General features: G+C 42.4%; 2 protein-coding genes and 2 pseudogenes across 4 annotated transcripts in view; all 4 read right to left on the bottom strand.

Moving 5' to 3' along the window:
• Window positions 1-12593: 12593 nt before the first annotated feature.
• LOC127648316 (nuclear factor 7, ovary-like) lies at window positions 12594-18345 on the bottom strand (annotated as a pseudogene).
• A 7771-nt stretch (window positions 18346-26116) lies between these two features.
• On the bottom strand, window positions 26117-32908 carry LOC127648320 (nuclear factor 7, brain-like; annotated as a pseudogene).
• Window positions 32909-34018: 1110 nt separating this feature from the next.
• Window positions 34019-42833, bottom strand: LOC127648318 (nuclear factor 7, ovary-like). Of its 2 annotated transcripts, XR_007971154.1 has the most exons (7): window positions 41160-42833; window positions 40932-41027; window positions 40602-40835; window positions 40497-40519; window positions 40309-40427; window positions 36659-37084; window positions 36215-36315 (listed from the first exon to the last, which is right to left on the bottom strand). XR_007971154.1 is itself a non-coding variant. In XM_052132974.1 (6 exons), exons 1-6 carry the CDS (start codon window positions 41526-41528, stop codon window positions 35795-35797), a joined length of 1362 nt encoding a protein of 453 aa, XP_051988934.1. In that variant the 5' UTR covers window positions 41529-42833; the 3' UTR covers window positions 34019-35794. The 2 variants fall into 2 exon arrangements, 1 of the variants encoding a protein (XP_051988934.1); XM_052132974.1 differs by lacking the exon at window positions 36659-37084 and having other exon boundaries at window positions 34019-36315.
• Window positions 42834-52108: 9275 nt separating this feature from the next.
• Window positions 52109-72089, bottom strand: part of LOC127648279 (fibrous sheath CABYR-binding protein-like) — a 391397-nt gene continuing 371416 nt past the window's right edge. For both annotated transcript variants that reach the window (XM_052132868.1, XM_052132867.1), the window contains exons 2-5: window positions 63795-64461; window positions 63578-63659; window positions 57811-58031; window positions 52109-56809 (exon numbers count right to left, since the gene is read on the bottom strand). In XM_052132868.1, coding sequence (XP_051988828.1) covers window positions 53502-56809; window positions 57811-58031; window positions 63578-63659; window positions 63795-64359 — 4176 coding nt within the window. In that variant the 5' untranslated portion in view covers window positions 64360-64461 and the 3' untranslated portion in view covers window positions 52109-53501. The remainder of the gene's footprint in view (window positions 56810-57810; window positions 58032-63577; window positions 63660-63794; window positions 64462-72089) is intronic.

The raw sequence follows: 72089 nt of genomic DNA, 5'->3' as shown, positions 1-72089 counted from the left end.
TGATCCTGAGGCCTTCCTCGACCTGTTTGAGAAGACGGCTGACATCTGGGGCTGGCCGCCCAACAGTGGGCAGCCCGCCTAATTCCTCTCCTGTCCGGGAAGCACAACTCGCGCACAACAACTGCCGGCGACTAACCTCCTGGCTTACTCTGACCTAAAGAGGGCCATTCTGCAACGGGTTGGTCGGAGCCCGAGGAGAATCGCCAGCTCTTCCGAGCATGAAGCTTGAGAAGTCCGATCGCCGCTTGGCGCTTGCTCAACGGCTCCGGACGCTTGTCGGCGGTGGCTGCTCGCGGGGACCGCGACGCCGAGGGAGTCATCGATCAGGTGGTACTGGAGCACTCAAGCAACGCACTGCCCAGGAGAACAGGCGGAATGGGTCCAGTGCCACCGCCCGGCGCCGCTGGAGGCAGCTGTCCAGCTCAAGGAGGACCACTTGGCGGCGATACCGAGGGCTGATGAGCCCTCCCTCTCTCTCTCTCTCCCCTTCCCCTGTGTCTTCCCCTGCCTCTCCCCTGCTCCCTCTCGCCTGCTCTCTCCCCAGGGCCTGCTCCTGCCCCCCACAGGCGTGGAGGATACACCAGGCCAGCTTCCCGCCGTGGGAGAACCCACCTAACCCTTCTCCGCCCTTCAGCCGCCTCCTCAGGTGGTAGGCTCGCCAGCACGGTGCGGCCGCGGCGCTTCGGGCCGGTCTGCTGGAAGTGCGGAGACCGACCACTTCCGCGATCAGTGTCCGCTGATGGAGGTGGGGATGGTGGTGCGGTCTCCGATGTCCCGCAGGCTGCCCCCGGTCGGGCTGGAGCGCATCGGGTCCCGTAAGGATCCAGGGGTACATACCAAGCATTGATGGATACCGCTGTAATCAGACCACCATCCACCAACGCTTGGTTCGACCCGGGCTTTGGGCACAGCTAAACGGGTGAGGGTGAGGTGTGTGCATGGGGATATTCACAAGTACCCCTTGGTGACTTTAGCGATCAAATTCGGGAGCACAACATAGTGTGGAGGCAGCTGTTAGTTCCTCACTCACCCATCCACTAATCTTGGGTACTGATTGGCCGAATTTTAGAAGTGTATTAGAGGGAGTTTGTGCGGATGGGTCCTGCATGAAAGTGAAGAGGTGTGTGATGTGCGATGCTTTGGCGGGGAGGCGGAGCCGGGCCGCCCTCGCTGCTCCGAAGTGATCGAGGGAAGGGGCGAGGGGTCACCCTCCTCTCAGGGAGTTCCCTGAGGGGACTTTCCTTGGAGCAGTCGCGGATGAAACCCTTAAGCACGCTTTTGACCAAGTGAGAGTAATCGATGGTCAACAACTCCGCCGGTATCGCCATCTCATATCTGTATTTTTCAGTTATTAAAGATCGGTTGTACAGAGTGACGCAGGACGCTCAAACAAAGGAGGAGCTGACACAATTGTTGATTCCACGGAGCCGCCGGAAATGGTTTTCCAGGCGCTCACTATAATCCTATGGCCGGTCACCTAGGGAACGGAAAACACTTTTTCGCCTAATAGCCCGCTTTATTGGCCGGGCATTGGCGGCGACGCCCGCAGGTGGTGTGCGGCGCGTCGTGAATGTCAGCTGGTAAACCCACCGCCACTCCCAAAAGCGCTTTGCGCTCTTCCATTGATCGAGGTTCCTTCGAGAGAATTGGAATGGACCTCGCCGGGCCATTAGAACGCACGCCACGCCGACATCGCTTTGTGTTAGTCCTGGTGGATTACGCAACACGGTATCCGAAGCAGTGCCTCTGAGCAACATCTCAGCACGTAGTGTTGCCGGGCACTCTTCAAGATAATCTCCCGGTGGGGGTTCCGAAGAAATCCTCACCCGACCAAGGCACTACTTTTATGTCACGTAACACTTCGCAAACTTTACTAACTATTGGGCATTAAGTCGATTCAAGACTAGCGCCTACCATCCGCAGACGGATGGACTGGTGGAACGATTTAATAAAACACTCAAAAATATGATTCGTAGAATTCGCGCACTAAGACGCTTAGGAATTGGGATAAGTGGCTGGACCCCTGTTATTCGCGAGTACGAGAGGTTCCGCGAAGCCTCCACGGATTTTCCCCGCTTGAGCTGCTGTACGGGCGTATGCCCACGCTGGGTCCTCGACGCCATCTGTGAAGCTTGGGAGGAGGGACCTTCTAATGCTAAAAATGAAATTCAATACGCTCTTGATCTTCGAGCAAAACTCCACACACTGGGGCAATTAACACAGGAGAATTTGCTCGGCTCAAGAACGCCAGCCGGCTGTATGACAGGGATGCTCAGCTACGAGAATTTGCACCGGAGATAAAGTACTTGTACTACTCCCAACATCGAAGCTCGAAATTACTCGCCAAGTGGCAAGGACCCTTTGTGGTCACACGACGAAGTTGGGGATCTCGACTACGAGGTTAAACGCATCGATAGAGGGGCGCCACAAATATATCACTTCAACCTCCTGAAATTGTGGAGGGAAGAGGCAGCCTCTGTGACGCTGGCAACGGTAGTTCCGAGAGGGCGGAGCTCGGTCCGAGGTAAACAAAGCCCGCAATCCTAACGCTCGTTCCTTGTGGAGACCACCTCCCCACGCCAACTCACAGAGGTTTCCGAACTACAAAAGGAGTTTGCAGACGCGTTCTCTCTACCGGGCCGCATGCAGACATCATACAACACCACATCGAGACCGAGCCGGGCGTAGTGGTACGATGTCGCCTCTATCGCTTGTCCGAACACAAAAAGAAAATAGTTCGAAGAATTGACGCCGATGCTTGACATGGGAGTAATAGAAGAATCTCACAGCGATTGGTCCAGCCCGGTCGCCCTTGTTCCCAAGAGCGACGGGTCTGTACGCTTCTGTGTGGATTATAGAAAAGTCAACGCTGTGTCTAAATTTGACGATACCCAATGCCCCGCGGTTGATGAACTGCTCGGATCGGGTTAGGTACTGCTCGGTTTTATTCGACCTTGGATCTAACGGCGGATATTGGCAGATCCCCTTGACACCAATATCCCGCGGAAAAACGGCCTTCACCACGCCGCTCGGATTACACCAATTGCGGACGCTTCTTTCGGTTTGTTCGGGCACCAGCCACGCTTCAGCTCTCATGGATAGGATCCTCAGACCGCGATACTGCTTATGCCGCTGCCTATCTAGATGATATCATCATTTATAGCAATGATTGGCAGCTGCACTTACAACATTTGAGGGCCGCCCTGAGATCGCTGCGGCGGGCGGGCTCACGGCAAACCCAAAAAGCGCGCTGGTTGGGCGGTGGAGGTACGGTATCTGGGGTTCCACTTGGGTCATGGCCAGGTGCGCCCCCAAATTGACAAGACCACAGGCGACATGACTTGCCCTAGACCCAAGACCAAAAAGGGGGTGAGGCAGTTCCTGGGGCTGCCTGGCTATTACAGACGGTTTGTACCCAATTATTCGGATGTCACCAGCCCGCTGACTGACCTTACTAAAAAGGGGCTCCAGATCCGGTCCAATGGTCGGAGCAGTGCCAACAGGCGCTTACACAGATTAAAGCTGCACTTTGTGGGGGCCGCTTTGCATGCACCTGACTTCTCTCTCCTTTTGTTTTGCAGACGGACGCTTCAGACAGAGGGCTGGGGGCCGTACTCGCGAGGTGGTGGAGGGAGAGGAGCTCCCGGTGCTGTACATTAGCCGGAAGCTCTCCTTGAGGGAGACTAAGTACAGCACTGTAGAGAAGGAATGTCTGGCCATCAAGTGGGCGGTCCTCACCCTCCGATACTACCTGCTGGGGCGGGCCTTCACCCTCTGCTCGGATCATGCCCCACTACAGTGGCTCCACCGCATGAAAGATACTAACGCCCGGATCACCCGTTGGTATCTGGCCCTCCAGCCTTTTAAGTTCAAGGTGGTCCACAGGGTGCAGATGGCTGCCGCTGACTTCCTCTCCAGAAATGGGGGGGAGTGGTAGGCAGGCCGGATGACGCTGAGTCGGGCGGTGGGGGTATGTGGCAGCGGGGGCGTGGTCAAGCACCCGTCCGGGAGAGAAAAGCGGTAAGGGCGCTCACACCTGAGCTAAAATGATGACTAACACCTGTCTCTAATTTCAGTAACATGAGGAGAGCGGCATAAAAGGGCAGCAGTGACGGAGCATGGGAGCGACAACCCGTCCAAGAAAAGAACCCAGAACCAGAGAGTGTATTAGAAAGAATAAAAGCTTACCCCTTAAGCAGAGACTTGTTTCCGTCGCTTCCTTTGGGCGCGTGTCACAACATCTAAACAAAATAACGATTTACAGTCGCAAGCATAAGTAGATTTTCTCATTATAACGTGTTTTTGCAGCGTTGTGCAATGTAGCCAATCACAGACATATGTGTTGATTTCTAAAACGCAATGGCTAATCAGATGCATTTCAGATAAAATCCACTCACCGCTCAAAACGTTGGAGTTTTTGTTCAGTGCTGAATTCTGCATGCTGCATAATAAAAGAGTTTTGTGAGATCGCGATTAAATGAGATGTGAGACGTGACGTAGAGTTGATGAAGGGAGACAGGATCGTCCAGAGCGGGCACTAGTGACTCACAGGGCGGGCCAGGCCCCCCAATGCCCGCCCATGGCGCCGGGACTGCCTCCATCTCGTCCATTCTGCTTTTCACTTCCTGCCCTACTTCTGACTGCAAACAAGCTATTTACATACCAGATCTCGCCCATAACTTCTAAATATGTATTATTTGACCTTGGTGGTCTATAACAACAGCCCACTAAAATTGCTTTAACATATGGTAAACTGACTTGAACCCATATTACCTCAACTTCATGATATCATCTTGTATTTGTACTGGATGTGGTATTGAATATAAAATGCTACACCTCCTCCATACTTATTTCTATCCTTTCTATATAGATTATATCCTCTTATGGATACAGCCTCATCATCAAATGTATCATCCTGATGAGTTTCAGAGGTATCGTAAAATGTTAATTGTGTTTGACAACAATAAACCTGAAATTTCACGCACTTTGTTCCTCAAACGACATATATTCAAATGAGCAATCTTAAAACATTTTTTTTTTTTTGGAAATAAAACACCAATAGACATCAGTTATAAAGTATCCCACCTTAGTTTTACATCTTATTCTGGTCAATGCTTCAAATCTTCCATTTCATTCGCAATACTGTTTATGAGCAATAAGCTTGTCATACCTTAAAAAAGCAATGTCCCCTCTTTATCTTGCAGCTTTCATTTTAGGAATCAGTTCCTTCTTTCTCTGTTGAACAGAGTCAGGATAGTCCTCATTTTTAAAGAAAATTCGAACCTTTCAACTTTTTTTCTCTGTCTCGATCCCTGAGCCTTGAAAACTTCACCATTGTTAACCGTTTTCTGTTGCGCTACTGATATCACATTTTGCGAGCAGCCTCAGAGACACGGTTTCTGGTCCCATGAAAACATTCACATAGTCAATGAAGTGTGTGACTGCATTTCTGCTCAAAAATGACATTTTTCACCACTGATGGTTTAGGGGTAGGGACAATAAAATATCCATTCCTGTTGACTGTATTGCGTCATTTACGCCATCCTGTGGAAATTTCATCCGGAATCTGGAGCTCACACATGTCCATATGATCTACAACACTTCCAGCTTTGGCTACTGGAGGCAGTGATTTGAATTTTGGTAAGCACAGATCGATTTCAGCTGAATAACTTTCGACCTACTGTTGCCGAATTCCCAGCATTTTTGCAGCTTGGAAATGTCAAATGGGGTGATTATGCTATTTTTAAGCATGATACTACTCAACCCCAGAGTGATCCTGAGGATTTGACCCTGAAATTAGTGCACTGTAGGCAGGGCTGGACTGGGAAAAGAAATCGGCCTAGGATTTTACATGGCAACTGGCCCAACTGTTGAGTGGGGGGTGGGGGGTTGATCGCTGTCCTTTTCTGCATATCGCGGCGCCGTTTTGTGGTCCGTTCTGCATCACGAGGCGGCTCATTGTTGCGTATCGCGGCACACTCGGCAAGTTTCGTTGCCGAACCTTCGGCCCGCTCAGTTCTCCCGATGGACATTACGCCCCTGATCGTCCCAAAAGTGCGTCAGCCCACAGGGAAAATGCCCATTATGCCAGATTACCAGTCCAGCCCTGACTGTAGGTCATGTACCTACAACTAAATGTCATGTTACTAGGGTTTAGTGAAATGTGACTTATTTGGAGAAGTCCAAAGTATGTAAAATCTAAACATAGGCACTCTATCAAGGCAGTTAAACAAAAAAATCAAAGGAGAAGAAGATGGAGGAGTGCAGCCTTTTCTGAGTCTTCATGACCTTCTGTTTTACACCTCCCTCTCTCGGTCTCCATGGATACTTCCACTTTCTCTTCTTTGGGCAATAATGAGACATTATCTCAAAGTACCTCAAACCATCCCTTCTTCATCTCCTGCTCGCAGCTGTATTCCTCCCTTCAGCTGGAGAGCTTGACACTTGTGAAAGATGATAACGTGGTGAGTCGAGCTGACTCCTGCAGGGCTTCATCATGGGGACATTAAATTAAAGAGACATGTTTAGCATGATCATGTTGCCATCATTGGATGCACATTCTCATTATTATTACTATTTTCTCCATGTAAAGGTGTGGTCAGTTACCTTTGCACTTTCGTAGAGTGCATGTGAAACCAAACTTGCGGGGAAGTCCATCTTCCATAATCCCCATTCTTCCATTTACATTATTTCATATTTTTGATCACTTTATTATTCTAACACAGTCACACACACTTTCAGTGGGCGAAATACAGTCATTTCAACGGGAATCTGCTCGATTGCTCGATGCTTTTGCACATCCCGAGAACACTTGCTCGCTGCTTTTCCTTCACTATACATTCATACAATCAAAAATAAATATCTTGACATTTTGTTTTGTTAAGAGATCCACATTTAGGCAATAAAAAAAACTGATTTCAAGCATTTAGAAAAGGTTTTTAAGACCATGAGGAACATAAATTCACTGAAATATGTGTTCAAACAATTTGACTGGTATTGTAGGTGTGTAACTGTTTGTGTATGTCAGTGTAAGTGGGTTTCTGCATTGCATGTATACAGTACGTGTTAGTGAACACAATTTAAAGTTTGTGTGGTGGAGGGTGTTGGTCCTAGTATGTGCGTACAAAGTACAAATTTGAAAGAAGGAAAATTAATCTTGAAGCCCAAATATTTTAGTTTGTTTAATACATATCAAGAAGAACATTTCTTCGGTCAGGTTTAGTCAAAGAACAAGATACATAAAATATCATTGAAAAACATACAAATCTAACTGTTGATAATACCTTAACATCTTCAAGGAGGAGAAAGATGTAGACTGACATTAAAGAGCGTGCTCAAAACAGAGACGCACAGATATAAACACATTGAGTTCGCACCGGAAGTAAAAATGTCTGGCGCCCACGTGTGGTTGAATGTGTGCATTACAGCACTTCACAGTCTGGATCAAATGTAGCAGATGCACAAGTTAAAACAGAAACTCATAAGACAGAAATAGAGAGACAAAAGGAGAGTTTTGTGAGACATTTGACTGGGGACATCAGTACTATAAAACTGAACCTTGACAGACATCAGACTCCCATTAACACAATTCCAGTCAGTGATGTTATGACTTAGTTGTTGTGGTTTTGGTTGTTTATTAGTTTTTTGTAGGTCTGATTGGTGACTGGGGCTCATTTAAACAAAGTGCAGATGTGAATTGGGGGCTTCTAAGCTGTTGCTTAAGCAGTTTGCCAGAGCCACGCTCCGGTTTTGGTAACATTTGTTTTGGTTTAACTTATTTTTGTTGTAATAAATAATTTTGGGTTAATATTGCTGTGCCGTCTTCCTTTAATGTCACATCTTTGAGCCAGGTGTGACAGTGACTATGTTCAGAATAGTATACTAGCATACTACTTTTACTATCTTTGCAGTATGCACTGTGCACAGCATGCAACTTTTCTATATGCATGGCTGATCTACAATTGTCAAAAAGTAGTTTACAACTGTGATTTTAACATCCTTTCCTTAAATCATTATTTAAGCAGACTGTAAAAGAGACATTTTTACACAAAATTGGATTAAGAATACAAAATAACCATATTTATTTCACTATTCACTGAATAACACATACAATATAATGAGGTCATATGACAACAATGTAGGATACTACAGTTTATCATTGTATAACGATTACAGTTTCACATACTATTATTTTACATTCTAGGTAGTGTACACTGTGCAGTATGTGTTTCCACTCCAAACATACTGTGTGTCATTTCCAGAATAATACAAAATAACAAAGTGGTCAAAAAAATCACACCGTACCAATTCCAAACATTTTACTCTCTCCAACTTCTTCCAGCGGCCCATTTTGCAGTGACTTAAAAATCACTCTACAACAACAGCTGGAAAAATACCTTTAGACCTAAAACTAGACCATAAATATAATTGTACATTTAAACATAATAATCATTGAAAAATAAAACCATGACGTTTAAATACATTTATGTTTCATAAAAGGACTAAACAGTGATTGTCAGGGACGTAATTTGACGTTGACCTGTAATTTCAGAGTTTGGACATGAACTTTATCACCACCTGCTGGTGGAAACTCCAAACTGCAAATGCAGGAACTGAGTTTGACCTTTGCCCTGAGTAAAGACGTCATCGTTTCGCGTGCACACGCCCACAATAACACAAACACTCCCATATATGGGCACTTGCCCTCACAAACATTTTAATTGTATTATGCAGTAATTAGACAATCAAATATTGTCTATTACACTAATACAATCAAGTAAACTTTTGTAGAAATATGTATTAATATGTCAGGCAGGAAATTCACATCAAGTCAAGTCAAGTGGTTTTTATTGTCGTTTCAACCATATACAGTTAGTACAGTACACAGCAAAACGAGACAACGTTCCTCCAGGACCATGGTGCTACATAAAAACAACAAAGGACCAACACAGGACCACATGAGACAACACAACGAAATAAAATACCTATATAAACTACCTATATATACCTATATAAAGTGCACGTGCAAACATGTGCAAAAAGTACAGGACAGTACAACAAATTACTGACAATGAACAGGACAATAGACAGTGCAGCGCCGACCAGTACTCAGTAGTGCAAAAAGATGACAGTTTCTAAAATGTAAACATAACATACTATGAGATAATGTTCTATGCACATAGCAGTTATTGAGGTAGCAGACAGTTATAAAGTGACAGTTATTAAAGTGCAACTCAGGACACGTGTGTTTGTCAAACCAGTCTCTGAGTATTGAGAAGTCTGATGGCTTGGGGAAGAAGCTGTTACACAGTCTGGTCGTGAGGGCCCGAATGCTTCGGTACCTCTTGCCAGACGGGAGGAGGGTAAAGAGTTTGTGTGAGGGGTGTGTGGGGTCGTCCACAATGCTGGTTGCTTTATGGATACAGTGTTTTTTGTAAATGTCTTTGATGGAGGGAAGAGAGACCCCAATGATCTTCTCAGCTGTCCTCACTATCCTCTGCAGGGCTTTGCAGTCCGAAACGGTGCAAGTCCCAAACCAGGCAGTGATGCAGCTGCTCAGGATGCTCTCAATAGTCCCTCTATTGAATGTAGTGAGGATGGGGGTTGGGAGATGTGCTTTCCTCAGCCTTCAAGAAAGTAGAGACGCTGCTGGGCTTTCTTGGTGATAGAGCTGGTGTTGAGGGACCAGGTGAGGTTCTCCGCCAGGTGAACACCAAGAAATTTGGTGCTCTTGACGATCTCCACAGAGGAGCCAGTCGATGTTCAGCTGGAGTGTGTTCACCTTGTGCTCTCCTAAAGTCAACAACCATCTCTTTTGTTTTGTCGACATTCAGGGACAGGTTGTTGGCTCTACACCAGTTCGTCAGCCGCTGCACCTCCTCTCTGTATGCTGACTCGTTGTTCTTGCTGATGAGACCCACCACGGTCGTGTCATCAGCTGAACTTGATGATGTGATTCGAGCTGTGCATTGCTGCACAGTCGTGAGTCAGCAGAGTGAACAGCAGTGGACTGAGCACACAGCCCTGGGGGCCCCAGTGCTCAGTGTGGTGGTGGTGGAGATGCTGTTCCCGATCCGACTGACTGAGGTCTCCCAGTCAGGAAGTCCAGGATCCAGTTGCAGAGGGAGGTGTCCAGGCCCAGCAGGTTCAGCTTTCCAATCAGGTGCTGGGGAATGATTGTGTTGAATGCTGAGCTGAAATCTATGAACAGCATTCGAACGTATGAGTCCTTATTGTCTAGGTGGGTGAGGGCCAGATGGAGGGTTGTGGTGATGGCATCGTCCGCTGAACGGTTTGAACGATCACGCAAACTGCAGTGGGTCTAGTGAGGGGGCAGCTGGGTCTTAATCTGCCTCATGACGAGCCTCTCGAAGCACTTCATGATGATGGGTGTAAGTGCGACGGGACGGTAGTCGCTGAGGCAGGACACTGAAGACTTCTTTGGCATGGGGATGATGGTGGTGGCCTTGAAGCACGTTGGAACAACGGCGCTGCTCAGAGAGATGTTGAAGATGTCGGTAAGAACATCTGCTAGCTGGTCTGCACATCCTCTGAGCACTCTGCCAGGAATGTTGTCTGGTCCAGCAGCCTTCCATGGGTTGACTCTACGTAGAGTTTTCCTCACATCTGCCGTGGTAAGACAGAGCACCTGGTCGCTGGGAGGAGGGGTGGACTTCCTCGCCATCACGCCGTTCTGCACTTCAAACCGAAGCGTAGAAGTCGCTCAGCGCATCTGGAAGGGAGGCATCTTTGTCACAGGCAACTGATGTTGTCCTGTAGTTGGTGATGGCCTGGATGCCCTGCCACATGCGCGTGTCACCGCTGTCCTGGAAGTGACTGTGGATTCTCTGGGCGTGCAGCGCTTTGCCTCTCTGATTGCCCGTGACAGTTTGGCCCTAGCTGTTCTTAGGGCTGCCTTATCGCCTGCTCTGAAGGCGGAGTCTCGGACCTCAGCAGCGTCGCGACCTCCGCAGTCATCCACGGCTTCTGGTTGGAGCGTGTGGTGATGGTCTTGGAGAAAGTGACATCATCAATGCACTTGCTGATGTAGCTGGTCACTGATGCTGTGTATTCCTCCAAGTTGGTAGAATCACCATATGTTGCAGCCTCCTGAACATGTGCCAGTCAGTACACTCAAAACAGTCCTGAAGAGCAGAGATGGCTCCTGCTGGCCAGGTTTTCACCTGCTTCTGAAGCGGTTTTGTAGCGCCTGACTAGCGGTCTGTATGCTGGAATTAACATAACAGAGATGTGGTCTGAGTAGCCGAGGTGGGGCGGGCTCCGCTCGCACGCCTGGGATGTTTGTGTAAACAAGCTCAAGCTGCTTCACCCTCTCGTTGCAAAGTCCACATACTGATGGAATTTAGGGAGCACTGTCTTGAGATTTGCATGGTTGAAATCTCCGGCGACAATAAACAGTCCGGCCGGGGTGAGCGCTCTGCAGTTCGCTCATAGCCCCATACAGTTCACAGAGCGCTTCCTTAGCGTTAGCTGGGGAATGTAAACTCGGTTATGCAAACAGTGGTGAATTCCCGTGGTAGATAAAAGGTCTGCATCTAACAGTCACAAGCTCCAACAGTGATGAACAGTAACTAGAGACTAGCATAGAGTTCTTTCACCATTCCGTGTTGATGTAAACAAACAAGCCACCACCGTGAGTCTTACCGCGAGAGAGCTGTATTTCTGTCGGCACGAAACGAGGCGAGCCCGCTCTAGCTGAATGGCGGCATCCGAACTCTGTCGCTGAGCCACGCCTCCGTGAAAACAAAGACGCAGCAGTCTCTAAACTCACGCTCATGTAGCCTGCTGGAGTCGGATATAGTCCAGTTTATTGTCCAGGAGCAAACATTTGAGAGCAGGATAGACGGGAGAGCCGGCCGGCTAGGGTTTGTTTTTAGCCTAGCATGGACCCCGCCCTCTTTCCGCGCTACCGCTACGACGTCCTCTCCCCGGCCACCGGCATCAGGCGACGCCGAGGACTGGAGGCCTGGTCTCCGCAGCAAGCCGAGTACGCGTAGCGCCTCCTGCAGGTCATCATGCAGCTTGGTTTTTGCATGAGTCTTATATTTGAGTAGTGTCTGGCGATGGTAGACACGAACACTGGTTGCTCCGATGTCCATGTGTTGCAAAAGTCGGGCTTTTTTAACAAAAATAGCACCATTGTGGATCCGGAGTGGCCGCTGCGTGCTACCGCGCCGCCATCTTGGATCTTTTTCACATGACTGTATTTTGAAGTACACTGAAGTATTAAAAGTTACTGGATTAAAATGTACTTTTTAAACAATATTCTGAAGTTTATTTAAAAAATAAGTGTACTTTTCCAAAGTGTGCTTAAGTGTGTTAAGACACATATTCATGAAAGTGTCACATTATATTACATTACAGTGTCATTAAATTCATTTAAATCAAATTACTTGAAAATATTTTAATTTTTTATTTTAAATGTGCTTTTTGGATTACATCTCCATATTAAATGCAATTAATGTACTTCTTTTTCACAAAGGGAACACATTATAAATGGTAAATGGTCTGCGCTTAACAACCCTGCGATTAGCAGCCGACCCGCTCTACAAACTGAGCCACAGCTCTTTTTTTTTTTTTAACCATTATGGTGCTTTTCACAACAGACATCTTTAGTAAAAAGGACAAAACAAATAAAATAAATAGAAAAAATAAAGCAAAACTTTCCCTTTGCATTCACACTGATCCTGAAAGTGGACTCACATCTCTTTCTGGACTCTTTTAGTTGTCATAGGTTCTCAATTAAATGCCTATTGAAAGTTTGATAATGTGTAAATAAAGTGAATCTGGAGCGCTTCGTGTTAACAATAAACAACACAAAAGCATTTACACAACATCATGAAGGGAATCGCACTCAGAAAATCAGATATAACTTTGATTTCCTGTTATTACAAACTATTTATTGGTAAAATCCTCAGAGGGGTTGCGTAATCATAATTCCAGAAGAATGGCAAGAGTGTGTGTGTGAATGTGTGTGTGAATGTGTGTAGATGTGTGTTAGTTACAGGATCAGAGAATGACACTTTTCCTCCGTCATAATCCAGATGAACTCTCACACGCTCAAGATACTGTGTGACATGAAACACAGTGGAGGGATTATTGATGTATAGTGAGAATAATCTAATCTGATCAAACCCCACACTCCAGACATCACTGTTGAAGAAAACAACTCCCTTCCTCTGGTTTGATGCTGTAGTTACTCCAATAATCCAGTCTTCATTGTGTTTAACTTCCACATCCCAACAGTGTTCCTGAATTAAAACCCTCTGAACCCAGAACACACATAAACCAGTCAAATCTCTCTGGATTATCAGGAAACGGTTGAATGTTCTCGCTGCTGTATCTCACACTGGTCAGATCATCAGACAGGATCAGATGTGGATTTGCAGTGTTAGGATCCAGAATCACAGGAGCTGATTACAGAAACAATCAACAGATGCTTTTATTCTAATGAATAATGATCAAGAGTGGATCAAATACAGATTATTATGAATTAAGAACACTTGTAATAATGATGAAACACATATATTTTCTGTGATTACTGTCAGAGTTGTTACTAGTTAAACTCAATTATTTATCACTAACAGTGAATCACACCAACACAAACATTAAATGCTGCAGAAAATTAGAAATGTGCATCCCATGTCAAAAGAAACTGATATATTGGGATACTTGATATAATACATGAAATGGAAATGTTGAAGTATATGCTGTAAATATTCAATACAACAGTAACTTTATATATTCAGTGTGAATAATCTGCAGTAGGATGTTCATGTTGATCTCTGTATCGGTTTAAATGTTGTATTGAAGAGGCTTACCTCTGTCTCTTCAGCATATGATGAGTTTAAATGATTTGTTACAATTCCCTGTTGTGTGTCCTGTGTTCAGACTCTGTTTTCCCCTGGACTACGCTTCCCATAATTCCCTGTTGTGTGTCCTGTGTTCAGACTCTGTTTTCCCCTGGACTACACTTCCCATAATTCCCTGTTGTGTGTCCTGTGTTCAGACTCTGTTTTCCCCTGGACTACACTTCCCATAATTCCCTGTTGTGTGTCCTGTGTTCAGACCCTGTTTTCCCCTGGACTACGCTTCCCATAATTCCCTGTTGTTTGTCCTGTGTTCAGACTCTGTTTTCCCCTGGACTACGCTTCCCATAATTCCCTGTTGTTTGTCCTGTGTTCAGACTCTGTTTTCCCCTGGACTACGCTTCCCATAATTCCCTGTTGTTTGTCCTGTGTTCAGACTCTGTTTTCCCCTGGACTACACTTCCCATAATTCCCTGTTGTCTGTCCTGTGTTCAGACTCTGTTTTCCCCTGGACTACACTTCCCATAATTCCCTGTTGTGTGTCCTGTGTTCAGACTCTGTTTTCCCCTGGACTACCCTTCCCATAATTCCCTGTTGTTTGTCCTGTGTTCAGACTCTGTTTTCCCCTGGACTACGCTTCCCATAATTCCCTGTTGTTTGTCCTGTGTTCAGACTCTGTTTTCCCCTGGACTACACTTCCCATAATTCCCTGTTGTCTGTCCTGTGTTCAGACTCTGTTTTCCCCTGGACTACACTTCCCATAATTCCCTGTTGTCTGTCCTGTGTTCAGACTCTGTTTTCCCTGGACTACGCTTCCCATAATTCCCTGTTGTCTGTCCTGTGTTCAGACTCTGTTTTCCCCTGGACTACACTTCCCATAATTCCCTGTTGTCTGTCCTGTGTTCAGACTCTGTTTTCCCCTGGACTACACTTCCCATAATTCCCTGTTGTCTGTCCTGTGTTCAGACTCTGTTTTCCCCTGGACTACACTTCCCATAATTCCCTGTTGTCTGTCCTGTGTTCAGACTCTGTTTTTCCCTGGACTACACTTCCCATAATTTCCTGTTGTTTGTCCTGTGTTCAGACTCTGTTTTCCCCTGGACTACCCTTCCCATAATTCCCTGTTGTTTGTCCTGTGTTCAGACTCTGTTTTCCCCTGGACTACACTTCCCATAATTCCCTGTTGTCTGTCCTGTGTTCAGACTCTGTTTTCCCCTGGACTACACTTCCCATAATTCCCTGTTGTCTGTCCTGTGTTCAGACTCTGTTTTCCCCTGTTCTACACTTCCCATAATTCCCTGTTGTCTGTCCCATGTTCAGACTTTGTTTTCCCCTGGACTACACTTCCCATAATTCCGTGTTGTGTGTCTTGTGTTTAGACTCAGAATGGAATGGTGGTGGCGTAGTGGCTAAAGCACAGGGCTGTTAATCAGAAGGTCGCTGGTTCGAACCCCATGAACACCACCATTGTGCCCTTAAGCAAGGCACTTAATCCAGGTTGCTCCGGGGGGGATTGTCCCTGTAATAAGGGCTTTGTAAGTCGCTTTGGATAAAAGTGTCTGCCAAATGCATGAATGTAAAAAAAAAATGACTGTTTTCCCCTGGACTACACTTCCCATAATTCCCTGTTGTGTGTCCTGTGTTCAGACTCTGTTTTCCCCTGGACTACCCTTCCCATAATTCCCTGTTGTCTGTCCTGTGTTCAGACTCTGTTTTCCCCTGGACTACGCTTCCCATAATTCCCTGTTGTCTGTCCTGTGTTCAGACTCTGTTTTCCCCTGGACTACGCTTCCCATAATTCCCTGTTGTCTGTCCTGTGTTCAGACTCTGTTTTCCCCTGGACTACGCTTCCCATAATTCCCTGTTGTCTGTCCTGTGTTCAGACTCTGTTTTCCCCTGGACTACGCTTCCCATAATTCCCTGTTGTCTGTCCTGTGTTCAGACTCTGTTTTCCCCTGGACTACTCTTCCCATAATTCCCTGTTGTCTGTCCTGTGTTCAGACTCTGTTTTCCCCTGGACTACACTTCCCATAATTCCCTGTTGTCTGTCCTGTGTTCAGACTCTGTTTTCCCCTGGACTACCCTTCCCATAATTCCCTGTTGTCTGTCCTGTGTTCAGACTCTGTTTTCCCCTGGACTACCCTTCCCATAATTCCCTGTTGTCTGTCCTGTGTTCAGACTCTGTTTTCCCCTGTTCTACACTTCCCATAATTCCCTGTTGTCTGTCCCATGTTCAGACTCTGTTTTCCCCTGGACTACACTTCCCATAATTCCGTGTTGTGTGTCTTGTGTTTAGACTCAGAATGGAATGGTGGTGGCGTAGTGGCTAAAGCACAGGGCTGTTAATCAGAAGGTCGCTGGTTCGAACCCCATGAACACCACCATTGTGCCCTTAAGCAAGGCACTTAATCCAGGTTGCTCCGGGGGGGATTGTCCCTGTAATAAGGGCTTTGTAAGTCGCTTTGGATAAAAGTGTCTGCCAAATGCATGAATGTAAAAAAAAAATGACTGTTTTCCCCTGGACTACACTTCCCATAATTCCCTGTTGTGTGTCCTGTGTTGAGACTCTGTTTTCCCCTGGACTACACTTCCCATAATTCCCTGTTGTCTGTCCTGTGTTGAGACTCTGTTTTCCCTTGGACTACACTTCCCATAATTCCCTGTTGTGTGTCCTGTGTTCAGACTCTGTTTTCCACTGGACTACACTTCCCATAATTCCCTGTTGTGTGTCCTGTGTTCAGACCCTGTTTTCCCCTGGACTACACTTCCCATAATTCCCTGTTGTGTGTCCTGTGTTCAGACCCTGTTTTCCCCTGGACTACACTTCCCATAATTCCCTGTTGTCTGTCCTGTGTTCAGACTCTGTTTTCCCTGGACTACACTTCCCATAATTCCCTGTTGTGTGTCCTGTGTTCAGACTCTGTTTTCCCCTGGACTACACTTCCCATAATTCCCTGTTGTCTGTCCTGTGTTCAGACTCTGTTTTCCCCTGGACGTTGCCGCCTCCTTGCTACAATATTCACTAGAAATTGAAATAATCAGAAGGTGTTCAAAGCGTTCTTAATCATGTGCATTTATTTCTGTTGTGTAATAACTTTATTTTTATTTTAAATGTGCTTTTTGGATTACATCTCCATATTCAATGCAATTAATGTACTTCTTTTTCACAAGAAGTAACGACACATTATACAATAATATATATAATATATATTCTATATTACCCTGTGTCCCCTCCCCTGGTTTTATAGACTCACTCTTGTGGACAATGTCTTGCATCTTCTTCCAGACTCTGAATGTCAGGTTGCCCAAGTAATGTGGCACATGAATGAGAGCTCCAGAAGTCATCTGTGGATCCGGCTGTGAGATCTGGGCTCTGGAAGAACATTCAGGAGTCAGTACTGCAGTGACTTTCACTTCACAACCATAGAGAGGAGACACTTACCTTTCCATTGTCACATTAAAGTTCTGCAAAAGACAAAAAACACTTGATGATCTCCTCAAATGATCAATAAGAGCAGAAATCAATGATGAGAGTTTGACGTTCACCTTTAGAAATGACACATCGTCATTGGATTTCATCATTTCCTCCATGTGTTTGATTGTGTGTGAAAGAGCTGAGATGTGTGTGTACATCTCCTCAAGCTTCTTCTTCATCATCTGACTCTTCTGCTCCTCTTCCTCTCTCAGTGAAGTGATTGTAGCTTCTTCTTCATCTCGGAGAAACTCATGAAGCTTCTTAAACTGCTCTTTAATCTGACGCTCTGTGTGCTCAACTTGAGTCTGAAATCACATCAAATTCACTTCAATCAGTTCTGCATTCACACACATCACATCATTTATCACCAAATGTGTTTGATTCTTCATCTGTATCCTCACCTTGATGTGTTCAACTGCTTCATCACACTTTCCTTTAATGTTTTCAGTGTGTTTGAGTTTCTCTTGTAAAGACTTCAGTGCTGTATTGAGTTCCTCCTGCAATTTAACAAAGTGAAAATCTGTGTGTAAGACACAGTATGGTGAGTATTGTTTAAAGCAATTTGTTGTTTTATCTACATGAATGAAGAGAAGTTTGTCATACCTTGTAAGATGGAAGAACTTCACAGATGGGTTTGAATTTATGATTGGTGTGTTTCTCTGAATCTCTGCACACTAAACACACCGGCTGTTTATCATCCAGACAGAAGAGTTTGAGTTTCTCTCTGTGTAAACTGCAGATCTCCTCACACTCTGATCTCTCCTTTAGGAATGAATCACACAAGTTCTTCAACACCAGATTACAAGGAGGTTTGTGTTTTGAAGATCTCCTGCAGACGGGACACTCCTGAGTCCTCTTGGTTTTCCAGAACTGTTGAAGACACTCTTTACACAAATTGTGACTACACGAAAGAACAACAGGATCCTTGTAGATTTCACAGCACACAGGACAAGAGAGATCTTCCACAGATAGAGAAGCCATTTTTACTGTTTGTAAGAGCTCCAAAGATCTGAACTTTACTTTCACTTTCTGAATGTTGCTTTCAAGAACGAATAACTATCAGAATCACCAAAGATCTGCTGTCTACTCTGAAACTAACTTCATAAAAAGTTTCCCTTAGTTCTGCACTGATCAAATATTCACAGAGGAGTCAGTACGACAGTAAAGAGAGAAATGAGGCAGTCACTTCCTGAGTGTTGTGTGAGGGTAGAGTTTCTGGTAATCTGTAGGTGTGTTTGTTAGCAGGTCAGACAGGAACATTTTTGTTCACTGGCTTCATGGTACAAAACACCTTCACAATAAATGTACAATAAAACTGTCCGATCTCAAGATTCAAGGCTACCTTTATTATCCCCCAAGGGGCAATTTGCTGTACAGACAGCAGTAACTACACTGCTGACACAGTCTCTGTAAGTTCATCCAGATCGACACAGGCATTATTAAACACATCCAAGTCTGTGCAACTATAACAGTCCTGGAGAAATGTAATAGACTCCTCTGACCACACCGGAACTAATCGTCATTCCGGCTTGTTTCTCTTCAGGACCGATTTATAGGACGGAACCAAATACACAACGTTGTGTTCAGACATGCCAAGCGGAGCTCTACTCAGGGATTTATATGCACCTTTGTCAGATCCATAACAAAGGTCCAGGCATTTTTTGAGTCGTGTGGGACAAGTCACATACTGGTAAAAATTACACATTATTTTCCCAATTTACAATGATTAAAATCACCCATAATAAAGTTTGGCGCATCCAGCACAATCCCTTGAAGCCGTGCACTGTTTTTACAATAGCCCGAGTTCCCATGTTAACATTAGCCTTCGGGTGAATATACACAAGTGTAACAAATAACTCGTAGAGATATAGACAAGAGGTCAATGTCAGGTATGCACAATGTCTCCCTAACAACCTCCGTGTGTCGTGGAAAATCCCGATGAATCTCTCTAAGTTGTAAGAAAACTCTTGAGTCTTGAGTTCCAGATGCCAAAGTTGTAGTTTATTGAACACCAACAAACATGAGACCGGTCAGCTGTCCGTTCTGACTCATTTTCCTAAGTTCTCAGTTATATACCTTTTTGTTATCTTGTTACCCACTGTCTCTGACGCATGAGGTCACTGCCTTGTCTCTTTCCCACCAATATGTTCTACGTCCTTTGTTAATTAAATATTGGTGGGAGATCCCTCGCCTATCTATTAAAAAGAAAAAGAAACATATATCTTTGGTAGCCTCTCATATCTTGACCTCGTGTTACAGTTCATGGACAGAGTACATCAACACCTAAAAACATTTGCATAAGAGACAAACAGCCATGTCCTCATCACATACTTTTTACAATGAGGCGGCCTTGTTTGCTCATACACATTATCATTTGACTAATGAAAGAAAACACCAGCTGCAAAGATATCATACATTCAGCTTATTAGAACAAGACACCATTCATACATGGCAGCACAAAGGAAACACACCAAGGACTCTCATCAGAATACTATTGATTAACAGAAACACATTTTGTTTTTGACGAAATACACCTGTTTTTCAAGGTTATATACCATACGTGTTACACCAGTTTTTGTTGACATAGAGACACAGTCCTCCACCGAGTGATTTACCAGTCACTGTGGAGACTCTGTCCAGGTCAAAGGGTATCCAAAGCCATCGATTTCCAGATCGGATTGAGCGTATTGTTCTTTGAGCCATGTTTCCATTAGTGCAAGAAAACAAGCGTTGTTGTACTCTGTCAGGAACTTAACATTTGCCCGAAGCTCATCAACTTTGTTACGGAGAGAGCTGCCATGGGGTCCGTTCTGCCTACACTGGAGTTTCACAGTAATAGGAGGAATTTGCGGCTATGCTGTAGAGACTCACGTTGCTGCCAAAAGGAGGAAGAAGCCCGACAAGTTAAGGTGAATCATTGAATGGTGATTAAGGTGAATGGTACTGGAGCAGCTGATTCATGGTCTGCCGAAGGGTTATTGGCAGATCCCCTTGACTCCAATGTCCCGCGAAGAAACAGCCTTCTCTACGCCGTTCGGATTGCACCAATTTGTGATGCTTCCGTTCGGCTTGTTTGGGGTCATGGATCGAATCCTCTGGCTGCATTCGGCTTACGCCGCTGCCTATTTAGATGACATCATAATTTATAGTAATGATTGGCAGTGGCACATGCAACATCTGAGGGCGGTTCTGAGATCTTTGCAACAGGCGGGGCTTACAGCAAACCCCAAGACGTGCGTGATTGGGCGTGTGGAGGCACGGTATCTGGGGTTCTACGTGGGCCAGGGCCAGGTGTGTCCCCAAATTGACAAGACCGCCACGATTGCGACCTGCCCGAGACCCAAGACCAAAAAGGGGGTGAGGCAGTTCCTGGGGCTGGCTGGCTATTACAGGAGGTTTAATTATTTGGACGTCACCAGCCCGCTGACTGACCTCACTAAAAAAGGGGCTCCAGACCCGGTCCAGTGGTCGGAACAGTGTGGAGGCTCCGGATGGCGTGCCGGTCCTCTGCCTGAGCCCGCATGATTTAGAAAAAACGTCGATCTTGGTCCTGCCGGAGCTCAAGCAGGGATTGCTGGTGGCTTTGGTGTAGCATCGTGAGGGACTGGAGGACCTCCGCCAGCTGGGAGGACTCTATGGGGCGACCTTTCTCCATGCTTGGAATTTTTTGGATCCCGGGTTTCGGCACCAGTGTAACAACCCTCACGGGAAGGAGGACAGGAAACGAGGCTTCAACAAAAGGTAAGGCTTTAATTGCCGTCTGTCTCACAACAGTCCACAGAAAATACAATACAACGCAAAACAACACAAGCGCACTGGGTTGGCTTGTCGGGTTTTCTCCCCACTGGAGACTCTGTGTCTGCTTTTTATGCCGCTCTCCTCGTGCTCACTGGAATTAGAGACAGGTTTAATTTAGCTCAGGTGTAAGTGCCCTTACCGCTTTCCTCTCCCGGACGGGCGCTTGACCGTGCCCCCGCTACCACAGCCATTCTGTTACATGTCCTAATATTTGTATGTCTATTTATACTCTTACCTTGTTTTATATTCTGTGTCTCACTGTAATGTTTCTCCTATCAACAATAAAAATGTTTTGTGTACACAAGAATACTTGGCATTAAAGCTCATTCTGATTCTGATTCAGTTTGTTGCACAGATGCTTCAAGATATCCTTAAACTATCTTCTATATTCTTCGATCTGGGCCAGTTATGGAATATAATAAAAGTGTAGACCCGCATAAATCTGACAATCTGATGCTGAAGCCTTTTCAAAAGTCATAAAGTTATTTATTGTGATTCTGTCAGACCGGTGCACTCTTATTTGCAGACTTTGTACTTTTCTACACTTTTATTGGTGTACATTGAAAACATTGTCTATGATGTGAAGTTGAAATTACTGGTGAAACGTCCTTTTCTTAATGATAACAACAAAGATGACAATATTGTTATGACAGAGGCTATTTGCTATGTGTAATTATTTGTCCCTCCTCACTTAAAGGTCTTTATCTCCTTTTTCTTGTTTTTTTTTTCTTGTGTCATGATATACAGATTTTTTGTTATTCAAAGTTGCGTTGTCAAACTAGGTGTTACAATATTATCTCTTACAATATTTTCTCTGGACCATGTCAGCTACAAGGGTTTCAAAGTGTTTTGGAGGTAATATAACTTTCTCAACTGCAATGTTAAGGGCCTAAACTCAATATTTAAACTTAACAGTGCTGAACCATTTGCTTGATCTTAATAGTGCGTGAAACTCATGTTGTACCCAGAATGAAGAAAAACTGGGTAGGACAGCTATATAATTTCAATTTAGCATATAAATCCATAGGTACAGCAAATCTTCTTCATAAAGCTCTTCCATTTCCAGTATAGAATTTTACAGTTTTTTTCAGTCGCTAACAAGCGTTTGTCTAACCAGTTGGCACATTTTCAAAACGCTAAACACAATTAGCACAGCATCGGCCTTTTGTGGCCATACCATTCACACATTTCATGTCGTTTTCACACAATATGCAGTCAGTGATCACATTTCCACAATGCTTACATTTTCTTAACAGACAAGCTATACCTCCCAACAAAATTATGATTGTTTTTGTAGTATTTACAAATGTTAACACACACCATCCCACAATAGCAAAAACAATATTCCAAACCTTAGATACAGTATAAAAACCTCTGCTTCTGCAATGATATCAGTTCAAAAAATATATATCTCAGCTGATAATAAACAAACAATTGAATAACTGACACACAGCTGATTTATGTTGGGTAAATTGGGCCAACCACAGCTGATTCCAATCTGGCTTTGACTCAGTGGCAGGGGTTATTTTTTTCTATTACATTGACACATATACAGTAAAAGGAGAACTTTGAGGAGTGATGTTTTTGGAAACAGAAACAGAAAAAGACAAACACTGTAATGTCTGGATGAGGAAGAGCAAGGGGCCCAGGGAGAGATGCAGTGAGAGGTGCAGGAGCAGTGAGAGATCGGGCGGTTGTGGCTCAGGTGGTAGAGTGGGTCGGGTGCTAATCGCAGGGTTGGTGGTTCGAATCCTGGCCCACACGACTCCACATGCCGAAGTGTCCTTGGGCAAGACACTGAACCCCAAGTTGCTCCCAATGGCAGACTAGCGCCTTGCATGGCAGCTCTGCCGCCATTGGTGTATGAATGTGTGTGTGAATGGGTGATTGGGACACAGTGTAAAGCACTTTGGTAACCTCTGAGGTTATAAAAAAGTGCTATATAAGTGCAGACCATTTACCAGAGATGCAGTGAGAGGTGCATTGAGAGGATGAGGTGCAGGAGCAGTGAGAGATACAGTAATTTTGTGCTTTTTTTAGTTCCCCCCTTTTTATCTGGGCTTTATGCTGTTGTTTTTTTGTTCAGAATGCTCTTGTGTGTTTCATGGATATTTTGTTCACTGTAAGCAATACTGTAAAACGTTTTCTGTTCTATCATACCGTGTTTCTACTGTACCTCCTGTAGTAAACAGTAAAGGAAAAAAAATGATTTGCTTTTTACTGGAATGCTTTTGAATGTGAACATTACTGTACATGTGGACATACAGTTCCCAACCAAGAAATGTAGTGTAAAAACGGTGGATTGCATGTTTTGCATGCAAATACCTGTAAAACTGAAACATAAAAGTCTATGCAGTTTTTGTAATGACAACAATAGCCAGTATTTTGAAACCTGGTGTACTTTGATTGACTGCATGTACCTTGTGAAGTGAAAACAAGTGTTATTCTTTGACAGAATAATTTCATTTTGAGTCAGATTTCCAGTGTTTTGGTAAAGTTAGTGTGTGCAGAGAAAGATGTGTTCTATTTTGAAATGAAGAGTTAGTATACATTTAACAAAATGTGTTTTTGAGAATAAAATGATCCATTTGGTCAATTGTGTTTTGTAGGTGTGAGTCAGACTGCGGATCGGGCCGCATTTTTCTGTCCGAGCCCGGCCCGCGTCCGACAGGGCAGTAACCGAACCCGAACGTCATTAAGATATTTATGTCCGAGCCCGACCCGTGCCCGACACAGTTAAAAATCTCGTGTTTTTTCTCATACTAATGACACGTACGTTTGTTTGTGTAGAAAACCCGCTTTTATTTAGCAACTGGAAGGCATTCGGTAATGTTTACAGATGTGCGCAACGCATCAGCGTGCGCCGCACACGGCTAACAAAGCGCATGTTAACACAGGCGCGCACAAGAGGCCCAAACAAATAGCCAATTGAAATTAAATGAACAAAGCTAGGTCTACAAAAAATTGCCCAAGCTAACAGAACAAAACATTAACGTAACACAAATGCAGCTTATTGAACTTATATGCACTCTTACCATTTTTCTCAAAAACTGTGTGGCTAATAAAACTGTAACATGGGATCTATTCACATAATCCATCCGTCAATGTTTAGGCTAATCCAGGTTCTTGTGCAGAAAAAGGATTGCATCAACGGTGGATGGCTTCAAGGCTGTCCTCCTCTGCTCGATGGTCCTGCCAGCAGCGCTGAAGTTGCGCTCACTGCTACTGCTGCTGGCTGGAATAGCAAGGATGCCGTGGGCAAGGACACTAAGCTTCGGGTAGTTGAGTTGATGATCGCTCCACCAGCCCAAAACATCTCTGTCATCCTGCATTGTATGATTTTGAGTCGAGTACATCTCGACTTCGTCTGTGGCATCTGCCACAGGAACATTTTCCCACTCCTCAAAGTCAACTGCAGCTTTCTTGGGCGCGGGTCCTTCAGTGGCGGTCTCCTGGGTGCGGAGGTCACTGAGCTGTCTCTGAACCTCCTGGAGAAGGTTGTCTCTCTCTGAAGAGGACAACATTCGGAGCTGGCTATATTTAGGCCAAAGGAAAGTTGCAATTTTTTGGAGTTCTTGGATCTCCACTTTACGCAAAATCCAACTGAGAGACGTGACCGAGCCCGACCCGAACCCGAACATCATTTCAAAATATGTGTCCGAACCCGGCCCGTCGGGTCCCGTCGGGCTCGGTTAGGGTATCCATCCTCTAGTGTGAGTCTGTGTTAAGAGTTTCGAAAAAGTATCTGAAGTATGGGTAAGCGCTTGTTAGCGATTGAAAAAAACTGTAATCGCAGACCCCTAAGGGAGATATATTTTTATTTAGTTTTATTTTCTTTAGTTTTCTATAGTTTTATATGGAGTGGTGGTGGTGTAGTGGTCTAAGCACATAACTGGTAATCTGGTAATCAGAAAGACACTGGTTCGAGCCCCACAGCCACCACCATTGTGTCCTTGAGCAAGGCACTTAACTCCAGGTTGCTCCAGGGGGATTGTCCCTGTAATAATTGCACTGTAAGTCGCTTTGGATAAAAGCGTCTGCCAAATGCATAAATGTAAAATGTAAATGTAAATTTTCAGCCAATGAGAATACAAAACTGATAACTAGATAAGACAATGAACCAAAACCAATCAAATGGCATAACTAATAAAACCAATGAGAACAAAACATCACATGACAAACAAGGAACAGGAACAAGGAAGCAGTGATCTAAAAGGTCAAAATAAAAGACAAGATAGAAAACATGAAAAAAAATTACAAATTCCCCCCAACAAGGGGTGGCAACCGTCGTTCCAAAACAAAAACAGAACAAGAGTTCAACTGGGAATTGTAAGCAAAGGCAGGCCTGGGGGCAGTTGCACACATGGGCTGTGAGGCAGGGACACAAGGGAACCAGACAGGGCTAGAGACCATGGGGGACCAAACAGGGCTGGAGACCAATTCGGAGCAATCATGGTGACAGAAAAAAAATGGCATAGACCAGGAGACCCGGACGGAGCAGGCGGAGGGCACAGAGAATGGCATGGAACAGGTCGCAAAGATCACAGAAATCAGCTACATAATTCTCAAGGGGGCGATCCCCCTGACGTAGATACAGGAGTGCAACTGCTGGGTTAGTTTTGGCAGGTTGTGTATTCTGTAATGTTGCGCAGTTCAGTGGGACAAGAACGATGAAGAGGATGACGATGCAGTGTGAAACCAAATGCAGTTTATTAAATCAAATGTGCAAAACAAATACATCCAAAATGTGAAAGTATCAAAAGAAAACTATAATCCAAAATAAGGACAATGACTATGACAAAGCTAGACTATAACTTGACTATGAAAACAAGAACTATGAATAATAACCATCCATAACTCATGGATAACTCAATGACAACATTACATTCACAATAAATGACAAAGAATAAAGGCCAATATGAGGGTTTAAATATAAAGACATGGGGTAACAATTCAACCAATGAGAATACAAAACTGAAATCTAGATAACAAGACAATGAACCAAAACCAATCAAAAGGCATAACTAAGAGACATAAAACAAATAAAAACACATGAAACATGAGGGTCACATAAGACAATCACTTGACAAACAAGGAAGCAGTGAACTAAATTTCAAACTAAAAGACATGATAGAAAACATGAACAAAAATACACAAAAATGTTACATGTATTTCTTGAAATGTGAGTTGTTGAGTGGGTTGTATACAGATTTAACCTCATTACGTGGTTAAATTCATTACGTTTGATTTTATGCACAAGCAGAATTAGATATTACTGTGCTTTCTTTCTTTGTTGTTACAAACAAGTCATTGGTAAGATCCTTAGTGGGTAAATACTATGAAAGAATGGCAAGAGTGTGTGTGTGAATGTGTGTGTGAATGTGTGTAGATGTGTGTTAGTTACAGGATCAGAGAATGACACTTTTCCTCCGTCATAATCCAGATGAACTCTCACACGCTCAAGATGCTGTCTGACATGAAACACAGTAGAGGGGTGCTCTAGGTATAGTGGGGATAATCCATGTTTATCGTACTGCACACTCCAGACATCAATGCTGAAGAAATCAAATCCCTTCCTCTGGTTTGATGCTGTAGTTACTCCAACAATCCAGTCTTCATTGTGTTTAACCTCCACATCCCAACAGTGTGTTCCTGAATTAAAACCCTCTGAACCCAGAACACAGAGACAGAAATCAAATCTCTCTGGATTATCAGGAATCGGTTGATTGCTCCTGCTGTGTCTCACACTGGTCAGATCATCAGACAGGATCAGACGTGGATTTGCAGTGTTAGGATCCAGAATCACAGGAGCTGATGACAGAAACAATCAACAGATGCTTTTATTCTCATGAATAATGATCAAGAGTGGATCATATACAGATTATTATGAACACGTGTCATATTAATGAAACACTATCAGATATTTCTCTGTGATTACTTTGTTTTTGTATTATTACATTCTCATTTATTAATCAGTGTTCCCACCAACACAAGCATTAAATATGTGCTGCAGAAATGTAAATCTTTGTATGATATTTTGGGATACTTCAAATAATGAATAAAAAATGCTGAGATCTGGGCTGTAAATACAGAACTGTAAATGTAAAGCTTCTGTGTATTAAATTATAATCTGTAGCAGCATGGCCATTGTTACGTCCCGCACCTCTAAGGATGGCTTGACGTGAAATTTCGGAACACAGCCCCAGCCGACAGATCACCAAAAACACAAACTTAAGTTCCACAAAAAGTATAATTTATTTTAAAGTGGAAAAGATGATAAATTAAGGAGCAATAACTTCAGGGTGCCCCAAGGTCAAAATAATAAACAAAATAGACTTATAAACAAACATATATAAGTTACCTAATCGGGAGAATAAACCAAATACAAAGAAAATTCCCTAACTCCCTATAAATAAACAAATCGCAAACAAAGTCAAAACAAAATGACAGGACACCCCTAGGCTCCTAAAACATACAAACAAAACCGATTTAACTCATCTCAAACGAACGAACATAATCAGGTTAAAAGTTTTGGGGATCTGTCGACGGGAGAAGGAATCCGGAGCTCTTCACGCCACAAGGCCAACGCCAGAATCTTCAGTTAACGCCGCCCTTTTAAAGACGGTGAATCAGTAGATCCACCGATCAGGAGCGCCTCCCGCTGCAACCAATCCCTGCACACATACAGAACAACAACCCACACAAAACAGATACCGAGGATCATAACAGCCATGTTAATTGTTCCAGAATTAGTGTGATTTGTGTAAATGGTCGGCACTTATATAGTGCCTTTTTTAACCGTAGTGGTATTCAAAGCGATTTACACTGCGTCTCATTCACCCATTCACACCCACAATCACACACCAATGACGGCAGAGCTGCCATGCAAGGTGCTAGCCTGCCATTGGGAGCAACTTGGGGTTCAGTATCTTGCCCAAGGACACTTCGGCATGTGCAGTCATGTGGGCCGGGAATCGACCCACTAACCCTGTGATTAGTGGCCGACCCGCTCTACCACCTGAACCACAGCCACCCAAGAGGTTTTGGCGACTCACTCTTGTGGACAATGTCTTGCATCTTCTTCCAGACTCTGAATGTCAGGTTGCCCAAGTAATGTGGCACATGAATGAGAGCTCCAGAAGTCATCTGTGGATCTGGCTGTGAGATCTGGGCTCTGGAAGAACATTCAGGAGTCAGTACTGCAGTGACTTTCACTTCACAACCATAGAAAGGAGACACTTACCTTTCCATTGTCACATTAAAGTTCTGCAAAAGACAAAAAAACACTTGATGATCTCCTCAAATTATCAATAAGAGCAGAAATCAATGATGAGAGTTTGACGTTCACCTTTAGAAATGACACATCGTCATTGGATTTCATCATTTCCTCCATGTGTTTGATTGTGTGTGAAAGAGCTGAGATGTGTGTGTTCATCTCCTCAAGCTTCTTCTTCATCATCTGACTCTTCTGCTCCTCTTCCCCTCTCAGTGAAGTGATTGTAGATTCTTCTTCATCTCGGAGAAACTCATGAAGCTTCTTAAACTGCTCTTTAATCTGACGCTCTGTGTGCTCAGCTTGAGTCTGAAATCTCATCAAATTCACTTCAATCAATTCTGCATTCACACCTTTTAAAATATATTTTACCAGGGTCTCCTAAAGGATGATAAACACAACTGTTTCATGACGGGGAAGGAAATGTTGAGGTGGCTGTCTCAGGAACCAAAGCACGTAGCTGTATTCAACTGTGCACAGTACCCAACTGACAATGCCAGGAAGACCATGCCACACATCCCTAAAGCATGCCAGTGGACACAGGGGCTTGGGAACTGGAAAATAGCTTGTTTCTGTGCTTATCAACATTTTTGAGCCTCATCCAGCCACAACAAGGTCTTGCAACTTTATTGGAATGTGACAAAAATTTGGCACGGAACCAACAACAAACAGTAACAGTGGATCTTCTCGATGCCAGCAGTCAACGGTAGGGAGAGCAAAAAAACCTCAGAGTGGTCTGTGCCTTCTTTGGAGCTGGAGTAGACAGTTCCGTGGGCTCTGATCCCTGCTTCATGGTATTCAAACACTCATGAATGCTTAATTTGCAAAGAGGGAGGTTTTCTGTTAGAACAAGGGACAGAGAGCACAATATTACGCTTTGGTGGATGACTCAGTCTCCACTTTATGGGGCTCGGACACAGCAGGGGCACTGAGCTTAGCAGGGTGCTGCCCCAAGGAAGAACTTGAGCAAGCCGGCTGCGACACAGAGGCCCCTTGCTTCGGCAAGTGGTACTTGAATATCTTTGACTGCTTTTTAGCTGTTTGGAATTGCTTGGTGAATTCACTTATGGCGTCACCGAAGAGGCCCTGCGGTGACACCAATGGGGAATAAATTGGCCGAAACTGCTTCTTGAACTGGGGGGGGGGGCATAAGAGCATTGTGAAAGTCACTGCTTTAGAAACATGCGTTCGTGAAGAGTAAGTCGAATGCCATGTTTTGAACAGCTGGTTGTGCAGCTTGTGAAAAAACGTTGCACTGACTCTGTTTCTTGACTGCCCAAGAAAGAACATGTGCTAGCTCAGATTTTCACTGTGTATTTCCTCCCTGTCAGAGGAAATACCTACAAACTCATCAGCTGTGTGAGACCAGGCCTCACCTTCAGATGCTGCGAGTGATATAGCGTCACCCTCTTCATCACAACCACCAAATGTGATCGCACCATGCACCCAACTGTGGGACGCAGATCATCGCTGGCAAATTCAATGGTTCTTTTATGTTCTTTATGTGCTTTACACCACAATAAAATGCACAAGAACAATCCTATTATCAATAGTGTTTCAAAAGGGGAAGTAATAAATAATATGCTGTTCTTCGGATATATTATCTAGTAAGTTACTTACTAGATAATTAATTTCAGTTTGTTATTGCTAAACTCCTAGTTCCCTTTCAATCACGGAACCATTTTAACATCATGCCACTATTATCAGATGGCACTTGATGCCCACCCTTGATAAGTAATGTTAAGTAATGTAATAATTATTGTGTATATGGCTCCAACACCAGTTAAAAATTTACTTTTATTATGTATCCTCACCTTGATGAACTGAAGTGTTTTATCACACTCTTCTTTAATATATTCCGTGTCTTCAAGTTTCTCTTGTAAGGAGTCCAGTAGAGAATTGAGTTTCTCCTAAAATTTAACAAAGTAAAAACATTTGAAACTTTCATTGTGAAGAAACTGCAGTAATATGCGCGCACACACACACACACACACACACACACACACATAGAATATTACTTAAGACCAATACAAAAAAAGGATTTTTAGAAATGTTGGCCAACTGAAAAGTATGAACATAAAAAGTATGAGCATGTACAGCACTCAATTCTTAGTTAGGGCTCCTTTTGCCTGAATTACTGCAGCAATGCGGCGTGGCATGGAGTCGATCAGTCTGTGGCACTGCTCGGGTATTATGAGAGCCCAGGTTGCTCTGATAGTGGCCTTCAGCTCTTCTGCATTGTTGGGTCTGGCGTATCACATCTTCCTCTTCACAATACCCCATAGATTTTCTATAGGGTTAAGGTCAGGCGAGTTTCCTGGCCAATTAAGAACAGGGATACCATGGTCCTTAAACCAGGTACTGGTAGCTTTGGCACTGTGTGCAGGTGCCAAGTCCTGTTGGAAAATGAAATCTGCATCTCCATAAAGTTGGTCTGCAGCAGGAAGCATGAAGTGCTCTAAAACTTCCTGGTAGACGGCTGCGTTGACCTTGGACCTCAAACACCGTGGACCAACACCAGCAGTTGACATGGCACCCCAAACCATCACTGACTGTGGAAACTTTACACTGGACTTCAAGCAACGTGGATTCTGTGCCTCTCCTCTCTTCCTCCAGACTCTGGGACCTTGATTTCCAAAGGAAATGCAAAATGTACTTTCATCAGAGAACATAACTTTGGACCACTCAGCAGCAGTCCAGTCCTTTTTGTCTTTAACCCAGGCGAGACACTTCTGACGCTGTGTCTGGTTCAAGAGTGGCTTGACACAAGGAATGCGACAGCTGAAACCCATGTCTTGCATACGTCTGTGCGTGGTGGTTCTTGAAGCACTGATTCCAGCTGCAGTCCACTCTTTGTGAATATCCCCCACATTTGTGAATGGGTTTTGTTTCACAATCCTCTCCAGGGTGCGGTTATCCTTGTTGCTTGTACACCTTCCCTTCTTGGACACAGAGCTCTGTGAACAGCCAACCTCTTTAGCAATGACCTTTTGTGTCTTGCCCTCCTTGTGCAAGGTGTCAATGGTTGTCTTTTGGACAGCTGTCAATTCAGCAGTCTTCCCCATGATTGTGTAGCCTACAGGACTAGACTGAGAGACCATTTAAAGGCCTTTGCAGGTGTTTTGAGTTAATTAGCTGATTAGAGTGTGGCACCCAGTGTCTTCAATATTGGTAGAGTCAGAATTTGGTATAAACAGAATGAGAACATGGATCCATCATGCCTTGTTACCACTGTGCAGGCTGGTGGTGGTGGTGTAATGGTGTGGGGGATGTTTTCTTGGCACACTTTAGGCCCCTTAGTGCCAATTGGGCATCGTTTAAATGCCACGGCCTACCTGAGCATTGTTTCTGACCATGTCCATCCCTTTATGGCCACCATGTACCCATCCTCTGATGGCTACTTCCAGCAGGATAATGCACCATGTCACAAAGCTCGAATCATTTCAAATTGGTTTCTTGAACATGACAATGAGTTCACTGTACTAAAATGGCCCCCACAGTCACCAGATCTCAACCCAATAGAGCATCTTTGGGATGTGGTGGAACAGGAGCTTCGTGCCCTGGATGTGCATCCCACAAATCTCCATCAACTGCAAGATGCTATCCTATCAATATGGGCCAACATTTCTAAAGAATGCTTTCAGCACCTTGTTGAATCAATGCCACGTAGAATTAAGGCAGTTCTGAAGGCGAAAGGGGGTCAAACAAAGTATTAGTATGTGTTCCTAATAATCCTTTAGGTGAGTGTATATACACACACACACACACACACATTCATATATATATATATATACACACACACACACATATATATATGAAAAAGGTGAACCGGATAACACAAAATAACATAAACAATACAGGGAACAAACAAAACATCCACGAGGGGAAAATAACGTATAAACATGAGAAACATCCAGGGAGAAACGTTACATTCAACAAATGATAAAGAAAGAACAAACAACAGGGCTTATACACAGAGATGATGATTAAATTAAACTCCAGGTGAAAACAATGACACTGGGAGTGATGAGGGCAGGGGATTATGGGAAGTGTAGTTTAGAACATGATATATTGTGTATATAAATGTAATGATTTCTGTTCATGACTATTTATTATTATGTGCATATGCAACAAGAGAAGTTTGTCAGTACCTTGTAAGATGGAACAACTTCACAGATGGGTTTGAATTTATGATTGGTGTGTTTCTCTGAATCTCTGCACACTAAACACACAGGCTGTTTATCATCCAGACAGAAGAGTTTGAGTTTCTCTCTGTGTAAACTGCAGATCTCCTCACACTCTGATCTCTCCTTTAGGAATGAATCACAGTAAGTTCTTCAACACCAGATTATGAGGAGGTTCATCTCTTGAAGATCTTCTCCTGCAGATGGGACACTCCTGAGTCCTCTTGATTTTCCAGAACTGTTGAAGACACTCTTTACACAAACTGTGACTACACGACAGAACAACAGGATCCTTGTAGATATCACAGCACACGGGACAAAAGAGATCTTCCACAGGTAGTGAAGCCATTTTCACTGTTTCTAAAAGCTCCAACGATCTAAACTTTACTTTCACTTTCTAAATGTTGCTTCCAATAATGAATAACCATCTAGAATTACTAAAGGTTTGCTATCTCCTCCAAAACAAACTTTAAAAAAATTGTTTTAGAAAGATTTTCCTTTCATTCAGATTCCTATTTGCTTTTGTCCAGAAATGAGAAACGAGTCAGTATGAGAGACACATCCTGGTAAGTGTGGTATGAAAGTGGAGTTTATGATTACCTGTGGGTGCTTGTTAGTAGGTCAGACTAGATATACTGGCTTCAAGTAATAAAAAAATAAAACCCTATTTAAAGTCAAATTCTCTAGATTCTTGGAGCTGACAATTAAAAGGAAGACGAGAGACACATTTACTGAGAACACAAAGACTCAAGCCGCATTGAAATAAATAATTTAAGGGCTACTTTGATATTCGACTGTATGATAATGCAAAATATTTAAGACCACATCTGACACATGCAAAGTTTCATCTGGCAATCAAGAGCGCATGTGCAATGATTCCAGATTCCAGTTTCTGCCAAGAATAGACCTTTTTGCATGGAGTTGCCGTTTCAGCGCCTTATGGAAAAGATCCTCAGACCGCATATGGCATTTTATAATGTGCCTTTCTTGATATAACTTCAGCAAGTAGGTGTTTTGTTAAGTGGCAACACCAGTGACATGACTCCAGTTTATGTATAATATTTATATGAAATTGTATTTATTTATGCCATCCATGTAATAAATGTGGTATTGAGGTATACATTATTACATTTTAAATGGGAAATTAATATTTTTCAACTCAAATTGCCCTCTAAACCAACCTCCATACATGGAAAAGCACTTTTATTGTACTTGGAACTTGATATAATTGATTAATAATGGCTCAAATATGTTTAAAATACGTCTTATATTATTAAAGTATGAAAGTTAATAGTGCTTTAACACTGTTTAGTGTTTTTAAAGTGTACGTTTCTGCAAAGGCTGCAGACAAAATGTGGAGGCTTCTGTGGAATTCATTTTATTGATGTCTACTATCACAGCAAACACATTCTAGTAACCCATTTGGTTACTTTTATAACTTAATGTGTGACAATAAGAACTTAAACATAACATTCTCTAAAAGTTATTTGAATAATGAACTAATCATAAACTAGCATTCGTAGAACGTTTCAGAGAGGTTCATTGTAGCTATGCATGTTATACCATTAGTGCAGGACATGAATTGGATAGGGGAAGTTTGGTGTTGGCATGGAACAATCCTGAATTGACAGTTTAAAATAGTTTTATTAGTGTTTATCAGCAGATAAACCGCAAGTATGATCAGTTTGACAAGTCATAGAAACCTGTGTCTGAACAGTATGAAGGTCTGTACTGAGTTTGTTGGTTGTTCCTTGAAAAATCTTGGAGGGACAATTGGAAATGATTGTCATAAACCAAGTCATCTATATTGTTCATGTTATCCTATTGACAGTATCAGCATGGGGTCAAAAGTTCACATTTGTGATATTGAGAAACTGCTGCTTTTTATGACAGCTAATAAACATTTATGTTCAGTAAAACCAGGTTTAAATAAAGCAATAAAATAACTGTTGGACCTGGATCAGCAGCAGTAATATACAGGATATCCTTCAGCAAGGGTTTTATATATATATGCAGCTCTCTGTAAATCAATCAGCTTAGAGTTGTTCTATTAAGGCACAAAGTACATTTATGTAGGATTAGAGCAGAAAATGTATGTTTCAAACACAAACACTGTTAACCTGTTTTTAATCAATGAATTATGAGCTTTTGGTGCATTTAATTGTAAAAAATTCACCTTTTGTGGATCAGATTGACACGGTTGTCCTAAGATTGTTGTCTCCGTTACTCCAGGAAAGTCAACAGTTTTTCATAACCTATTGTGTATATTCTAATCTTTATGTCATTATACACTTATCACTTTATCAAGTGAATTTAACAGACACATCAGTAGAGTTATCTGAACTATCCACAATATACAGTATTCAGATATCAGGAACAAAAAACAAACAAACTTGTACATTAGGAAAAAATTAAAAACATTCAGTAAAGGGAAATAGACAAGCATTGAATGTTTGCTGTTCAGCACTTTAAATTAATGTAACATTAGAACTGAATGATCATAGGAAAATATCAAAAGAAAAGCTTCGGAACAACTGGCATTTCTGCGATAGAACTACTAATATTTGTTTGTTTCTGCGTGCTGTATCATTCATTCATTATATTTATTTGCTGTGACATCATTACATTTACATTTATGCATTTGGCAGACGCTTTTATCCAAAGCGACTTACAGTGAAATTATTACAGGGACAATCCCCCCGGAGCAACCTGGAGTTAAGTGCCTTACTCAAGGACACAATGGTGGTGACTGTGGGGATCAAACCAGCAACCTTCTGATTACCAGTTATGTGCTTTAGACCACTACACCAACACCACTCCACATCGCTGATATCCCATAATATGCACAATTAAAATAGACACATTCTTGTTAACAAAATTTTGTTTTGCTCATGTAATGACTGAAAACATGGAGACTAAACGTCTGCAGAAAGTTATCAGAGAGTGAGTTCATATGAGAGTTAACTGGTGAAGATGAAGTTGAGCAAACATCAAATATATGATCAAATTAAACTAATTGCTATGAACTTTTAAATGGCTGGTTAAGAAATCTTGTTTGATGCTATCACACAATCGTATTTGTTGAAATGTGAGTTGTGTAGTCTATGTTGAATTATGGTTTAAATATTTAACATGAAATATCTGAAAGAAATTAAAAACATTAGATAGCATGAGTTACTATATCCATTTGATTATATCCAAAAGCAGAATTACATATTACTGTGATTTTCTGTTGTTACAATTTAACAGGTAAAATCCTCAGAGGGAATATTATATCATTATTATAGAAGAATGGCAAGAGTGTGTGTGTAAATGTGTGTGTGAATGTGTGTAGATGTGTGTTAGTTACAGGATCAGAGAATGACACGTTTCCTCCGTCATAATCCAGATGAACTCTCAAACGCTCAAGTTTCTGTGTGACATGAAACACAGTGGAGGATGTTCCAAGGGGTTGTGAGAAAAAATAATCCTCTTCATACCACACACTCCAGACATCAGTGTTGAAGAAATCTCTTCCCTTCCTCTGGTTTGATGCTGTAGTTACTCCAATAATCCAGTCTTCATTGTCTTTAACATCCACATCCCAACAGTGTGTTCCTGAATTAAAACCCTCTGAACCCAGAACACACGGATAACCGTCAAATCTCTCTGGATTCCCAGGAAACGGTTGAATGTTCTCGCTGTATCTCACACTGGTCAGATCATCAGACAGGATCAGACGTGGATTTGCAGTGTTTGGATCCAGAATCACAGGAGCTGATGACAGAAACAATCAACAGATGCTTTTATTCTAATGTTCATATAATGATCAAGAGTGAATCTGTAACAGATGGTCGTATTTGGATCAAAAGGAGGAAGTGGTACTCAGGAATGTCACTTTTTATTAACAGGAAATAAACATGTTTGCTTAAAGCACAATGGAGAAGCTTCAGTTTAAACACTAAAATGTTCAGACATGGCAGTGGCAACACACAAACAGCTTTTCAGCTGGGCTGTCTCTTTCCCTTTCTGTGGACTGGGCTGTTGTCTATCTCCCCCAACTCTCACTGTGAACATGGAAATGGAAATTAGTCACAATTCATCTCAGGTGGATCCTTACCACTTTCTCTCCCCAAACAGGTGCTTGACCACGCCGTCACCTCCACATACCCCCACCGCCTGACTCTGGGGGAACAGTCCAGACTGCCAATTCTGGCCCTCTCCCTATTCTGGAAAGGTCCAGGTCTATGGACTACCACAATCTTAAATGGCTGGAGTGCCAGATACCAATGGGTGATCAGGGTATTGGCATCCTTCATGCGGTGGAGCCATTGGAGTGGGGCGTGGTACGAACAGAGGGTGAGAATGCTTGTCCCAACAAATAGTAGCGGAGAGTGAGTACCACCCACTTGATGGCCAAACACTCCTTCTCTATGGTGCTGTAATTCATCTCTCTCATAGAGAGCTTTCGACTAATGTACAGCACCAGGCACTCCTACACCACTTGGAACAGAACAGCACTCAGGCCCCTGTCCAATGCATCCGTCTGTAAAACAAAAGGGAGAGAGAAATCAGGGGAATGCAGAAGCGGCCTGCTACAAAGTGCAGCTTTTACCTGCATGAAAGCTTGTTGGCACGACTCCGGCCACTGGACCGGGTCTGGGGCTTTATTTTTAGTGAGATCGATCAGCAGGCTGGTGATGTCAAAAAAATTAGGTACAAACATTCGATAGTAGCCGGCCAGCCCCAGAAACTACCTCACCTCCTTTTTGGTCTTGGGTCTTGGGCAAGTCACGATTGCTGCAGTTTTATCAATTTGGGGTCGTACCTGCCCAAGTGGAACCCCAAATACCTTTCCTCCATCCAATTGTGCACTTCTTCGAGATTACTGTGAGTCCCGCCCATCACAGCAACCTCAGAACTGCCCACAGATGCTGCATATGCCATTACCAATCATTATTGCAAATAATTATATCATCCAAATAAGCAGCAGCATACGCAGCATGCGGTCTGAGGACTCTGTCCATAAGAAATGTAGCCAGGGCCCCAAACAAACCGAACGGAATAGTCACAAATTTGTGTAATCTAAACAGTGTGGAGAAGAGCGTTTTCTCATGGGACATCAGAGTTAAGGGGATCTGACAATATCCCTTTGTCAAATCCAGAGTCAAATAAAAGCAAGCCGAGCCCAACCAATCAAGCAGCTCATCAATACGAGGCATTGGATGAGTATTACATTTAGACACCACACTGACCTTTCTATAATCCACACATAACCAGACCAAGCCATTGCTCTTAGGCACCAGAACCACTGGGCCAGTCCAATTGCTGTGGGATTCTTCTATTATGCCCATATCAAGCATGGCCTTTAATTCTTCCCGTACTACTTGTTCCTTGTGTTCGGGTAAGCGGTAGGGACAACTACATACCACTACCCCTGGGGTTGCCTCAATGTGGTGTTTTATGAGATTAGTGCAGCCAGGGAGAGGTGAGAACACGTCATACACAAAAGTATTTTGCAACCTGGCAACCTCCGTACATTGTGACACGAGAGGTGTTCTCCACAAGGGACCCGGGTGAAGTGATTGGCTTAAGACTCTCCTCCGTACCGAGCTCCTCCCTCTCCGGAACTACCATCACCAAGGATACGGGGACCACCTCTCTCCATGGTTTTAGTAGGCTGAGGTGGTAAATTTGATGAGCCCCACCTCTATCCATATGCACTACCTTGCCACTTTGTTAGTAATTTAGAGCTTGATGTGGGTAGTAATACAAGTACTTTATCTCCCTGTGCAAACTTCCATAGCCGAGCTCCCCTGTTATACTGCCGGGAATGATGATCTTAAGCCTGTAGCAAATTCTCCTGTGATAGACTCCCTAGTGTGCGGAGTTTTGCTCGGTTCGAGCCACTTATCCCAATTACGAGTATCTTATTATTATTTTTGTATCTTATTAAATCGTTCGACCAAGCCATCCATTTGCGGATGGTACACACTTATCCGAATATAATTAATACCCAACAATTCGTTCAGCTTGAGTAGTGTATGTGACATGAAAGTAGTGCCTTGATCAATGAGGATTTCTTTCGGGATCCGCACTCGGGAGATTATTCTGAAGAGTGCCTCTGCAACACTACGTGCTGAGATGTTGCGAAGACGCACTATTTCCGGGTATCATGTTGTGTAGTCCACCAGAACAACACAAAGTGATGCCTGCATGCTGACCGTTCTAATAGCCCGACGAGGTTCATGCCAACTCTGTCAAAGGGAACCTCGATCAATGGAAGAGGGTGAAATGGCACTTTTGGAGTGGCTGGCGGATTCCCCAACCGACATTCATGGCATTTTACACACTGCTGGCTAACATCCCTGTGAATTCCTGGTTACGAAGCTGAATGGTCCTCCGCCAACTGCACTGCTTCATCCAGCGATGCCGATCGGCACTGGAACCACTGTGTAGTTCCTTTCGGTAGTTAGGAGACGATTTGTTCCAGTACCATGAGATCGATGACACCCCCGACATTGCTGAGCTCCTCAGCCAGCACCCACCACTGGCAGGCATCACGGAGCTGTTGCACGAAGGCAAATGGGCAGCTGACATTGCTCAGCATCAGGGATCGGAACTGCTGGCGATGCTCTTCAGGACTGCGGCCGACCTGCTGCAGGATGGTTTTCTTCAGCTCAAGTTACCTCAGGAGGTTGTCAACCGGGAGTTGGTAGGCAGCGAGTTGGGCCACCCCGGTCAGCAGCAGTAGGAGGTGAACTGCCCATTGTGCCCATAGCCATTCCAGAGCTTAGGCCATGTGCTCGAAGAGCTCCAGAAAGGCCTCCGGATCATCTTGTGCCCCCATCTTTGCTAGCGTCACAGGGGGGTTCGCTGCTGTCAGGATCACCTCCACAGAATCATATACAGATTATTATGAATTATGAACTCTTGTTATATTGCTAAAACTCTATAAGATATTTTCAGGGATTACTGTAGGTGTTGTTACTGTAATGAACAGCAGACGAGGAGTGAGGATCTAGATGCGGGTTTCTTTATTATTGATAAAGTGTAAACAAACAAACAGGAACAAAAGAAACATCCACGATGGGAAAACTATAACTGAAACATGAAAACATGGAAGGTACACGGACTGGGAAAACACGGCAGGATGAACACAGCCAGACAGGAAACAGAGTAAACATCAGGATACAAAACATCTGAAACATTCAACGATCGACAAAGGAATGGAGAAACAAACAGGGTATAAATACACAGACATGGTGATGACAAAACGACAATCAGGTGAGCACAGTAACACAGTGATGAGGGCCGGGAATCATGGGAAGTGTAGTGCATGACAATTGACGAGTGAAACACGGGGCAGACAACAGGGATCGTGACAGTTACTAGTTAAACTAATGTATTTATCAACAGTGAATCATACCAACACAAACATTAAATGTGTGCTGCATAAAATTTTAATGTGCAGTACATCTAATGTCAAAAGAAACTAATATTTTGGGATACGTAAAATAATAATGAAAATAGAAAAGTGGAGATCTGTGCTGTAAATATAAAACTAACTGAAAATATTCTGTTTTTAAAACTCTAATCTGCAGCAGTATGGTCATTATGATGTCAGCAGGTTGTTCTGTGTATCATTTTAAAAGTGTGTGTAGTGTATTTTATTTTTGCGTTTAGAATATATATTTTCAGAATCTGTTTTGTGGAAATATCAAAATCTCCCACTCTCAGTGTATGAGCAGAGATGTTTTTGTGACTCACTCTTGTGGACAATGTCTTGCATCTTCTTCCAGACTCTGAATGTCAGGTTGTCCAAGTAATGTGGCACATGAATGAGAGCTCCAGAAGTCATCTGTGAATCCGGCTGTGAGATCTGGGCTCTGGAAGAACATTCAGGAGTCAGTACTGCAGTGACTTTCACTTCACAACCATAGAGAGGAGACACTTACCTTTCCATTGTCACATTAAAGTTCTGCAAAAGACAAAAAAACACTTGATGATCTCCTCAAATGATCAATAAGAGCAGAAATCAATGATGAGAGTTTGACGTTCACCTTTAGAAATGACACATCGTCATTGGATTTCATCATTTCCTCCATGTGTTTCATTGTGTGTGAAAGAGCTGAGATGTGTGTGTTCATCTCCTCAAGCTTCTTCTTCATCATCTGACTCTTCTGCTCCTCTTCCTCTCTCAGTGAAGTGATTGTAGCTTCTTCTTCATCTCGGAGAAACTCATGAAGCTTCTTAAACTGCTCTTTAATCTGATGCTCTGTGTGCTCAACTTGAGTCTGAAATCACATCAAATTCACTTCAATCAGTTCTGCATTCACACACATCACATCATTTATCACCAAATGTGTTTGATTCTTCATCTGTATCCTCACCTTGATGTGTTCAACTGCTTTATCAAACTTTTCTTTAATGATTTCAGTGTGTTTGAGTTTCTCTTGTAAAGACTTCAGTGTTGTATTGAGTTTCTCCTGCAATTCAACAAAGTGAAAATCTGTGAAAATCCTCAGAAAATACTGTAAAATGTTCATGTATGTAAGACAGTATGGTGAGTATTGTTTAAAGCAATTGAATGTAAATAAATGAAGAGAAGTTTGTCATACCTTGTAAGAAGGAAGAACTTCACAGATGGGTTTGAATTTATGATTGGTGTGTTTCTCTGAATCTCTGCACACTAAACACACCGGCTGTTTATCATCCAGACAGAAGAGTTTGAGTTTCTCTCTGTGTAAAACGCAAAAATCCTTTCTCTCCTTCACAAACAAGTCACATAAATTCCTCAATGCCAGATTACAAGGAGGTTCATATTTTGAAGATATCCTGCAGATGGGACACTCCTGAGTCCTCTTGGTTTTCCAGAACTGTTGAAGACACTCTTTACACAAACTGTGACTACACGAAAGTAAAACAGGATCCTTGTAGATATCACAACACACGGGACAAGAGAGATCTTCCACAGATAGAGAAGCCATTTTTACTGTTTGTAAAAGACGATCTGAACTTTACTTTCACTTTCTGATTGTTGCTTTCAAGAACGAATAACTATCAGAATCACCAAAGATCTGCTGTCTACTCTGAAACTAACTTCCCAAAAAGCCTTGTTGAAAGAGTTTCCCTTCTTTCTACATTCATCACTGATGACTTTATGGGTACTACATTAGACAAACATGAGAGAAGAGTCAATACGACAATAAAGAGAGACGTCACTTCCTGGTAAGTGTTGTTCAAAGGTTTGAGTTTCAGAACACCAGTGGGCGTGTTTGTATGCAGGTCAGACAGGATGGCCAGCCTCAAGGAATAAAAGAGAAAATAACAGAGAAACTCTCTCTAAAATCTTGGATCAGGACACTCAAAAAAAGATGAGGGAACACAAAGACTCCAGCCACATAGCCTATGTTCTTTATCAATTAAAACATACAAGCAAAAAGAATAAATTAATAATTTAATTTAAAATAATTTAATGGCCATTTTGATATTCAATGATAACGCACAATTTTGAAGACCAGAGGCTGTTTATCCTACCTAAGCAGACTTAGGTAAAGTTGGTTTTATATTCGCACATTCGCGTTAAAGAACTTTTTCAATTAAATAGTCAATAAAGCTATTTTTTTTTTTTTTTCAGATTCGAAGCAGCTACATGATATTGACAACAAAGGTTGTGAACTACAACATTTTTTACAATCGATCAAAATGGGCAAGTATATTTTTAAGCATGTACTTTAGAGATGAATATTCAATGTGTGTGGTAACCAAGATAGGGACTGTCTAAAAAGTTCATATTGTTTTTCTATTTTAATCTCCTCAAAACGAGCTTTTCTTCGGGTTTGCACTTTGCAGATGGTCCCTTCTTAGCAGCCTGCGCATAGAGATCAATGTATTTTGTCCAGTGCGAAGGAAAGATCGTTTTGAGGAAATTTATGTTGTAGCTTCTGGTGTTTTATCTGTAGTTATATGTGATAGGTGTTGTGTGTAGCAACAACGTTTAGTTCACGAGTTATTGAACGCGGAAGTCCGCGAATGTGCGAATATAAAACCAACTTTACCTAAGCCCTAAGCAGACGTCCCAAGAGTCCCGGAAGTTCCGGGAGTCTCCCGCGTATTGATAGCGGCTCCCTGATGCCCGCAAATTAGTTAAAATCTCCCGGAATCAAGAGCGAGCGAGCAAGAGCGGTTAGACTGTGCTCCAAACCGTGTAGCGCGCACGGCAAAGAGGGAGAGAGCGAGAGACCTTGCGTGTGTGTGTGCGCGTGTGTGCATCAAGAAGCGCATGTAAGACAGAGAGCATCCTGATTGGCCTGTTTCGGTAAGTCAACCAATCAATTGTCAGTGTGGGCGGGCTTTTATCTCTCCTCCCGAACCTAATTAATCAGGACAGTGTATCTAGACACAGGAGCGCCATGGCAGAGGGAGAGTGCCCCAAAAAGCTTCCGGGATACCTACCTGAAATGACTTTTTGCAGGTTGGGATGCCTGCCTAAGGCTTTTACAAATACAACTGTGATGTTTAATGGCACCTATCCAGTAATATGTTACGGGTAATAGGGACGTTTTCTGCATTTCATTCCATTAAAAAATATATTACAGTTATAAAAAAAACGACAAACTGCCGTTTCAAATGGTTCACAGGACAAATCGCTCCAGTCCAAGGCCCTAACCATGTCTTGAACATTGGGGTCACAAATATAATGGTCCTCTTTGGTCCTTTAATACAGTTAAGGTGCTGAATGCAATCATTTTCTGTATATAGGCTTGAAATGTGAAAAAGGCCCAAAAGTGTATATTTTGTGTCACAGTGTCACATGTGTGCTGGCTCTTACTGTTGTTTGTTTTTCCCTCTCTTATGTCTCACAGGTGGAGTTGGCAAACGTGATCAGCATTTCCATGGGAACGCTGATCAATCCTGGAGACGCCTGCTTTCACCTAATTGCACTCCCTTCTTATTACTTGTGTTTCCTCTCCTTCTTTGCCAGTTTACTGTTCCCTGTTACTGTTGACATATGTGCCGTTTACGGTGAAGTCTAACTCCTCTCTTGTGTAGTTGGAATGAGCATGAGTACCTGTTGGTTGCCTGTCTGTTAAGGTGTGGTTACCTGTCTGCTTGCATTCACTCTCACCAGCTGGTGCCCAGGACTGTGGAGGAGGATTCCTCGATTTCTGCCCATGTCTCAGGAGATTCATCTGGCCTTCGCATGCACTTCACCAGCTTCAACAGACTTTCATCCGAGTGTTCCTGAATTCCACACGAACGCACACACCTTACGAACACACTCTCCTTTAGCCCGGTGCGTCTTGTTACTTCCCCCATGCCACGCATAGACTTGACTGCTTGACTAATCATCAATAAAGTTGAATTTGAACTTTCTCTCTACTGCCCTCAAATAGTCCCTCATAATTTCTTCAAGAACCCTAACGCTGCTCCCTTCCATACAAAAACAATTCATAGAGAAGAGGAAAAAATCATTAAAAAATACCATAAAAGTTGTAACCCTGGCCCAAGAAAGCTTGGAATATAGTGAACAAGTCACATGAACTACTGTTTTGATGTCTTTGTACTGAATCTTTAATTATGATGAATAGTATTTGTATTGGGTGTCTTTAACTAGTAGTTTGCTGTCACTGAATTAATAGAACATTATAAATACAAAGTACTAGCTATAATCAACATAAACCTGTCATGTCTATACGTATGTATGTGGGTTTTAACTGGTAATAACAAGTATTGTAGGCTGTAAACATGTAGTGAATTAATGTCTATTGTAAATGTGTTCAAAATGTTTTATTGCAATAAGAGTTACATCTGCAGAAGCATCTGTCATTAAAAGACACAGGAAAGGCTTTTCATAGTTAAGGACGCCAAGGTTGGAAATTAACACTCAAACTGATCAGAAGTAGTTTTAACTAACATAGATTTTAGCATTGTAATATGATTTTCTGTAGTTGATTTAATTAGATGTAATGCAATCAGGTTAGAGAGAGAACAGGGCAGGTGGAACGTGTGACGGGGACGTAAGTATAACATTGTTTCAAGTAGTAAGTTGAGGATACATTACCACTTGTGGTAAAAACAAGTCTACCGTTAATTTCTTTGTCCTCTTTGCTACACAAGACAATAATAAATACTCCATCACTCATTGGCCTTTAAATCTAAAGAGGTCATACCATGAGGAGTCAAATTTTCCTTGATCTATTGAGATAATAAAGCTTGACGTACTGATACTCAAGACTCCCCTTTCCAAAAAGTGCATTTATTGAAAATAAGTGGCAACAATTACTCGTTCTGAACCTCTGGAAAGTGGCAGCACAGAGATAAATGTACCAACACAAGACTGCCCATATTCAAACGTTAATGATGTCATTAGAGGGATCATACATTTTACCAAATTTTTTAATCAGGTTTTCGCCCACTACACGGCACGGAAACAGCCCTATTAACTACTTGATATTAGCTCCCCATAAAATCCTTCTTACTCATGTTTCAGCTGTAGGCATCTTATCCTAGATAGGCAGCAATACTGAATTACAAATCAACATTTGCTACTGTTTTAAGAGGGGTCACTCAAGGGTCAGTGCTGGGCCCCCTTCTTTTTGTAATTTATGTCCTTTCACTTGGTGAAATTATATGGAAATTTTGCATTAGTTTCCACTGTTATTCGGATGACACCCAGATTTATGTTAGTTATAGCTCCTCAACACCATTCCCACCACCATCATTATCTGCGTGCCTCCATGATTTAAGACATTGGTTGGACGCTAACTTCTTGAAGCTCAATGCAGAGAAGACTGATGTTGAGAATGGGCCCCAAATCATTGGTATCAGGCTGTTCAGACCTTACTTTGGATGTTGAGTGTACTGCCATTAAACCCTCTCTCGCTGTTTGTAACCTTGGCGTGATTTTTAATACATCACTCACCTTCGAGGCTCTTGTTAATAACATTTGCCCATCTCCGTCCAGTACTCAATACGAATGATGCAGAAATACTAGTCCATGCGTTCATTTCCTCTAGATTGGATTATTGTAATTCACTTTTCTTTGGTTTACCCACAAAGACCGTAAATCACCTACAATACATCCAAAGTTCTGCAGCAAGACTTCTTACTTCCAGTAAAAAGTCTCCACACATCACTCGCATTCTGTGACAGCTCCATTGGCTACCAATTACCCATCGCATTCAATACAATATATAGCTGATAACTTTCAAGGCTCTTCACACACTTGCTCCTCAGTACATCACTGAGTTGCTTCACCCTTATATTCCCTCTTGACTCTACGGTCTACTGGTGCAAATGTCTTTTTTGTTCTGAAGTTCAGGTTGTCTTCAATGGGAGGCAGGTCATTTATGCTCCTCGACTTTGGGATGCCCTCCCACAACCCCTTTGGGAACTCGCCACTCTCTCTTCCTTTAAATCACATCTAAATACTCAGTGTTATCTCTCGGCTGCTTGGTAATGAGGTTTTTTTTTTTTTTTTTGAGTGTATGTGTTATCTGTCCATTTGCTGTATTTCTTGTATTTGCTCTTGTGTAAAGCGACCTTGGGTTCAAGAAAGGTGCTATGTAAAATAAACACATTATTATTATTATTATTATTATTATTATTACCCAGCCAGTTATGGTGAGGTAATAAGGAGAAAGCAGGATTAATGCTATTTTCCCAAAAAACTGGAAGAACTATTGATAATATGTGGTTCATTCTGTCAATCCTCATGCTGTTCCTGCCTTTGTAGCACCTGCTACTCTGCGTATCATTCTGTAATAAAAAGGACGCAATTGTTTAAAAAGTTGTTTAATTATAAGAGAGAGAGAGAGAGAATGGAAAATGGCCATTTTAAATGGACATCTAGCAAAAAGTTAATAAAATGATGTATGAAATGACCTCTTCAAAACGTTTTCCTTTCCTTTGTCCTCTCATCTCTGCATCCTTACTATAATATTTTAAAAGGATTACAATGAACAGGTTAATAAAAAAGCATTGAAATCATAAACATATTAAACAAACCAGGTAATTATATACAATATACTTTCTAGAAAATTATAAAACATTTACTTCAGTGCCAAAAAACATTAACTGGATGCTACATGCATGCTCTATAAAAGGGACAACAAAAAATAATTAAATTATTCATACATTTGTACCTACAGGTAATGTACAGCACTAACATTGCCTTCATATCTAAAACTGACATTTCAGACTATTGCATAGAGACACGAGTAAAAATGTATTTGTTGTCACTTCAATGACATGGCTCAAAACCACACATAAATACTATAATAATCATTTACTGTCATCAATGACATATACACTGAGTCTTCTAAGAAATATTTGAGAACTCTGGGTTTGTCTGAAGGATTCATCACATCGACTGCATATTATCAGTAGATGGAGCTATTGTAATTCAAAAGTCAGTCTAAAACAGACAGTTTAACCTCTATACTGAACGATTTCAATCAAACCAAACTAAGGGGTTACATATTTCTAAAGGTGATGACAATTAACTTGAACATTACTAAAGTATACAAATATCTAAAGTAATGTATTAAATAAAACAGAGAGACCGTACATGTTAACACTCAACTTTACCACTCTCAACACACACACACACACACTCCCAACCCTCTGGTCAACACTGCATCTACTATATAACTTTATAAATAATTACGATTAATTGCAAATCTGATTGTCAGCAAACCACTTATTCACAAGAACTTTGTGTCTGCGGTGTTGAAAACAAACCCATTTTCCTCTCATATGCACTAAACTTACCGACCTCCACTATCACGTGTCTTTAAGACACCTCCTTTTTCCTTGTTGCCATGACATCATCAGTAGCCCAAGAAACCCATTGAAACAGAGGGACCCAGGAAATGAGGTAATGTATCAGGAATGTTGGGAGAACAGATTCCCTCCAGCAGAAATCCCTGTCTCCAGAAGAGTGAAACCATTACAGCACCATCAGGTCAACAGTTCTCACACAACAACAACAACAACAACAACAACACGTTACACATTAATCAACAGAAAGAGCAAAACATTATCTAATAGCTGCCAATCATTCACAGTGACCTACAAGTCTGCTACGTACAAATGTAAAAATATCCATTACACATTATATTCACCATTAAATCTGAACTAAAGACAAACAGTTACAAAGGTAAACCTAAACATTGGCATATTTGACACAAATTGTAGTTATATGGTCTGTATAGTCTGGACATCTCAGTGACAAACGTATTAAAGCTGATGTGTGTAATTTTTCAATGTTTTTCATGTATCTTGTGCAGAGTCAACCATAAGTAAACTATTTGTATGTTGATTTCACCTTAAAGTGTAAGACTAGCTATGTTTCCATCCAAGTTATTCATTTAATTTATTTCAGAAAATAGGAATATCGCAAAAACAATCAAGCAGCGTTTCCATCCCATGTGTTCAAGAGAATAAAATCATCACTTCTGGGTAAACTAGTACAAAATATAAGTGGAAATGGAAGTTGAAGTCACTCTGGCTCTTTTATTACAGTATATGCATTGAAGAACTTGCGGTTTACAGCGCATCGATGAAACACTCCCATAAAATTCACATAAACTTTCATGGATGGAAACCCAGCTAAAGTGGCTTGATCGACACATACCTCCATTAGTATGAGTGGCCCGTCCAGCCCGAAACAGCAAGACTGGCTCGACCAATGGTGGAAATGGAGGTGAGTCTGTAATGCAAGTGTTAAAATGTGTTGCCTTTCAAATTATGTGTTATAGTAAAAGTGTTTCGATGTCATAACATGGCAGTGATGTGCAAAAAATAAGAGTTTGTGAAGTCATAATCATCCGTTCTACTTGTGATTTATGTGGAAGTGAATAAAACACGTTGTTGTAGTGGCGCTAGTGTTCATTTCACCAAGAAACTGCAGCGAAACGTAAAACTTGGTAAGTAAAAGTCAGTTTGCTTAAATGTTGTTATAGTAACGTTCATTCTAGGTTGAGACTAGGTTGGAAGTTATAGGTGATTTTTTAAATACAGAGAACAAACTCTTTGGCAACGTGCTTGCTTAAATACTGAAAACCCATAGTTACTGCGTTCAGAACATACTGACCACAGACACTGACTACTGAAAAAGCAAATCTTGTGAAAGAAGTACTGTACAAATGACAGCGTCATAACAAAGGTTATGGGTTAAATTTGGCACACATGTAGAATGCAGGTGCAGCTATAGGACAGTATAGAGTTTCTATAAAAGTTTGAGATAGGGCATTGATATTGCTAGTGCAGATGCTGGGGTAAATGGAGCTGGGACTCTCAATGATGTGTCTCCAGTTCCACCACAGTCCAGTCACCTTGTGGGGAGCTGCCTGGGCTACTAGGGGAGTAGCTACTGACGGAGGCAACTTTTGCTGTTGATGAGTCAAAGTGGGACATGATATGTGGCCACAGGCTGCTCTCTAGAGGGCTTAACATGCCCCCTCCCTGCCCAGGCAGGTAAAGGAGCAGTGGACAGCCATCATCACAAGCCAGAAGCAAGGCCTGGTTAATCAGCTGCTTGACCATGTCTAGTTTCGTGTTCCAGTCCAGCTCCTGTGGGGGTGGTCGACGAAGGTTTCCATTGGCGACTCTCAGAGGCAAGTCGGTCAGGACAGATTTGCCATTAAGGTTGGGGGATTCTTTGTTTCCAGCAGATCCATTCTCAGTCTCCTCATCTTCCTCCTCGCTGGTCTCCATTGCCTCATAGATGGTGCAGAGTCCAGTTGAGGGTGACAGCAGCAAAGACTGTCCTTTTAAATGTTGCTGCCCGTTGTGTCTTTGTTGCTGCTCCATTTCCAGTTGCTGCTGCAGGAGCTGCCTGCGGAGCCTGTGTTCCTGTTGCTGCTGTTGCAGCTGTAACTGAAGCAACTCACGCCGTTGCCTCTCCAGTGCCCTCTGTTGCTCCTGCCACTGCCGTTCCTCCTCCAGACACAAGCGCTGCTGCCGATCCTGCTCCTGACGCTGCCGAATGTCCCGCAGCTGCAGCTTGTGCTGCTCTAACCGTCGCATCTGCCTGTTTGGTACCTGCAAAGTCTGTGGGGCCCTCGGAGGAGCATCAGCAGGCAACCTGCGAGGGTCTACTGACCAGATGTTGGTCCGAGGCTGTGGGAGCCTGTAGGTGTTGGGTAGCGGGCAAGGTAGTTATTGTCATTCTTGTCTTGGGTAAGTATTGGATGGTTGTTGTTCCCCTGTTGGCTCAGTTGAAGCTCACCAGTGTGCATACTGTTTCTAGGTGTCCCTGTGGACAGTCAAAAGCACTTGCAATATGCGTTACTGACAGAGGAATTCGTTACGATGAAGGGTGTGAGAAAACAGGAACAGAGGAAAAGCACAGACAAGAAGAGGAACATGCAGATAAGAAAAAACTGGTCAGAGGAGTCTGTTAAAGACACAAGAGTCGAGTTTCCCCACACATCCTTCCTTCATCCTGTAAACCATCACTTAAAGGTTCACCCAAAAGTACATTCTGTCATCATGTACATCACCGGACGGTGACTGAGGCGTATATTCTTCCTAAAATCTCTTTTCGTGTTTCATGGAAGAAAGGCCATACAGGTTGGAACAACATAAGTGTAAGTAAATGTTGACTGAATGTTCATTCTTGGGTGAGATATCCCTTTAAATTGTATTAAGTCATAGGTGAGATTGTGTGACACAATTACTGGTTTCACCAGCGAGATTCAACAGAATTATTTAGTACTTTTGACTTTAAATAAATTAACTGCTTACAGAAATAGAGCAAACCTCTTAATTAAATTGTTATGGGATGTTATATGAGCTTTGGACATGTGGTCACTGTAATGAGGAGTGGTGGTGGCGTAGTGGGCTAATGCACACAACTGTTAATCAGAAGGTCACTGGTTTGATCCCCACAGTCACCACCATTGTGTCCTTGAGCAAGGCACTTAACTCCAGGTTGCTCCGGGGGGATTGTCCCTGTAATAAGGGCACTGTAAGTCGCTTTGGATAAAAGCGTCTGCCAAATGCATAAATGTAATGATGTTTTATAATAGGAGCAATCAAAAGAGATTTTATGAATAGATGGTATTGAAGAGTTGGATGAATGTTCGACCCGGGTATCTGGGCTTCCAAAAACACAGAAAACCACAGAAAACACTGTCTTAAAACACATTTAAATTATAATATCATAAATAATATGTATTAGATTTCAATTATAATGCATATTTATAATATATAAATTATAAATACATACAAATAACCAAATGAAACAACATAATCACTTAACTGAAATAATGAATTTCTGATAATTTGGGGAGAACACACCGACCATGGCTTTTCTGAAGAACACATTTCTCATCAGTCACATGATTTCACATACTGTATAAACTAGGGCTGGCGGTTTAAAGTGTTAATTCAGGCATTCTTGAGTTAAAACGCAGCTGGACACTGAATGCAGGACTCTCTAGAGGTGTTTTTCTATGTTTCAAAATATGTTTTACTTGACACAGCAACCTAAAAAACGCTTTGTCTATGATGCGAAACAACCAAAGGAAGGTCGACATTCCTGAACCGTGTGTCTGAAGCATGTGTACATTGATGAATCCTTAGAAAAGCCCTTATAATAAATATATCTCAGACAGAATCATGAAATTGGAAAATGGATTGCTGTGGACTGGATCTCAATGACAGGCTTGAAATGTTCAATCATTTTAAAATAAACTATATTTTGCCATCTAAAGCCATTTTTTGCATTGTCTTCTCAGTTCTTTACTCATCTGCCACAATAATGTCATGCATTTTAATGATCTGAATAATATATATTATAGTATTATAGAATTATTGAATCATTATATGTTGAATTATTGTAATTTGAGGGCCTTTCACTGGGAATTATTACATATGCATCTACTTGTGATTAATTATATGAATTAATCTGCATATCATGTTATTAATTCGATTTAAAAAATGAATCGATTGACTGGCCTAGTTTAAACTAAGCTACAGTTCTGAGCCTTGGTGACTGCAACAACTGGAAACAGATCTGTTGAACTGAAAGACATCAATCAAGGATAAACAGCATTTTAGGGTTTAATTCATATCCAGATATTTTTTATATGAAATGACTTTGTTTGAAATGATTTTTAATGGCAAGGTAGACCAAGGGGAACAAGAGGGTGTACCTGCTGTCAGAAGATAAGAGAGAGATGGAAGGGAAAGGCAGTTTTCCTGACATACCTTTAATACCTAGTCAACATTGAGGCAGGTTTTGGTATGTTGGAGCATGAGTGTGTTTTGTGTGTGTGAATGTGTGTGTGTGCAGGTTTGGGTGGTTTACAAGGGTATTATGCTATAAATGTGGTTTATGAGGACATTTCTAGTGTCCCCTTATTTCAAATCACTTAAGAACATAATAAACGATGTTTTTTGAAAATGTAAAAATGCTGAAAGTTTGGTGAGGGTTAGGTTTAGGATTAGGGTTAGGGGATAGAATCTATAGTTCATACAGTATCTATGGAGAGTCCTCATGAGGATAGCCGCACCAACGTGTGTGTGTGTGTGTGTGTGTGTGTGTGTGTGTGTGTGTGCATTAGTATAATGACACAATAAGAAAACAGCCATTCCTTGAATTCCATGAATCTTTCCCATGGATATCATGCAGAGGAAGTGTCTAAACTAAACCTAATGTTATGGACTTTAGGGAGGGGTCCCTGTCCTGTTTTGATTTTAGGGTGTGGGGCATGCTATAAAAGAGGGGATCATAGACCATGAACACTAACTGTCATTTCATTAAAATACCATCTGGAATAAAGACAGATTTCAATTTTCAGCAGAGATCCATTTCCATTATGCCACACAAAAGGAAAAAACAAACAGGAAAAGACAGTCTTGAATGATGTTTAATGGAATTTTGAAATCACCTTAAAGTTATTGAGAATCATTAATGTCCCTAGATTGTACGTCTGGAATTATATCAAGATAATAACAACTTCTTACTTAGTTGCACATGCAGTTCCAATTCTTGTTCAAATGTCCCAGTACCCACATTACAATGACCTGTGAGCATTATTTTAAGATTTTCAAATTCAGGAAAACACTCTTTAATTTCCATAAACAGAAATGGTTAGTCTGTTCCGAAGTACAAAAGTCCAACTACTTCAAATGAAAAAATCCAGATCAATCTGAGCCCAGTACTTTAAAACATGTGTTACGTGCCAATGAAAATGTATGTTATCCTTCACAAATGTTCAGCAGTTCTTGAAAGTTAGCCCAAAACTAAAAAAAAACTAAAATGAAGTATGACTTGCCATCTAACACTTATTCACCTCCCTATGTCAAACATTGAGTGAAAAGCTTCTGTAGAATATCTAACTTGTATTTAATGCTAAAACAGTTAGTGCTGGGCACGGCAACAAGTATAAAATTACAATAAAGCTAGCTTTACAGTGCAGGAAAACTGATGTGTGTACAAACATTAAGGTAAGACAGGGAAATTAACAACAAATCAAATAAAAACAATAAAAAAAACAAAGTATAAAAAAAACTTGACAATTGATCGGTAAAAACAGTAGGATAAATACAAAGCTAGGTTGATTCCATCACATGTTTCTTTTTTCTTTTCTCTTTTTCTCTCTCCTTTCATTAAAGGACTTCATCTTAACTTATTCTAACATTGCAGGTTCAGGGGTGCTGCGAAACACAGTGTTATTTAAAAAGTACATTCTAATAGAAAATGAGAATAACTACTGTACATACAGAATTTTAAGCCATACAATCATAACCATGACCATGGTAATCAGATCAGAGAGCAGCTCAGACAAAGCAATAATCCCTCACCTGCTCCCCATCTTTCTTCCCCCTTCCATTATTTATGACTATTATTTTTTCTTCATGCTAACCCCACATTTGGAAGAAATGAAGAACAGAGGGTTGGGCGTGGGTTTGGGGTACACAAGGTGCATTCCAAAGGAGGGACTTTATACGTTACCTGCCAGAAAGTTATCAGTCTTATCACATATAGCAGAGTAGTAGGGTGGTTGGCCATCTGAATCGTCCCCATGCTGGGGTGAGAGATGCATGGGGGACTCAGGATCCACCTCCTCCATAGCACTTGGATCTGTCTTCCTGCACAACATGTAGTGCTCATCAAAGCCGGCATTGCTCTCTTTGGGCTCACTGACTGGCAGCAAATCCACTGGGCAGCCCAACAACTCATCGCTGTAGGCAGAAGCTGCTGGCAGGGTAAGCTCCTTGATGAAAAAGGGATCCTTGGCCTCTTCTGGAAGCTGCTCCTCATTTTCCAGGCTAAAGATACCTGGACTCTTTCCACAGCTCTCAGCTGTGGAGTGGGCATTGGAGTTAGATGCAGAACAGTCAAAACCATAGGAAGCCACAGAGTTGGCCGAATGAGGAGTATCGCCATCTTCCTCTCCAATGTGCTCAGGGGCCTCCTCATCTTCCTCCAGGGCAGCAAGGTTGTGGGAGACAGTAGTGCTCTCGTTAGCCGCAATATCAGGGTCATTGATCAGCATCTCACCCTCTGTATCACTGGCCTCATCACCAGAAGTTGAGGGTGAGGATGGAACAGAGGCTGGTGCTGTTGCAGCATCACCCAGCACCTCATCTGCAGGCAGTGTTTCTGCCTCTTCCTCCTCACCATCGCCACGCTCAAGGTGGATACCAAGGTCCTGCTCCATGTCTGTCTGCATAGTAGGGACTGGTGTCTGCAGCTTGTCTGACCGGGACTCTACCCCTGAGCTGCTGTCATAGTCTTGAAGCTCCTCTGGTGTGCTGGTCTCACTGCTACTGTGGGCAGCCAGGGCCGTCCCACTGAAAGTGCTGGATTGGGACATTGCAATGGCAGGTGCAACCAAGATGCCTGACTCTGCTTGGACTGAGCTCTCTGTCTCCTCTGGAATTCCATGTTGAGCTTCTGAGGCCTGAATAATGGGTGGACTAATTTCTAGAAAAGACCCTGATGGAGATTTGGGGGGTGTGTCTGGTTCAGCTGAAAATTTGGTGGTTGTGTCAGGATCAGTTGACAGATTGGTGTGGGTGTCCGAATCTGCTGCTCTCATGTCCAACAAGCTTGATTCAGACAGGATGGAAGCAGGCTGTGCCCAGGGATCCGAGAATGGACTGGAATGACTCCAGGTTTCTGTCATGGTCATAGATTGTGTTGGTGCAGTTTGGCTCATGTAGTGCAGACCCAGATGCCCCTCCTCTGTGTAACCTTCACCACCAACATCATCATCATCAACAACATCATCATCATTTACACAAACATCAAGTTCATTCTCAGCCATGCCTCCACTGACTATCTCCACATTTTCTTCCTTCTCCTCTACTTCTTTCTGTTGTGTGTGATGTTCATCATGTTCTGAGTCCACATCCATGTCTTCCTTCTGATGCTCTTCTTCTTTATCCTCATCTTCTTCCTCATCCTCCTCTTCGCTGAATGACTCGATTCCAGGAGGCCCTATGAATGGCTGTTCCCTTTCTGCTTCACTCATGAAGAAGTCACCTTTAGCACTACAGGTCTTTTCTGCATTGAAGGGAGATGTCACTACTTCATCAAGTTTGTAACCACTGTGCATGTCATCTGACAGCGTCATACCCCAATCAGAGCTACCAAAATCTGCCACTCCTTTTGTAAAATCATCTTCCAGCTCTTTATGGGGCATTGCTTGCTCTATGGCAATCTCTCTTACTTCATCCTTCTCCTCCTCTTCTTCCTCCTCATCTTCCTCCTCCTCCTCCTCATCATCATCATGAATGTCTTCATTAATCTCTTCTTCAGCTTTCTCAACTGCCTCCTCTCTCTCCTGACAGGTGGAGACAGGAGCTATACTTCTGAAGTGATCTGCACTAGTGGAGCTCAGCAGATCAAAGTCTCCCATCAGTTTCTCTGCTGTGGAGGATGACCTCTGTATATCATCCAGCACTGTTTCCTCATCCTGCTCATGGATCTCTGGGGTAGCAGTGCTGGGGAACAGTGATGTGCTCTGAGCCCAGGGTTCTGCTGGACCCTGCAAGCCCAGAAAGGGAGCTGAGCTCTGGAGCGTTTCTGGCATGGACACTGGCCCAGTGGGAGAGGATGGAGGGGACAATACCGTGGTGCCCAGGGGAGACACAGTAGGCACTGGTTCCTCCAGGCTGACCAGGTCCACTTGAGCAGCCAGCTGAGACATGGCATTGTCATCTTTATAAAAGTCCATGCTCTGAGGGTCCTGGGGATAGACAAGCTCCACCTCCTCAGAAGTAGGAGAAATGACAGGTGTAACCATTTCTTCAGGTGCTTCCTCAAATGTAGGATGAATTACAGGTGCAACTTTATCTTCTGGGACTTCTTCAGAGGCAGGAGGAATGACAGGTATAACTTTGTCTTCTGAGACCTCTTCAGAGGCAGGAGGAATGTCAGGTATAACTTTGTTTTCAAATGCCTTATCAAAGGCAGAAGGAATGACAGATGTAACTGATTCTTCAGGTGCCTGATTAAAGGTAGGCAGAATAACAGGTGTATCTGTGTCTTCAATTGCATCCTCAGATAAAGGAGGAATGACAGGTGTAAGTGTTTCATTTGGTATCTCATCAAAAGTAGGAGGAATGACAGGTAAAACTTTGTCTTCGGATGCATCCTCAAAGGCAGGAGAAATGACTGGTTGAACTGTTTCTTCAAATCTCTCCATGGAGGCAGGAGGACTATGCGATGTAAATGAGTCTTCAAATTTAACCTCAGAGGCAGCAGGAATGTCAGGTGTATGCAAGTCTTCATGTGACCCCTCCGAGGCAGCAGAAAGAACAGGTGTAGCTGAGCCTTCATGTGTTTCCTCTGAGGTGACCATGGTAGCAACAGCAGCAGCTGCAGTGGCGGCTACAGTGGCGGCTGCAGCTACAGCCACAGTGGTTGCCACATCATCCTTCTCACCCTCTGTGTCTGCAGCATCTGCAGGCTGGGTAGCTTTAGGGCCACGCTTAACTGGCATTGGAGTGCTGCTGCCAACTGCCTTCTTTGGACTGCTCGTTTTAGTGCTAGTCTTGCTGCCTGTGGTCTTGTGGCTTGCACTGACCTCCTTGGAAGGTGTTGCCTTGCTCTCCTTGGGTTTACTAGTCTTAGGATCTGCCGTCTTGCTGGGAGTTGTAGGTTTCTTGGAGGACAATTCTGGCTTGGCAGTAGTGGCTGACTTGGGCGTGTCGGGTTTGGTGGTCTTGGCTGCTGCTGGTCGGGTAAGTGGTGATGCAGAGGGTTTCTTAGCTGCTGGGGTAGATGACTGCTTGCTGGCATCTAAGGAAAAGATCATATGTGTAATTTCAAACTCAGTATTACAGCATCAAATTAATTGAATCTTAACATTAAAGGAATGTTCATGTTTCAATATAAGTTAAGCTCAATGGACAGCATTTGTGACATAATGTTGATTACCAGAAAAATTACAATGACTTGTAGTTTGTTTAAAAAACTAAGATCGTGGTTACAGTAAGGCACGTACAATGGAAGTGAATGGGGCCACTGCATTAACAATAAAATACTATTTCAAAAGTATAGCCACAAGACATAAACTTCATATGTTTTAACATTATTTAATTGTGATAAAATTGTGTACTAACTTTGTTTAAACTGTGTCAAAATGATTTTAGTGTGATAAAATTGTATACTAAACCTATTTGTGTTAAGTTATATCCAATATTACAATTAACGCAGCAAACCCTGTAATCTGGTTAACATGGAAAATCCCTGATATTATCACACTAAAATCATATTAACACTTTTAATATATAAATCTTGTGGCAATGTGAAAAAGTGTGTATTTTAAAATGTATGGAGTGGCCCCATTCACTTCCACTTTAAGTGCCTGACTGTAATATATATATATATATATATATATATATATATATATATATATATTAAGCCTTTTAAATAAAAAAGGGACTCAAAGTAAAGTTTTGTGGTAATCAACATTATGCCACAAATGCTGTCGATTAAGCTGAACTTGTATTGAATCTGGACCATTTCTTCCATTAAACACTAAACACTCTAAATTCACTCACAACTCTTTCAACTGAATTATGGTCTTTATGGAATTATGTTTTCTTTAGAAATACTACACCTAAAAATGAAGGTGTATGTATCTGCTCTTTTTGTGCATTGCATTAATAAAACCATGCTGTATGTTTATATGAGATTTCACAAAATCTCACCTAAAATGTTAGTATTAAAACTCTTGAGTCATCAGAACTACATTTAAAGGTCAATTTAAAGTATTCCATGACGTGAGATAGGCTGACCTTTCTTGACAGGGGTTGTGGTCTTAGGAGTCTGAGTGGGTGTGCGGCCAGCAGGGGGTGCTGTGGTTTTAGCAGGAGAGGGTTTAGCGGTGGTAGTTGGTGTCTTGGGTGTAGCAGTAGTTGGCCTTGATGCTGAAGTAGACGTCTTGCCAGCAGTTGTGGGTGTCGCAAGCTTTGGAGTGGCAGGGGAAGACCGGGCAGTGGAAGCAGATCCAGCAGGCCTGAATGGCAGATGTGAGAGAGGAAAAAGGGGAAATCATTACAGAGGAAGACTGTATCAAATCTGAACAACAGGTGTGGGGTCATTTAAGGATTTTTCAGTCTCGTGCAACTGTGCAGTTGGAGACTTCCGTTGAGATTTCATGATCAGCTTGGGACAAGTTAGGACCTCCTCAAAGCAGGAAATCAAATACTAGTGCATATTAGCAAAAGTACATTCTCTCTTCTCTTCTGAAATTTCAGCTGGTGAAGGGTCATTAGTTTGCCAGCTAATAAATCCTGTCTAGTGTAGTGACTCATTAGACTTGGTTCTGATTAGTCACTCTGCAGAGGGGCCAGAGGCTGGCCAGGTAGCTAAGCAACACGACTTGGAGTAATTCTTACTACAAGGCAAAAACGCTCTTCCAGAACACCCCCACCCCCCAGTTGTCTACCCATAATGACTCTGATCATGATTGAAACTGCACCAAATTAGTGAAAGAAAGCCAGCGTTCTGTGAAAGAGATGTCATCTGTAGGAAAAAAGAGAGATATAAGAAAGTCAGAGAAAGGAAGAGATAATTGATAAAGTAGAGAGAGAGAGAGACAAAAGAACTACTCATCTGATTCGACACCATTAATGTCATATTAGTGTCATTTTTGAGTGCTCCTAAAAAGTCTAGAGGATTGTTCTCGTACAAAACACACTAAATGCTCTTGTTAGTCAACTACAAGCTATTTTGTGGTTCTTATGTTGACAAGTCACTAAAATCACTGATTCCATTTGTGTGGGCCATATGTGGGTTGATAATAAAGATGCTTTGCCACTGTGGCAGGGCGGAGGACGGGGCCGGGTCGTGATCCTACACACCCGGTCCCGTATTAGGCTAATTATGCCTCCGTGAGGGATAAAGGTCGACAGCAGAGGATCACGACCCGGCCCCACCCTCCGCCCTCCGCCCTCCGCCCTGCCACAGCCACATTAAACAAATTAAAGGAATTGTTCATCAAAAAATGCAAATGCCGGCTTGATTTACTGTCCAATATGTCATTCTAAACTTGTATGCTGTTTTATTTTCCAGTTTGGCACAACTGACATCAAACCTGATGCAACATATTTTCACGCACTAAGTTTGACAGCCTAGTCTCATAGAATGAATGTTAATATAAGTTTTACGTGCCATGTTCTACGTTTCGTTGCAGTTTCCTGGTGAAATTAACACTGTAGGTGCTACAACAACTGTACTCACGAGTACAATGGCTGATTATGACTTCATAAACACAAAAATGTTGCCTAGGACACGTCATTTTCATGAGATCCGGATACATTTTGAAAATGTGCTTCAGTGGTGGCCTGGGTATCTCAGTGAGTATTGATGCTGACTATCACACCTGGAGTCGCGAGTTTGAATCCAGTGTGTGCTGAGTGACTCCTGCCAGGTCTCAAAGCAACCAAATTGGCCCGGTTGCTAGGGAGGGTAGAGTCACATGGGGTAACCTCCTCGTGGTCATGATTAGTGGTTCTCGCTCTCAATGGTGCGTGTGGTGAGTTGTGTGTGGATCGTGGAGAGTAGCATGAGCCTCCACATGCTATGAGTCTCTGCGGTGTCATGCCACATCGAGTCACGTGATAAGATGTGTGGATTGACGGTCTCAGAAGGTGGGTAACCACGCCACCATGAGGACCTACTAAATAGTGGGAATTGGGCATTCCAAATTGGGAGAAAAGGAGATACATTTTAAAGAAATTGCTACAGTTGAAGGGAAATTTAGTAAATAATAGCTTTAATTTCCGGCTGTTCCTCACACCAAGTTATTGGGTTACAGCGTACATATTATATATAGACTACTTTTATGGGACTATCTCTTGACAGCCCCTGGTCACTGTATTGAAAAGAACTCAGAGAGTCTTACAAATATCTTTATTTTGTATCCCATGGAAGAATGAAAGTCATATGGATTTGTGACAACATGAGAGTGAGTAAACAAATAAAATTAGTAAATTCATATTGGGGTAAACTCAACTTTTCACAGAAAAACACAAACTAGGCCATTGTTTTTCTGCTCACTTGAGTGTAATGTAGAAGTTTATGCTCAGATCTGTGTCAGGGTTGGGGGAGGGAAATGAAATGCACATTAAAACCCAGTAATGCACCGAAGCTTGAAAACAATCCAAGCACACTGACACACACGCGTTTACTTAAAGCTCGAGCCAATTGCTCCAAGCTAACGGCACGCTATTCAAGCATTTTCTAGAGAACACTTTGATGTTTAGTAAGCGACAGAGAGGCCCGCAGCCTGATTGGCTGATAAACACTATTTAATTTTCTGTTATGTTAATAGTGGCAGAACTTCCCTGAAGACACTGCAGCAATGAGGAAGACGACCTCCTCCTGAGCTAACGACTGCCAGACTATGGCTGATGATATTTTAATGAGGCACCCTGGGCTAGAGGGATGCTTTAACCCCAATAACGGGTTCATGTCCCTTTAGGATTAATCATAATACATTGGTGAAGCAACAGCATTTGCTACATTTGTGTCTACCTGCTGGCACTCACCTGTATGGGCAGGTTATGAGTGGGAGTCAGTGTTCTGTGCCAGCATAAAAGCAGGCCAATAATCGCTCATCTGAACATTTGATCCCAACAGCTAAAATTGTCAAAATTTTTTGAATCATTAAGAGTCAAAAATCTTAATGTGTACATCTGTTTGAATACAGATATGCTTTGTCCCACACTGCCAAAAATACTGTCCGGGTCTGATTCCAGGTCGCATTGCTTTGGGATGGTCATGCAGTTTCTCTCATCTGTATTCAAGCCAAATAAAGAAACTATTCTATAAAATAATCTGCAGTAAATGGAGGCTTTTCTGGGCACACGGTATTTCACAGAATGAATAGAAAAGACAAATGTGCGTGTCCAGAGAGTAGTCGTGTCAAGAGAAAGGGGTGGGATGCCAGCGAACACCCATAACTTATAGAAATGCATAAATCTGACAAGGGGAACACACAGAGCACTGCAGCAAACTCGATGTCACTGAAGTGTTTTAAAACATCCATCAAGTTAACTGTTGTGCACTCAGACACCACACACACACACACACACACACACACACACACACACACACACACACACTCCATTTGGAGATTAGGTGCAGTGGCTGCAATAAAACATCTATCTGGTGGACTAAGCCCTACCTCAACCTTGTTAATGAGAGAGAGAGAGAGCGAGAGAGAGAGCGAGAGAGAGAGAGAGAGTGAGAGAGTGAGAGAGAGAGAGCGAGTAGGAAAAAGGGTTCGTACAAATGCTTTAAAGTTAAATTTAAGGACTTTTCAAGCATATTTATATTTGTTTTCAAGGACTATGCTCGAGATGTCATTAAAACGAATTATTTATTTGTTCATTTTAAATAAAAATGATTTATTCATTCAGTTAATTTAACTGTTCGGTTCTCCCAATGGCCAGTCCGCCTCTGATCGGCCCCACGGTGTGTCGGCCAGCCGGGAAAATGCCCGGTATGCCAGATTACCATTCAAGCCCTGATATGGACCCAAATGTTGTCTGCAATCAAATCTCACAATGTTTTACATCTCATATATTTTTTTCACTCTGGAGAGTAATTTGTAATTAAAACTGATAGTTTCAAAGATGTATACTTGTTAAATCCATCACAGCAGTATTGCTGTTTGCTTGACTGTGATTGGCCCATTCTGAACAGCGCTGCCAAAAGTGTCACGTGACAGCGGCGTCTAGGCGTTGCCTGCCTCAGCAGTGGTCTAGTGGTCTGTCGTCGTGTTTTTCCAAAAATAAATAAATACATTTCATTTATTAAATGATATAAGCAACATATTTTACAATTGTCTATAATTCAAGAACTTTTTAAACACCTCTTGGTAAAAAATGTATATTTTCAAGGGTTTTCCAGGAATTAAATTTGCAAAAGCCAAATTCAAGTACTTCAAGCACTTAAGAATCCTGAGGAAATCATTTTAATTTATGAGAAATTACTCAGACGGTTCAGCTGTGGCTTCTAGGCGGGCCATTTACTGAGCAGCCCTACATCAGTACGACATCACCGGGAAAGATCTCATCCATTAGGGCTGCATTACGACATCATTAATCAAAATAATTCCCATTTTGAGCTGATTGCTTATGTATAACCTCTGTGTGCATTCTCTGCACGTCTGCGCTACTGTAATGCAGAGACTCGCATAGTACGTCTTGCATTGGTGGTATCGACTTTTGACTCTGCCGCTAGGCTAAATGGTCTCTACATCATATTAGATCATACCCTATCTCTGTACTAAAGCGAGCCCCAGAGCTGTCTTCCTTGGCCTGTGGAAGCATTACATTTGTCAGATTGAAAATGCCCACAGGGTCAAAATGAGGAAAAGTCAAACTCCTCCACTAATTGATCAGCACACTGACATGCAGTCATGTTGCTGCTGTTTGGTGTTGGAGCCTGTTGAGTGTCTCCGTTTCTGTTGAGAATCCTTTTTTAGTGCGTGACTTCATCTGTTTGTGTTACAGCAGCGTTCACACACTAAACAAAATTAATCGTCAAATAAACTTCCTGTACAGCTGTATGATGGGGGAGGTGGGGGAGGGGGATGTGTCATAGCAGAGGCCTTGTTGGGCTCTTCTAATATAGATCTAAATTACAGTAACAGAGAACAGCTCAGCTTTAAAGCATCACTGAATTACTGTGTGGCTTGGGACAAGAACCTGAATGTACTGTGACAGAGAGCTACAACAGACCCACTCTGACCTCCTTTTTGTCCTTATTTCACTCAAAAGAAAGCACAGCATGTTTATTTTAAGAGAGATCGAGAAAGTAGGAAAAGCTGAAGTACGTTTCTTTTTCAGAGTTCAAATACTTTCTCCAATCCCAGACAACATTAAGTGAACCATTTGTGGATTACAGTCTCTGTGGTGCTATAAAAATATACAGTTTTGATCGACCCCTCCAGCACGACACAACAACAATGACTTAACCAATGGTGTGAGTTGGGGCAGAATTATCTGTTGGTCTTATCAACAGAATATGGGGGGTGTACTCCATAAGAGGCAAATAATTCCTAGTTTGACTCAAGAACATCTCTGCAAGATGACCCCAAAATAATTTCCTAAAAACGCCACCCTAACATCTCTGTGCTTTGTCCTCTGGAAAGCTGCATAATTTTAGCATAATAATTCACTGCGTTAAACCTTTGCAGGACATGGCGCGTGTGGAGACTTGTTCTTTTAGGGGATCATGTCCTTTCCTTTTCATTCCTTGAAATTGAGAATTTGAGGACTATGCCAATTTATTTCCCGGCAAATGAAACTCATTCCTGTTTGGACTCTTTTTTGAATTGATGCCTGATGCATTAAGCTGAGTGCTAAGCCATGAATGTGAATAAGGAGTAGTGAGAGCTGGTCATGGACAGCAACATGAAGCCATATAGGGAAAGCCTGAAGGACAACTAAAGATAATTATCTACTGCAATGGCCCACATTGTGTAATTCTAATTAACAACCCCCACTTTGGAACTCACTCAAGAGACATTTCGACCAATGAGATGCCTACCTGGTTGTCTTTGAGACAGGTTTGGGAGAATCAGTGGTGCTAGGCTTGGTGGTGGATGCCGAGGCTGGTCTTGGAGCTGGAGCTAGAGTGAGGGATGATGGAAATCAGTGTTTGAAAGGGTACAACAACAAGGCAAATTATACATACAGAGAACTCAAAATGTCAAAGCATACATTGATTTTGTAATCAAGAAGCTGAGAGAATTCTTTTGACTGACCTGTAGTTTTTGGCTTGGATTTCAGACCATTAGCTGGTGCAGTAGGGGCTTTCTTGATTGGTTGCGCTGTCCCTGTTGTTTTAACTCCATTAGTTGAAGCACTTGGAGGTCTTGCCGTCCCCATGGGCTTCTTTTCTGCCACCTTAGTGGTGGGTGCAGTGACAGTAATTTTTTTAGAGGCAGCAGTGGTTGAGGTGCTCTTCTTCTCCAGACCTCCTGTGGTGGTCTTTTTGGTGACGCCATTAGTTTGTGGCTTCTGCGTCCCATTTGTCAACCGGCTTTGGCCAGTGGTGGGACGGGAGCTTGTTGTGGACACCTTGGTACCAGTGGTGGGTGCCTTTGTTTTCACAGGAGCCTTTGCCATTGCTTTCGAGTTGGCAGGCTTGTCTTTTCCAGTCTTGTTAGTTGCAGAAAGTGCCTCTGTTGTCTGTGGTTCACCTTCTGTTTGCATGCTGGGCAAAGCCTGGTCTTGAGCTTCACCCACTGGTGCCACCTCAATCGCAGGACCTGCATTTAATGCTTCCATTGGCTCCATTGTTGCTGTGTCATCACCATCAGGTTTCATCTTATCCTAGTCCTGGTAGTCTGTCTCAGCAGAAGAGGAATCAGGAACCCAGGATTCAGTCCACTAGTCAGAGTCTACTGCTATCAGACAACTACAACTGACCTGAAAACAGAGCATCAAAACAGATGTAGTCTGATATGTGACTTAAGACAATAAACAGGTCTGAACAAGAGAGAAGTATGTACTTCTGATAAAGAATCACGTTTGCTTACAAAAAAGTATGAAAAAATGTAAAAAAAATAACAAACAAAAAGATTAGGAATAAAAGAACAGTATGTGATGTGCCTAGGGATGCAAGCAGTCATTTCAAATACTGTTTTATGCTGGGCAAGATTTCTGTCATAAGATTATTTTGGTGCTATTTCAATTATGAAAAAATATGCTGGGTTTTGCTCTAAAATCATTTGGGGCAATTTCTAATTGCTAAGTACTGGCAAAACAGCAATGCCATATACTTTTCCCACAATGCCTTGCTGAAGCAGATGTTTTCATGATTTAAGAGCCAGGCCTCCACTGCAGAGTTCATCCTGTAAGAGAAGCCAAGAGGAGGAAGTGGCTTGGCTCAAGGGACCATGGGAAAATAACGAAGTGAGTCAACAAAGACTGAAATTGCTCACTCATAAAACCAGACGCCCTCAGCTCCTTCTTCATCCCACACCCATAGCCCTCTATTGTCAGATGCTAATGGACCTCAGTGTCACTGGACACCTCTTCCTCATTATCGTCAGAGCTAAAGAGACTCCTGTTTCTTTCTGAGGTCTACATTCATCCCTCCACCCCCTTCCCACTCATTCTGCCCATTACAAGATCTCCTCAGTTAGTCCTCAACACAGATGGTCCAGGCAGCTGAGCATCCCCAACAAGAGAAACTGGGGGAGGGGAAAAAAACAGAGAGAGAGTTGGAAAGAGGAGCAGAGGGGGTGAAGAAAAGAGAGTGAAGGCCAGAGGGAAAGAACACATTCCATATACCCAGCCAGAAGTATCTATCTATCTATCTATCTATCTATCTATCTATCTATCTATCTATCTATCTATCTGTCTGTCTGTCTGTCTGTCTGTCTGTCTGTCTGTCTGTCTGTCGCACCGTTCCAGTGCTAAATTAGATTTTTGTGGTGCTTGCTCTTGCAAAACTAGCCAGTATGTTGCTAGGGTGTTCTGGTTGTTAAGGCATTGCTTGGTGGTTGCTATGTTGTTCTAAGAGATTGTTTACTAGCACCTCCTCCACCTCCAAGTCTCTATGACATTCTGGTCCCTGGATATGGCTCCATCGATATAAGTCTATGGGACTTTTTCCCCCGCCATTTCATCCGCCTGGTGGACATTGTAAGTATGATCATTTCGAAATGTAACTGCACAGGTTTTCTCAATAAGCCGCATAATTTGACGTATGGGCCATAGTAATAACGACGCTTGACTTTGAAGAGCAAATAATGCAGTCCACTGCCTTCAGTGATCACATTGACTTGTGAGAACAGATTATATGGCAAATAAACAAAGGTATTTCTTTCTGTTGGGGGTTTTAGACAAAGATGAGGAAGAGTATAAGCAGCTCGCAATAATATTGCATGGAAAGTGAACTCTTACGGAACACAAAATGTTTTGCTCCATGTTAGACTCCATAGAAGTATGTATCGTGTAGAACTGCAGCGTAAATAATGAATTATTTGCTGGACAATGTTTTCAATGGTTTTAGTCCTATAGACAAAAAGAAGCACATGCTACATCACCTCCAGGTTTTAGACCTTTAGGGCTGTTCTCTGATGAAAAACATCCTCTTGATCAGCACCCTCTATTTTATTATTGCTCATAAATACAGGTTTTGTTGTGTCTGTTGACTTCCTCCTGTTTTTATTTTTTGCTATTGATGCCTTTTAGGATGATAGATGAGTATCAGCCCGTGAGAAAGTCAGGTGGTGCCAAGCTGAAGAGATTAGAGAGTGAAACAGCCTCTCTCCGTGAGGAAAACACTCACTGTCACATAACCTTACAACCTTAATGATCCTTCTGATTGATCTCGACTGCATCCTCTTCACGTAAACAACAGTGACCCCTGGGGTCAGAAGGTGTGGTATCCATCGAATGCTGGGCTGGGGAGAATCTCTTTGACCTCTGCTGACTTTTACGGCTGATGTCGGCAAGCTTGTTCATAAAAAACTATTTGAAAATGAAATTATAAAAGTTTGAGGTGACTACACAAGACAGTGACACCCATAGTGTGGCTGGGTGATATAGCATTGCTCTGAAATGGCTTAATGTGTTTGTTTTTTGTTTTTTCAACCAGCATTTCCAAGTATATTCAAAATGTTTCATGCAAATAAAATACATAAAAAAAAAACATCTAATTACAAATAATCAAGGCATGTTTTCCAGACCTTTTTCATTAAATGAACAAGAATGATATTTAAGCATTTTCATTTATATGCACCAATATGACAATACATGGTGATAATACACAGCAATATTTACCTACATATATTTTATTTAATTAAAATATAAAACATTAATAAGCAAGTGCAACAAGAGAAACAAGGGAAAGCTGAGAAGAGGTGTGGAGGCATTGTGACCTTACAAATATAAGATCCACCTACAAACCCTCTTACCATCACTCCGTCACTCTCAGGGACGAGCCTGCACACCTGCACGCTTAAAACCTCATCCAATTATTGTAACCAATCCTGGTGCAGAAGCCTAATGCTCCTGAAGGGATGACTCTGCTCTTAACAGCAGCCCTGCGAGAAGCGCTCATCCCCCGAAGACCCAGATATGATGTAAACAAACACGGCATATGCAGACACACCATACTAGAAGCATTATTGGGCAGGACTCCAGCGATGGCGCATCAGAGTCTTGTTTTGTCCAGCCTCAAAACTGCGGATCGTCCCCATGCTAATCAGGGCATAAGCTCGTTGTTGCGGCAAAATGCAATTTGCCCTCTTTATCTGAGGGCAAGCGCAACAGTCCTGTGCATGCATGCATAAAAGCATTTATAAGTGCTGCATTGTGTCTTAAAATGTCCCCTGTGTGCAAAGCTTGCTTCTCACAATTGCCAAACCACTACAGCACAGAGGGCGCTATCAGGCTAAAACAATCATAGCATCAGCCACTTGGGGCAAAATCAACATGTCTAATAACTGAAAAACAAGAAGCACACAGCAAAATAAGTTAGCACTAACAGCCCGTTTAAACAGCTCACTATAGGCAACAGGGCCAATTCGTTTTTCCCCTTAAATTTCCATCAATAGATGGATTGTGCTGAGAAGAGGAAGCAATGATTTGCATGCTGCAGATATTGCACGAGCCCGTTTGCATGCACTGGAGACTATGTTGTTTGCGTTGGGGCCTCTGATTTGGCGTTCGGTCAGAGGGCTGTTTCACAGCTTCGGACAGACTAATCAGCAGTCATTTGTCACAGTTTAGCCTTTCATATATCAAGTCTGTCCAGCCAATACTCCATTGTGTCTGTGCTGGCGGTCAGCTCTGGCCGCTGGACTGAGATAATACAGCATCTTTATGCATATAAACCCCCCATACACCCCCCTTTTGCTTGTGCCCTCCGGAGGTTGCAGAAGGCCCCCTTCACCCCTGTTGCTCAGTCTAAAACAAGGGAACACTGGATCTATTCAGAGAGAACCACCACAAACAGGGACACCGGGGCTCCTTTTCGGGGCGGGGGAGAAAGCGGCCTTTTGGTTTGCTGGCAGAGTGAGAAACACGCTGCTGTGCTGCTCTGTAGGGTAAAAGGTCAAGGAGTTTGAGTACAAAACAGCAATCAATTTCTCCAGGCACCCTCTGAACTCTTGGATTAAAGAGCTGTAGAGCTCGCCGGTAGGGAAGAGTAACCCCAGATCCCACATGCTTATAAAATCCATTACAAACCACAGCAGTAAGCAAACGAACACTAATATAAAAGTGATTTACAGGGTACATTAGTATCGAATATAAAACTTATTTGGATGGTAGTAACTATTTAAATTGATAGCTATGCTCTCTGAGAGTTATTTAAGAGATGGGATCAAGCCCGTTTACTAATCAAAGCTTTTTCATCGCATTAGCTATGTTTTCAACCAAGTTCCAAATTTAATATATGTGCAACATCGGAATATCGCAAAAACTATTTGTGAATAAAGGATCCTTTCCATCCCATGTGTTTCTATTCCACCTTTGTGGAAATTGTCACAAAATATACATTAAAATGGAAGTTAAAGCCACTGTAAATGTCAGCATTGCAGAACTTGCCTCCTATGTAGGTGGTCACCAGGGCAAATCTAGGCATTTAAAATGTGTGAAAATTAGTGTTTTTAGCACATTGCGAAGGTGTTCTGGGTGGTTGCTTTCTGGGCCTTGTTCTGGCAAAGAAAAATCGTTAGTCTGATGATCACTAAGAAAAGTTATAGCACACCTCTCCTTAAACTAGCCACATGATTTGAGGTATCATTCATGTCTGTAGCGCAAACAGTGTGGGAAAAGCGGCAAATGTTGAGTTTAATACTTAAACCGAAGTATGAGCAATAGTAATATAGATGCTTGTCTTAACAAGCACCCCTAATTAAATGTTTATACAGCTGTTAAATCTGTAAATGTCTCAGTTCTGTCTGTGATTAATTACTTTTTACAAGATGACAAAAATGTAGAGAAATCATTAACAATACTCTGTCTGTCAGAGCTTTTTACAGCATAGTCATTATACTAAAATGAATAAGAGAAATGGATGTACATTCTTAACTCCTTCGGAGATACTTCTAGCCTTCTCCACACCAGACAATGCAAAACACTGGCTGAAGGTGTGACACAAAACTGCTTTTCATGAGTTCATGGATGCCTCTTTGGATGTCTATAACAAACAAAATTACATAATCGCATCAAGAGCATACAGCATCTTAGACGCATCTGTGTAGAGTGACTGGTCCTCTCTCTATTCCCTGGTCACATAATTTCTAAATGCCATTATACAGCACACGCACTGAGATGAAGTCGGTCAGCCCAAGGAAAATTGCAAAGAAACAAGTCACCAATGGAGGGATTGTTAGGGTAGCGTCCCTTGCAGAGGAGTGAAAAGATGACGACTGCATATGGAGGCACATGACAGGACCGCTGCTGTCCGAGCAGACAAAAGCAGTTTGACTTCCCCCGCTGTCGAGATTGCATCATGGCCAGCGCATTCCCAAAACACCCTTGGCCAAAGGTCGGAAAGCCGCTCTGCCCAACAAAATGAAAACAAACAGTGTTGAACAAAGCTCAGCCCGTTCTACTGAACAATTACTGGAGGACGCAAGCAGGGCGAGGAGAGGAAGGGGATGTGGGGTACTTTGTCAGGTAGCAACATTTATATTTACATTTACAGATTTGGCAGACACTTTTATACAAAGCGACTTAGAGTACAGTACACTTATTACATGGACATTCCTCCCGGAGCAACCTGGATTTAAGTGCCTTGCTCAAGGGCACAGTGGTGGTGGCTGTGGGGATCAAACCAGCAACCTTCTGCTTACCAGTTCTGTGCTTTAGCCCAAGCCACCACCATCACTTGACATCAGGCTAATAAAAACAAACACTAAGACCATTAACCTGTAAGAAGAAAACATTGGCTGTGTTCTTGCATCTAGACTTGAGGTACTTGAGTCCAGACTCAGACATGAGTATGGTCCAGAGTCCAAATATATCCATAAATGGATAGATATGAGTTAAAACAAGCTTAAAATACATTCAAAACCTGATTAGATGGTGTCATGGAGGCCTTGATACATTCATACCTCTGTATACTGCCTGCAAAGGCAGACTTTTCAGGTTTTGGACGCAGCTATTACCAGTTCTGCGAGTGAAAAGTGGAGAGAAGATTGTTCGTGTCTGAGGTGCCAATAGCTTGTGGACAGCATCCAGGTGATGAAGGGGTAATCCCTGTACTGTCAGGGAGATTTACATTGAGTTTTCTGGAACATACGCTAATCAACGCAGGGAGTAACTCAACAAATGTTGAGTTACTGTTTAAGTGGGTTACACAGTAACAGCAAGGCATTCAAGGATTCGTTCTTGCACTATTTAATAGTTGGTCTTTATACACATGCATAAGATGGACATCTTTGGCCGTTGCATTGCTCTCATTGTTTTTTAACATTTTGTAAAAGATACCTTTACCAAAATTTTGGCAAATGATTTGCATTCGAAGATGATTTTTATGGTTATTTTCTGTTCATTATATACAGAATGTGGCATGACCTGCACCTCTGGATTTAAAAGATGTATGCTTATCTCTGCCACTACTTTCTTCTTTTTTAGCATTAGTACCATGAATTTGATTGTGTTAAAAGCCGCGGTCACATTACACTTTGCGTGCTATTCAGATCCATTTAAACACATCCAAATGTAAAAGACCAGAAGTGTAAGCTCATGTAAAGAAATTTCATATTCAACCAGCGAATGACCTGTGAATACCCATGTCAAGAACATGTGTGACCAATTGAAGATCGAAACGTCACACACTGACCTCTCGGCTCAATAGAGAGCAACAGTCTGGTTCTGGAAGCAAATTGATTTTTAGCGATAACTTATAAACCTTTAAAGACAGACCTACCATGAGCTCAGAGACTGTTAATCAATGGTATATGCTTCTCGGTCTGCATTTTTTAACTTCATTTAAAAAAAATCTTGATTAATAGACACATTTCTGAAGAACTACACTACCCATTAGGACTTAAACTAATGGTCAACATTATCCACGCCGACAATAAAAAAATATCGTCAAAAATGTTTAGTTGTCAAATAGTCGTCTTATTTCATTTAACACAACATGAGATCGAAAGGAGCCAGTTGAGGTGGTTTGGGCATCTGGTAAGGATGCCCCCTGGGTGCCTCCCTAGGCAGGTGTTTCAGGCACATCCAGCTTGGAGGAGGCCTCGGGGAAGACCCAGGATTAGGTGGAGAGATTACATCTCCACACTGGTCTGGGAACACCTCGGGGTCCCCCAGTCAGAGCTGGTTAATGTGGCTCGGGATAGGGAAGTTTGAGGCCTCCTGCTGGAGCTGCTGCCCCCGCGACCCGACTTCGGGTAAGCGGTTGAAGAAAGAACAGCTCACAGTCCAGACGCACTCCAAACTTTCCAAACAGATTAAGGTGATGTAGATCGCAGAGAATTACAATAAAAAATTGCGATATAAGTAAATACAGAAGTAATGTCGTCGTGAAATAAAGCGGAGCCATACCTGGTGTTCCGCTTGAGCAAAATTTGCCTGTCAGGGCATCTAAAAAATAAAACACTGCGCTGTTATATACTGTATTTAATGCATCCTTTATTAAAGTTCAAATAATAAGGAAGCGGGCTGTATAAATAAGCACAAACTCTGAAACTGCAAACACAAATGGAAAACAAGACAAAACACTTATAACAATAGGATTTTTTGCAGTGAAATTTGAAAGTTGTTCCACCTTTAATTCAATGAATGTCATTTAAAGGTATTTTTAAAAGATTTTGAGAATGTATTTATTCTATATTTATCTATAAATCAATAGTTTAAAATTTTTCTATTGATTTTGATTTTATTACGTCATTTGCAATGCTTCATGAGATTGTAGATCATTCCCTCATTAAGTACACAGTCTTGTACCTTTGCCTTTCTGTGTTTCCAAATAATTTATTGTTGGAGCTGGTTTGTTTGGTTCATGGCTTATAACTCCTTTATAAAGTATTTTATGAAATCCCTATGGAAGAAATGAATGGGAAGAAATCTTTCTGGAA

The sequence above is a fragment of the Xyrauchen texanus genome, chromosome 8, assembly GCF_025860055.1.
Source record: "Xyrauchen texanus isolate HMW12.3.18 chromosome 8, RBS_HiC_50CHRs, whole genome shotgun sequence".
NCBI classification, from domain to species: Eukaryota; Metazoa; Chordata; class Actinopteri; order Cypriniformes; family Catostomidae; genus Xyrauchen; species Xyrauchen texanus.
Note: the sequence above shows the minus strand (reverse complement) of the source record. Positions and strands in the feature narration are given on the sequence as shown.

Bases quoted from the DNA above. Each gene is read 5' to 3' on its own strand.
- LOC127648318 (XM_052132974.1), bottom strand. From the start codon at position 41,528: ATGGCTTCTCTATCTGTGGAAGATCTCTCTTGTCCCGTGTGTTGTGAT. The intron at 40,520-40,601 runs GTGAACGTCAAA...TGTCTTTTGCAG, and splicing joins ACGATGTGTCATTTCTAAAG to AACTTTAATGTGACAATGGA. The intron at 40,428-40,496 runs GTAAGTGTCTCC...ATGTTCTTCCAG, and splicing joins TTTAATGTGACAATGGAAAG to AGCCCAGATCTCACAGCCGG.